The sequence below is a fragment of the Acomys russatus genome, chromosome 17 (assembly GCF_903995435.1).
Source record: "Acomys russatus chromosome 17, mAcoRus1.1, whole genome shotgun sequence".
NCBI lineage: Eukaryota > Metazoa > Chordata > Mammalia > Rodentia > Muridae > Acomys > Acomys russatus.
The window spans coordinates 17,295,822-17,354,996 of record NC_067153.1 but is presented as its reverse complement, the minus strand read 5'-3'; the positions used below and the strand labels follow the sequence as shown (position 1 = coordinate 17,354,996).

The 59,175-nt window shown below is 48.8% G+C and overlaps 1 protein-coding gene across 1 annotated transcript; it reads right to left on the bottom strand.

Annotated features, from left to right (window-relative positions):
* Nucleotides 1-8,527: 8,527 nt before the first annotated feature.
* Ndrg1 (N-myc downstream regulated 1) lies at nucleotides 8,528-39,499 on the bottom strand. The gene is made up of 15 exons (XM_051159573.1): nucleotides 39,351-39,499; nucleotides 38,193-38,228; nucleotides 29,276-29,381; nucleotides 26,923-27,043; nucleotides 24,582-24,644; nucleotides 23,810-23,870; nucleotides 21,801-21,887; nucleotides 19,753-19,809; nucleotides 17,783-17,886; nucleotides 16,279-16,335; nucleotides 15,494-15,545; nucleotides 14,841-14,888; nucleotides 13,845-13,880; nucleotides 11,765-11,816; nucleotides 8,528-8,835 (listed from the first exon to the last, which is right to left on the bottom strand). Exons 1-15 carry the CDS (start codon nucleotides 39,411-39,413, stop codon nucleotides 8,594-8,596), a joined length of 1,185 nt encoding a protein of 394 aa, XP_051015530.1. The 5' UTR covers nucleotides 39,414-39,499; the 3' UTR covers nucleotides 8,528-8,593.
* Nucleotides 39,500-59,175: the final 19,676 nt, after the last annotated feature.

The window sequence follows — 59,175 nt, the reverse complement described above, 5'->3', positions numbered from 1 at the left end:
AGGTTACGATTACCAATTACAGTTAAAAACAAAAGTCCACTTGTTGCTAAATTATTTGGTGCTAAGCACGATGCTGCATATTACCGAGTTATCAATTAGCAGAGCCAAGCTCAGTACATGACCTTTCTCCATCTGATAAATAGAAACTTTGAAGCTTGAAGGAACTAAGATGCTGAGGCTCAGACACATGCTTACTCTACCAGGGAGGGGAAGAGAGAGTTAGACAGAACCCAAGTAACTAAGACTGGAGGCTCATAGGAGCAAGTCTTTAGATTTCCCCCACCCCTATGCCATCCCAAATGCTTAGAAACAAAGGAAAGAAGCAATGAAGGTAAGCTAAGTTTCAAAGAAGAGGTTTACTGTAGTACTGAGAGTGAATTTCTTGGGCGTGCTTATTCATGACAGAGGGAGACCTGAGCTCATGAACCCACAGCTTACTACTAAACCTTACAGTTAGCATTTGGAGAGCCCTGAGCATGCACCAACTAAGGTTGCTACTTGGTGCTTTACTGACAGAGCCTACTTAATCCTTCCAGTGAGCCTGAGAGTTAGGGCATTACCACTGCCCATTCTAGGGCTAATACAACCAAATCTCTGTGAGTTAAGTAATTTGCTCAAGTTCTTACCAACCAGGGCACTGCAGACAAGCTCCAAAGCCCAGGATCCTGTGACACACCCATGCCATCTCTCCTGACACCTAGCCCATTTTCCTGCCCCCCAACAAAAGGCTCCAGGGTCAGCAGAGAAGATTTGCAGGCTGCTGCTGAAATTCTAATTTTGAGGCTGATTAAAGATTGACCAAAGAAAGTAATTTCAGATGATATGGTAGTTTGCAAGCATTAATTTTGGACTATATAGGCACTGTGGGGAACATCACAACCTCTGACTATAGTGTTGACTTATGTCATTGTCTTAAGGACTTGTTTTTGACAGTGACAGCCCTGAATGGCTAGGAAGCAGAAGGTCATGGTTAGCTGTGTGTCCCTGCATAGCTATGTGTATGTATATGTGTGTGTATTTGTATGTATGTATCTATTTTCAAACTGTGATTGAATATTTAAATATTCCTATTGCCATTATGTAAGTGAATACACATGAAGATATGTCTTTGAATTTCCTAATAGAGGAAAAATAGCCCTTGGGTAGCCCGTCACGTTCTACTACAGTCCTCATTTTTCTCATGATTTGTGTAGCAAGCAGGGAATGTGTTTGTTCACCCATGATGGGTTTTCATTGTTCAAATTCTTTGTTTACAGCTTTTCTCCTTAAAGCAATAAATCATCAGCAAAAGTAACTTCTTTGATTTGGTGTGTATGTGTGGTTTTTTTCCCCCCTTGTAAATTCTGTTGTTAAGAGGCAATGGTGGAAGGCTGGGCATATTCAGTCAATGTGTGGGTTGGAGAAATTAAGTCCTAGACACTGGATAGGAGAGAATAAAATTCACTTAAATGTTTGAACATGGGCCTAGAAACTTAGATTCTGAAACTCAGATAATCCCAGGGTTGTGTGACACTATTCCTGGAGAGACCTGGATGAACATCTGCTCATCTCAGATGGGGAGTCTACTATAGACCAAAGTAGGGATAGATAACACCAAAATTCTACATGATGAACCAATTCCTTACAGGAGTCTAGATGACAGGTTATTCACAGGAATGAATATGACTCAAGGGCCGCTACATCACAGGAAGTGCACCCCAGCGTGGGTAGCAGCTCAGGGATGCTGGAATTTTCCACAGGTCAGAGTGTCTCTCTTGAGCAATTCAGCTGTTCTGTCTTTTAAGTAGCCCTACTGACCTGTCTGTTTTAGGCAGTTCAGTTGGCCTTTGGTTCCTTAATGGTTCTTATGATTTTCGTAGCCTTGGGGGTGGGGGTTTTTGTTCCTGATTAGCTTTAGGGACTTTTTGACTATCCTGAGTTGTTTACTTCTTAACTCTTAGAGGTTTTGTCTTAAGAACAAGCCTGGTTTTTGAGGCTTAACAAGTCTCTTTTATAACGTCTTGGATTTTAACAAACTTTGAGCTTTGGAGAAAATTGTTACATAAGAACCAGAGTTGCCAATGTACCTAAACTTAAAGAGAAGAATAAATAGAAAAGGGATTTTTCAGCCCCCACTTCTTCATTCACATACCCGCTCATTTATTTAACAGCTTGCTGTATTCTTAACTAGATGTTGGGTACCTTATGGTCAGGGCCATGACAACAGACCACAGTGCCTGGAACATGGCAAGAGATGAATGGACAGACAGAGTATCCATTACATACTGCCCTCAGAGCCATTGGAAGCACAAAGGAGCTTAAAGCAGGCTACAAGTTGTCATAGAAACAGTTCTGCTATTAGGGCTCCATTGGGTCTTAAGACACTGTACTTTTTGCTGGGATGCCTCACCTCCATCTCAACTGGGGAATTCACAAAATGATGATGCCTACCTCACAAAAATCTGACTGTGGCAACAGGTGCTTATAACCCCAGTATTTGGGAAGCAGACACTGGTGGGCCCCCGGGACTCACTGGGTAGCCAATCAACTTGAATCAGCAAAACCCAGGCTAATGAGAGACTGCCTAAAACAAGGTGGGTGACAACTGACAAATGACAACTGAGATTGAAATTTGGCCTTCCCATGCACTCACCCACCTGTGCCTGTGCAGTCATGTGCATCCACATGAACACTAGTTGAGTTGTTTCATAACAAATAGGTTAATCAGCTGGGTCATAGTACACATCTATACATTTAATTATTTAAGGTAGTGAACATGAGTGCCGTCAATATTTAGTTGCACACTTACACTTTAATTATAAACTGCTTACGCCAGGTGTGGTGGTGCACACCTTTAATCCCAGCAGAGGCAGGCAGATCTCTCTGAGTCCGAGGCCAGCCTGGTCTACAAATTGAGTCCAGGACAGCCAGGGCTACAGAGATACCCTGTCTCAAACAAAACCAAACCAAAAATAAACAAACAAAGAAGAAACATAAACTGCTCAATCACTGAATAATTTTCTTTGGCATAATTTTGTTTCAAGTTGTAACTTCACTTACTGAACAGCTTCTCTAAGAGAGGGAAGGTGGAGCGGTGCTTTCTGCACAATGTGGTATGCTTAGCCATCAAACAGCCTGTGTTGAGAGCTATGATGGGTGAGGTGAATGACTCTGTAGGCCCCTTCTAGCCAACCCCTCCCAAGGCAAATTATATCACAACACAGGCCAAGGGGAGAACTTGGCCCCAGTTTAGAAGAGCCATGTGATTTATCTTCATTAACACCTCTGTACTCAAGCATAGTGTTTTTTTTTTTTCCCCCATTGGCAGGTGAATGGAAAGGACTCATCCATAATAAAACCCAAAATACTGTAGTTTCTAGGTAATGGACATAAATTATTATAGTGATGGAAGCTCAGAGAGACAGATGCTGTGTATTTTCTCTCTTGTATGGGTCTAGCTTCTAAGATTTTATATGTGTATTTATGGGGGAGTTGAGTGTATATGTGTAGATTCCAGGAGACCAGAAAGAGGCTCATGAAAGAGGGAAATTAGACTTAAGGGAGAGAACTTAGGAGGGTGATAGACATGTGTAATGTGAAAGTGGAAAGGAGAATGCTGGGCATGGGAAAGGATAATGGAGGTAGTGGAGAAGAGGCCGTGGAAGAAAAACAATTGAAATTAAGCATCTAAGAAAGTGCTTACATCACACTTTATGTCGGAACCTGCTTCAACTCTGTAGCCTCTCCATTGAGACCTACTTTAGTTCTCAACATAACCATAGCTCCTCACACGACAGGAGCCGTTTGGTTTCTAAGTGTCCACTTTGATCATAAGGTGAAATTAAATCCAGATTCTCAGGGAGCTTGAACAGCCTCTTACTTACAGTTCAACACTGTTTAAAGTTCTGCCTGAAATAATGATACATGTTCTACTTCAACAAAACCACAACACTGTACTATGTTCCCTTCTCCCGGACCAGTGGAGAGCTGCAAAGTCCCCAAACCTATATCCCAGCCAATCAGCTTAGAATGCTTTGCCTAGCCACCTGGTTACAATGTACTTGGAACAAAATTGATTATTTTTGTGTGTAGATAGTCAAAATGATATAATGCTGCCCTCCCCCTTGTTATGATTTTTCTTATAAAAGGCCTGCCTTAGAAACAGACTGGTGTCACAGTTTGGTGCTTGAGTCCACTGTGTCCCTGGCCATAGCCAGTCTTGGGGTGTTGCCCGGGAGAAGGTGCAACATTGTAGCCTACTTTTGTAAAGTAATCAAGATGTAATGTAAAAGTTAAGACACATTTGAAGCTGGGGTCTAGAGTGCCTCACATTCAGGGGAATTAGAGGACATTTACTCAACATCAGTTTGTTGAAGTTGGAGAAAATGTGACCTGAAGGAAATTGTAAAAACACATATAGTGACTGGTGGGTCGGATGGAGATCCTGTAATCCTGCTCCATGGGCTAAGGCAAGGCGATTTGCTTGGCTGTACAGTATTGGGGGCGGCCTGGGCAACAGAGCAGGAAGGATTCTTTCTCAAAAAATAAAAAGTCTATCCATTTATCTACCTTTCTTTCTATTTATCATCTATCTATCTATCAATCATCCAGAACTTTAAAAATCAATTCCTTCAAGTGAGCTGTGTGCACTTATTTTTCCTCTAACCGTCCTAAGTCCAGCCTTTTTTTCTCCCCTTCTTGTTTTTCCTATTTAAAATAAGGTGCCCCATTTCCTTGCCTCTCTCCCTATCAAATCAGAAATAAGTTTGTTTCCAGGAATGAGTTTACAGGAGAGGAAACAGGAAATAGGAGGCTGGCAAGATGCCTGTGAACCAGGGCGCTTGCTCAGCCTGGGCTTGGAGCCAGGCAGTGTTACTGTTATGTATTTCTTTGTTTTGTTTTGTTTTGTTTTGTTTTTGTTTTGGCAGTTTGGTGTTTGAGGGTAGAGAGAGGGGCCACCAGGCCACTTGTTGGCAGAACAGGACACCGAACTGCTCCTTGCCTTTGGTCCACCACCATCCACCCTGGTCCCAGGAGGCAGCCTGAACAGCCTGGGTCTGCCACCTTCAGAGTCCATTTACATCTATGATCTATCTATCTGTCTGTCTATCTATCTATCTATCTATTTATCTATCTATCTATCTATCTATCTATCTATCTATCTATCTATCTATCTCCTCCTGCTCCTTCTTCATCCATCTACCTCTCTACACCTTAGTGACACTGTGTATTTAGAAATCCACATCCTGCTAGAATCTGGGCTCTTTCTATCACATATGGATTCTAAGGAAACCTTGGCACAATCTTCTCACCGCTTGGTATACTCTATACAGCATACCTTGGGCTCGCCACTTTAAGCCTCATTACTCTGGCTTTTATATAATACAAAAAAAAAAAAATGTGGATTTCTTCATCCATTTCAGTACAAGGGAGTGTGAGCTGCTAGTAGATAAGATTATGAAATGCCAGCAGGTGGAAGGGAGAGAAACTCAAAACTACATCAAAGCTATTGAGTCTTGCAAGTCTTAGTGGGACCATTTAAAGGAAGAACGAAGGCATCTGGGGCCATAGAAAACCTTTCAGGCCCCTATTGCTGATCTAAGGCACCAGTCGAGTTCACGGACATTGTGCCATTCCCAGATACTCAGTCAGTGATGGTGAGAGTCAGTCCTGTGCTCAGAACTTACAGGCAGGTAGGTGACAATTCACTGGAGATGGTTAGTCAAGTCATGCAGTCTCTGGGGTTTGAAAACTACTGATTCTGGGGAGTGGTGACTCCCCTGGTGCTCACTGGCCATCCAGTCTAGCCGAGTTGATGAGTTCCAAATTCAGTGAAAGACCCTGCCTCAAAGAATGCTTGGGAAGCAATGGAGATGTCTGGCATTGACCTCAAGCCTCTAAGCACATGCAGAGCCATGCACACATACCAATATACCCTCAATAAATATAATACAACATCTTTGTGAAAAAGAAATCAGTGGGTTATGAGTGGGAAAAACAAGGTAATATACAGTATGCAGCTGCACATTTCATAGCAGAATGATTCCTGGCTCCCTAGGAATGCTGGGCATTGAGAAATCACTTCCCAGAGCAGGGATGAATGACAACGGGTTTTGTACCCATGGAGTTGGCTGTCACTCGATGGTGTCATTGTCAGCTCATCAACTCAATTGCACTGATTCCTTGGGGCCCGTCTTAGTTTTCTATTGCTTGACAAAATGCCATGACCAGGGCAACATACAAAAGAAAGCATTTAGTGTGAGCAGCTTAAGGCCTCCAGTTTTAGAAGGTTAGAATGGATGACCACGCTAGTGCAAGCCTGACAGGAAACAGGCAGCCATGGCTCTGGAGCAGCGACTGAGAGAGCTCACATCTTGATCCGCAAGCACAAGACAGGGGAGGGGTCGGGGGTGGGGCAGAACTAACTGGGATGGGCTCAGTGAGAAACTGTCTCAAAACAGTAAGATGGAGAGCAGGTACAAAAAAAGACACCCAATGTCAACTTCTGGCCACCCCATGTCCATACAAATACAATGTGGATACAGCACCTACATACAAAGCAAACACCCCTCCCTCCTTGGGATGTGAGAACAGGGGTCGTCTTTACCCATATGCTCCCCTACTCTAGCTTGGAAAGCATTCTCCTCCATCACTATGGTAACCTGCTACCAGGTGCCTGGTGTGTGGCAAGGCTGACTGCATACTAGATTCCTTAGTACAGAAAAATGTGTGTCTGGCTGTTTGCTTAGAAGTGGTGATAGTTTAGATATGTTGGCCTACAGGGATGAGTATTTAGATTACTTTCACCTTTTTCTTCTTCAGGATCGCTACCAGAATGTCTAGAAACCTGTGTGACAGACGGTGACATTTCGTCTGGTGAGTACCAATTTGTGGTAAAGAACTCCAGCAACAAGGGGCTCTGGGCGTCAAGGGTAAAGCTGCTCCCCTCCCGTTTTGCGATGCCACATGCATCCTCGTAGGGAAAGCAAAAGATACAAGCCACTGCAAAGTTACAAATTTATTGGTCTGGAAATAAATACAAACATCTCATTAAGAAACTGCCCTAGAAAGACATGTACAATGGTTTCTTGTCTGCATTCAGTCACCCTGGCCGGGATCCCTGATCTTTCTACACAAGGTCAGAGGAAGCCTCCATGGTAGGAGTTGGCAGGTAGACTGATTGATTCCTAGCCTCTCACGCCATCTACATGGCGTGATACTTTCTAGCAACTCCAAGGTCCTGGAACTCACCAGGCCTTGATGGCTCACTCCCAATGGTCAAATGTCTCTGATCTGACCGCATTTCCTACAGGAAAAGTCCAAGGTTAGCCACAGTAAGAATCAAAAGGCAGTAGTAGAGGGCGTGGGCATTAGGCTGGCATCGCTTAGAAAGGCCAGTGCTACAAACCCAGTCAGCAGGAGGGGCAGGGAGAGGGGGCAGCAGGAGAGGGAAGTAGGTTCCCACGGAATGTATACAATCCAAACCCATCTTATCAGTCCTCCCCTGACCAGAACACATGGCTCGCTTTCTGAAGAACTAGCAACAGGCCAGTTTAGAGCCAACATTAGCAATCCATAATGGGAGACAAGGTTTGAATGGATCACAGAAGATTCCAGGTCATGAGCTGGTGCTCACTGAAGTCACACCCACCAGATTCTAGTACTCCGGCCTTATAATGGTCACCAAATCCCATGCTAGTCTATGCCTACCCCTCCCCGTGCCTACAGACTCCTCCCAGGCAAGGATTGCTGTCACCTATTGAGTCCTCCCTTTGTCTCAAAGAATGCAACTACAAACCAAAACCATCTTCCCCAGGGAAAAAGGTATCACACACTCATTCACACTAGGGGATGGAGGAGGGGCACTGGAGCCTCCAGACTGCTAGAGCAAGAGGCTGAAACCACTGTGACACCCAATATTTGCTGAATCACTTTCTCTACAAAGCCAGGAGTTTTGTTACCAGTTTCCCTCGCATGTTAAAAGGTCGCCAGGAAAATAACAGGCTGTGGATTTCCACATCCAGGACTTTAAAAATCAATTTCTTCAAGTGAGCTGTGTGCACTTGTTTTTCCTCTAACCGCCCTAGGTCCCGCCTTTTTTTCTCCCCTTCTTGTTTTTCCTATTTAAAATAAGGTGCCCCATTTCCTTGCCTTTCTCCCTTTCAAATCAGAAATAAGTTTGTTTCCAGGAATGAGTTTACAGGAGAGGAAACAGGAAGTAGGAGGCTGGCAAGATGCCTGTGAACCAGGGCGCTTGCTCAGCCTGGGCTTGGAGCCAGGCAGTGTTACTGTTAGGGTTTTTTGTTGTTGTTTTGTTTTTTGTTTTTGTTGTTGTTGTTTTTGTTTTTGTTTTGGCAGTTTGGTGTCTGAGGGTAGAGAGAGGGGCCACCAGGCCACTTGTTAGCAGAACAGGACACCGAATTGCTCCTTGCCTTTGGTCCACCACCATCCACCCTGGTCCCAGGAGGCAGCCTGAACAGCCTGGGTCTGCCACCTTCAGAGTCCATTTACAAAAGCAGCTTTAGATTAATACCGCATTAGCATAGGGTGGCAGGCAGGGGTTGGGGGCTAAGGGGGGAAACCACCAGTCCAGGATGACTGAGGCACAGACTGCCTAGCAAGACACCTCCATGGACTTTGGCCCAGCATTGTTCCCGGTGGCACCCGAGTTGGGAGTGATGTTGAGACGGGCATCCTCACTGGTATGGGAACGGCTACGGGACCCCTCGCTGGTGTGTGAGCGGCTGCGGGGGCCCTCGCTGGTATGGGAACGGCTACGGGGGCCCTCCAGGGATGTGACGCTGGAGCCAGAGGCTGTGCGGGACCGCATCAGGCGAGTCATGCTGGCAGAGGGCACTGAAACACGAAGACAATATAATTAGGATGTGGGCCGATGTGGGACTGTTCCCGTCTACCAGCCATGTCTGGGGTTTCACTGTTACCCCCAAACTCATGCTCACCCAAACACTCAAAATATGACCTTGTTTAGAATATTTAGTTCAGAATACTCAGTTAATATGAGGTCCTTCTGGATTAGGGCGATCCCTAATCCAAAGGCCAGTGTCCTTAATAAGAAAACTAGAGATGGCCGTGCCCATACGGATGGAGAGACTGCTGTGATACAACACGGGCCACAGAAGGCCCTCTCTGGTTGATGCAACCAGCAGAACCCAGCAGGCAAGGAAGGGTCTTGCAAAGTGAGCCCAGCCCTGCAGATACCTTGACCTCAGACTTGTAGCCTCTGAACTGGTGAGGAGATACATTCCTCATGTTTAAAAGCCCTAACTGTGGAAATCTGTTAGGTCACTCATTGCGGTGACTAGTGCCACACCTCAGTGACACAGTGCCCTGGAGCAGACACCCGAAATTGGATTAGTCCTTGCTCAGTGGAATTCTCTCCTTAAAGAATCCGTGTTGTTCCTGCTCGTGTATATATATATTCTTTTCTTTTTGTGCCCTGGCTGGTCAAAACTTTCTATGTAGCTAAGAAAACCATGAACTCATGATCCCTCTGACTCTGTATCTCAAATGCTGACATTATACAGGTTGCTGCCACAGAACAGCCTTTTTTTTTTTTTAATGCTTAATGTCTATCAATATGGCCACCACTTTTTAAAAATTAAGTTTATTTATTTATTCACTTTACATCCTGACTGTAGCCCCCTCCCTCCTCTCCTCTTGATTCTACCCTCCCACCCTCTTGCTCCCCCGCTCCTTCTTAGAAAAGGAGAGCCTCCACCCCAGTAACAGGAACTCTACAAGAAGACCAACAGTGTCAACTAACCTCAGCCCATGGGGGCTTACAGAGACTGAAGCATCAAAGAACATGCGTGATCTGGACCTAGGCCCCCTATACACATGTAACTCGTGGGCAGCTTGGTCTTCACAGGGGTGCTCTAGCAAGTGGAGTGGGATTGTTTCTGACATGGACTATGTTGGCTGCTTTTGGATCACTTCTCCTCAACAGGGCTGCCTTTCCTGGCCTCAGTGGAAAAGGATGCGCTCAGTCCCACCAGCCTATTTTTAATCTCGAAAGAATCAAGGTCATTGTACGTCTGTGCTCCTGTGTTTGTTCCCGAGTCTCTTTCTCCACCCAAATCCGTGAGCCCTGATGACCTCACCAGGAAATGGCAGCTTCCCGTGACACCAGACACACAACGGACTGGTTTTATGTGGCCAGCATCCCAGGCGGGCACCACTCTGTGAGCTAGAACTTTCTCTTCCAGCAACACCATTGGGTCTGTTGTCTCTCCCTATCATCTTCTCTGAGGTCTATGGGAAGCTTAGTTAGACCGAACTTGGGGGGACAGACAGAAGACAAATTTTGTGAACAACCAAGGCCTAGTACTTGCTTTTTTACTCCCAGAATGCACAGCAATAGAGCTGTGATCCACCTGCCAGCAAGGGAAAGCCAACTGCTCAGCAGTTCCCTTCCATTTCCACCAGGGAGAGCAGGATGGGTGGAAGAAGGTCCAAGGTCCCCAGGCAAGTACGTTTTGTTGGTGAGGGACAGCTAGCGACAGGGACCTTGTCTGAGGCACTCATACCTGTCTCACTCCATTCTGCGGGAAACAAGCGTGGTGAAGGCCCATAGGAAGATTGTAGCTTCATTAAATAGGCCCATCCAATAAATGGTGGGTTGTGTAGGGAAGAAAGAAAGGTCAAACTTGGCCCACTAAGAAGGATGCATGGACTGCTAACTCCAAACAGTAGGCAGAAAGACCTGGGTGGATTGCTTTGAGCCAGAGCCACACCTAAAAATATCAGCCAGTATCAACCAAGGTTGTTGGCTGCTCAAGCAAGCCTGTGAGTCCTGGTCACAGCTTGGTGTTTCTGAAAAAAGAGGCTACGTGCGTGACAAACTCACTCTAAGCTTGAAGCAGAAAGCAGCAAGTCCCTGAAGCAGACTGTTCTGTCCTTCAGGTCCCTGATACAACGATCTAGCAAGAAGTCACGCTATCTTGGATCTCAGTCACTCTGGTCTCCCTCTTAAATGGAGTTCTGGCTTCATCAACCTTCTATGCATCACCTCTCTGTGGCCCACTTAGCATCTCCCATGTAGGATTACTGTGATGGCTAAAGGAGCTAAAAAAAAAAAAAAAAAAAAACCTTACTAATCTTTCATCACCATCCCCATCCCCACCATTGTTACAACTGCTGGTCTCTTGAGCAAACATATAATCAAAATTAGAAGCATTCCTTGTTCAGCTGTTAGTCATTGCTTTTTGGTCGTGGGTTTTTTTTTGTTTTTTGTTTTTTGTTTTTTGGTTTATTGTTGTTGGAGGTGATAGTGTTTAAAGGGATAGTCCTAGCCTAGCACAGTGGCTCCTGCCCGTAATCCTAGCACTTGGGAGACTGAGGCAGGGGGATTATTATGAGTTCAAAACCAGCCTTGCCAATACAGATATTCTGTCTCACTCTTGCTCCAAATACTTTTTACATTGTTCTTATGTAAAGCTAAATAAGTGTTGGATGGGAAGCAACTTCTGGTCATGCGTGCATAATGACATCTCATTTAACAGACTGAACACATGATGAGGACCTCTGCTCGGAGAGGCCATCATCATCATCTTAGTTAGTTGTGTCATGTGTGCTGCACAGTAACCGAACGGTTTACCAGTCTACATTCCTCATTCATCTATGTGTGGTTGTGACTACTCCTTTCTCAGACTTGCCCAAGGCTTAAGAGCTGAAGCCAGCTAAGATGACAGAGCCCTGCCCAGCTCCCACTAGCTGTGACATTACCACCCCCACACCGGCCTGGGGCCCAAGGTGTCATACTCACTGTAGCCCATGCCCTGCACAAAGTATTTGAAGGCCTCAGCAAGCTTGGCGGGCTGTAGGAGAGAGTATGAAGTCAGTGGCTGCAGGTACAGATCACTAATGGGCCACCCATATTTGCAAACCAGAGCTTTGGCTCAAGATGGAGCCACCATATGTGAACAGGAAAAGTATAGAAGCCAAAGTCAAAGCCAAACCAAGGATGGGGACCAGGATCAGCTTTGGCCAGAAACAAATAGCTTAAACTTGCCTCATGGCTGAAAGAGCATGGATAAGTTACAGGACTTTTTGGGTTAATGTCCTCAACTGAAGATAGGGTCATGCCATACTTTGTGCTTATAGCCCAGTGTCATAAGCCACTTGACCTGTCAGGGACTCTGCACAACCATATAAACCTGACACCAGCCTTACATGACCAGTGCTCCCAAGTGTACACAACATAGATAAATAAATGGAGCATTAACTGCCTACCCAAGGACCACAACCATCCATGGGTTGCATGGATGGACCAGAGGCCTCCGTGCCAGGAACCCTGTGCTTGAGGTGGTTCATATGGGCTGATGGTAAGATGGTTGAGTGAGGAGAAGGAAGGATGGTGATGGAAAAAATATTAGTAGAAAGAACAAAAAGGGTGGAATTAATGGAGGGAGGACGGAGAAAGGACAGAGGAATAGAGAGATGGAGGGAAGTAGGAAGGGAATGACTATGAAAGGAGGGAAGGATGGAGAAATGGAGACAGAGGGATGGAGAGATGAAGGGAAGAAAGGAGAGATGGATGTATAAAAGAAAGAAGGTATGAAGAAATGGAGAGAGGGAGGGAGGGAGAGATAGTGAAGAGGAAGAAGGGATGGAGAGAAGGACAAGGAAAGGAAGTAAAGGGAAGTGGAGAAAGAAGAAGCAGAGAAGGAGGGGTTGGAACAAGTGGAAATGAAGGAAAGGGTATAAAAGGTCAGCTTGTGCACTGACAGGGAATAAAAACAGGATTGATGCGTAGAGAAAGGAAGAGGAGAAAGATGGTAGGAGAAGAAATAGAAGAAAGGAAGGATAGAAGGAAAGATGAATGGAATGGATGGCTGTGAGTGGGTGTCTATTATCACCAGCTGGGTTAACCTGGCTATCCTTGGATAAATGAGCAGGCAGCACCAAGGACACCTTCAGAGCTGCTGTTTCCTTCGCATTACTCCTTCAACTGAATTGGGGGCTAAGGTACCACCAAGGCACACCTATGTCATCCCTTGATCCCAGCTCAGGAAGACACCACCCAGTGGCTTGCTCTCCTAACAGAACGAGACCATGCAGTTTCCACTCTGCATCTGCACCAATCCACTCATGTGCAAAGAGGCAAAGAGCCAAGTGACATTTGGCTATGCAAAAGCTGCCCCGTGGGATCTTGTGACACTACAACAATGGCAAAGCAGGGCATGACTTGGCTGCAGAGAGAAAGGACGTCTGTGTTCAAGATGGACTGATTCCAAATGAGAAGATGGGGCCATCTGGGTGTCACCAGCAATTGTTACCATAGGCAACATTTTCTTCTCTCCAGCCTCAGTTTCCCTTTAAGACACTAAGCTGAGATGTGATCTCCTCCAGCCTCTGAAAATGACACTGAAGGTACGGTGTTATCTGAGCAGAGCTGAATAAGTCTTTTGTCAACACATCTAGCCTGGGAAGGGATTGTGGGAGGGGCTAAATGGGAGTCAGTTTTGAGGCTCAGTTCCCAACAATGTTTAAATAGTCTCAGTCCTGATGAGGCGAGCTCTGTCCTGGTTGCAAGGAGATAAAGAGAGCAGGAAGCAGGGCAGGATGAGGACCAGAGGAAGATGAGCAAGGAAGCTACACAGATTCAGGAATACAGGTTCCCACACACCTGAGCGCATGTGCTTGTAGGCATACGAATGTACATATGTACACATGTGGGCACACATGTATAGGGAACAACCCTCTTATGCACATGCATGCATACATGCCTGCGTACCCCCCCACACACACACGTGGGGGAATGGAGGCTCATGTGCCACAAAGGCATATGCACCCCATCCCTGGGAGATACAGGTGTGGAGTGAGAAAGCCACAATTCCACTCACCTGAGAGATCTGAGGGAGGCCACCACAGTCTGCCATCTAGGAGGAAGGGAGGGAGGCTGGTTAGAATCAAACACATAGGCTGGAGCTGCTACAATCTGTGTTCTGTGAGACTGGCCGCAGGATCATCCACCCGACACTCTCCGGCTAGATGCTGCTGTTGACTGTAACCCCTTATCCTCCTTGGCAACTACTCCTCAAAGCTTACACACAGCAACAGGCCCCACAGACCACTCCATTTTAACCCCTAGGAGCATTCAGGGCTCAACTGTGCCATTTTGGTAGCCACGGTGGCGTATGGAACTTTCAAGATCCCAGCCTCCAGAGTAAATACACACATGGGGAGGTCCTCAGGAGGAAGCCTGAGCCTGTGGCACATGGCACATCTCAGACACAGGTGCCGTTGGGTATGCAAACAGCCCTGACTGCATGCTGTGAAGTATCTGCAGACCTCTAAGCACATGGTAACAATCATGTGAACTCAGAGACTTTGCTGGAGGATGCTTGCCTGGCCTCAGAGCCTCTCCTTGCACAGGAGGATCTGGTGCAGAGATATCCTTGTCATGCTAGGAAGAAGAGACTCTTGTCCTGTGATCCCAGTCTGTCTTGCTCCAGCTGCTTGGACGTGCAGACCCTGGCAGTCTAGTCTCTGGATGGACCATTTGGCAAGCACCAGATCAGCTCCAAGCTTGCTTGCTTCCTTGCCTAGCTCCCTCTCCCTGTGCGTCCTTCCCTTCCTCCCTACCAGAGACAGGGTCTCAATGTATGGCCTGGGCTATCCTAGAACATGCTTTGTAGCAGAGGAGGGCCTCAAATTGGACACCCTTCTGTCTCTGTCTCTCGGGTGCTAGGATTACAGAGATATGCGCTACACACAACTCCAAATCCTTGTTTTTATGCCTCTAAAAATCAGCTCTATGCTCCCATAAGCACATCTCAGTTCCGAAAACATGTGTGGCCTCTCAACCATGACAACTGCAGCCCCATTGTTGCTCATACCTTGAGCAGGGTGGTCTTCGTGGGGTCCAATTTAGAATTGCATTCCACCTGAACAAGGAGAAAGAATAGGTAAGTAAGTACTTGACTCACAGGCAAAGTCAAGAGTTTCCTGTTCTCCCCTGCATCCTGGCCCACCATCTGAAACAGTAGTGTTCCTTCAGCCATACAGAGGGAAGGTGGGCTTTGGTGAGCCTAGCTCTGCCATGACTAGCTCTGTGATACAGAGACAAGTCAGGGCGCATCCAGCTCTACGGCACACTGCAGAAGCTGAGCGAGACAGCTTACACTCTGAGTCACAGCCTCATGTCACACGTCTCCCCAGGGAATGTCTGTGCCTCCCTAGCCCTGCAGGTACTTAGAAGGTAAACTGAGGCAGAAAGGCCCACATGCTGCTGAGACTGGGAGAGAAATGCTAGGCATGAATCCTAGCATTAAGTCCACCTTGTGATCAAAAGCAGGAGGGCAGGGGAGGCAGACGGCCAGGCAGCCAGAGCTGGTGGCCACAGACAGAAGCTGGTCTGAGCTCTGTCCCAAGGCTGATGTGGCATTTAAGCAACGTCCTTGCACTGGGAGGGGAGAGCAGGGTGACACAGGTGATACAGGGAGAGCAACTCATACAGGTGAGACATGTGGCCTTCTGATTTGATACGTACCACAGCATCCACGGCAGGAGAGTTGTCCCCAACCACCAGTAGAGCAGGGCACCTGCAGAGGAAAAGGGGAAAGAGAAGTCAGCCCAGGACCCCTCTCCAGGTCCTGGACTCCAGACTTTGGGCTACAGCAGGATTCAAAACAGATGTTTAGGTTTCCTAGCTCCCTTTGCCCCTCTATGCCTCTGTGCTACCATCCTCTGCTTTGAATAAAATGGGCTAGCAGTTTCTTACACCTTAGCCCAATGAGTTAGGGTTTGCTTCCATTCCAAAGCACCTTCTGCCCAAGGAAGGAGAAGCAGGAATTTTCCAGGAGTTAAGATGGACAAAAACTGTCTAGCATAAATGGCAAAGAAAATGACACGTGTCAGGTTCATAGGTATCCGACAGTGTGGTGCACATGGGGAGCCATAGGAAGACACCATCATTGCCAGTAGAATATGTTAGCTGTAACTTTTCCTACGGGATATATAAAACTTTCTCATGGCAGGTCCTGCATCTTCCATCTCTAGGCTTTGGGAGACCCAGCCTAAGTCAGCCACTGGTGTTGCAAAGGCAGTGAGCTTCCCGATTCAAGGGCTTTAACTACGATCTCACCCCCTCTGACCTGATGCTGACTCGAGCTACAGAAAGAGGAAGAAGTTCGAGTCAGATCTTCTGGATAGAACATAGATATCTAAGTTGACCGGAGTGTTCCACCCTGAGGGGATATTCCGCACACCCAGCAGAAGCTCCCATCCTGAGTAAAGCATGGCAGCTTGGCAACATAGGGGAAGGAAGCCACTCACTGCAGGGTGACGGTGTGGCTTCCAGGCACCGGCCGCTCAATCTCCAGGTCTCTCCGGCTGCAGACAACATGAACATAGTCAGCACTGACAAGACCTACCCCAGAAGCCACTCCCACTATACCAGCCCTGGAGGTTCCACCATAGACCATTCTAGAAAAACACCCACAGGTCAGTCTCACGACGACACATAGCTTTCAACACCCTAAGGCCACTTGATGTCCATAGAAGGAGGTAAGAGTCAGTGGATCTCATCTGTTTCCAGGGAAACTGTCCTCACTTTACCCAAAATTTGTTATCAGTATTAATATTATTTCTATAGAAAAACAAACTGGGCCCTCACTGGGGGTCCCTGCCCCCCTGTCTTGTCCCCCTAGCTGGAGTCCCAGCTACCTTTGCCTAAGGTCTGGCATGGCCTCTTGGCACCCCTCCACTCTTAACTGACACCTGCCCTCAGCAGCTCTGACACTTCAACACAAGAAGCCATTTCTAAAGCTCAGACCTGCTCTTCTGCATGTGCCAAAGCCTGCACTTGTGTCCCGCTCTGCTAGCAGAGGTCCACTGTGAATCTGGTCCCTGAACATGAACACTTTTGCCTTTCTAGCATCTGAAGCTCTGAGACAGAAGCTAGCATGGCAGGCACCACTTCCTAACTATGTGACCTTAGGAAGAAGACTAAGCCTTTCTGTGCTTTTGCGTCCTCACCAGGAAATGGACTCGGTAACAGCCCCTTTCCATCTAGAGAAAGGCTGTTGTGCAGGGACCAGTTCACTCCTGGGATTCCCACTGTTCAACCAGGAGCCCAACTCCCTCTTCTTGGTAGCCATTTGCATCTTCAGACAGCAGGAAGAATGCCAAGAACCCTGCACTGAGATGCTGACAGGATTGTGGAAAGGACAGCAGAGTCCACCAGAGATGCTAAGCTCTTTACAAATGCAAACTCACTTCTAGGAGGTTAAGTCCTAGGTCCTAGGTGCAAGGCTCACTGCTCACCCCTGTGCTGGGAGTGTGGCAGAGGGGCTTCCACAGGCTGGGGCAGGGAATAGACTAGAAGGTTCCAGAACCTTTGACTGATGCTAATGACCCTATATAGTCCCCTCCCCAGAGAAACTCCAAACAAGTTTCTCATCCTTTATCCTCAGCTGGGCAGACTCTCCTCCCAGCAGCCTCCAGGGTTCCCACAGTGTTCCGCTCTGTTACCCAGCTCTACCCACAGCGGCTTTTTTCTGAGTCAGCCTTGGGCACATGCCTCAGCTCTCCCCTCTGATGGCTCAGCTGCATCCCACTCATCTGGCCCCAGAGTCTGGGTAGGAGCTCAGAGGCCAGTAGAGCTCACTGAGTGCCAAGGGCCAGGCAGCTCCTACACAGCCATTGTCTTCCCCAGGCCCCAATCTATTAACCCATAGCTGCAAGGTCCTGCCCTCCGCTTACATGCCAGGCCTGCTGGAGGAACTGATGAGGACCCCAGTGTGACACAGCAGAGCTTACCCTTGCACGGGGCTCTTACCTGTTGTAGGCGCTAATGAATAGGTGTAGGTTGCTGGGGTTCATGTCATTGAGGATGTGCTGGCGGTATGTGTGCACTACCTCCACGTTGTTATGTATCTCCTCCTATGGGGACAGAGGGAAGAGTGGGAAGGCTTGTCACCAGTCTCCAGCCACAGGGAGAGGGAGGGAAAGCATGGCTGAGACAGAGGCAGCTGTGAGCTGGGGACATGGCATGTCTGTGGTGTCCAGTGCGGACTGCTGAGTGACAGCTACTGGCAGCCAGAAGGAGCCCACCAGGGAGGCCCAGCTCTCCCTCAGGAGCCTCAGCTATACTCAGGACTTCCTGAGTAGACCTCCAAGCAACCTGACCCTATCACCTAGGGAATCAGAAAGACGTTTTGTCAACAAGGCAGATTAGTCATGACAAAGACATCCTGAGGGGATGTGGTCTGAGGGAAGCCGTAACTCGTGGGCATCAGAGAGCCTCAAGGGACCTGGAGACAGTCTGAACTGTGTAGTGATAACCTAAGGTTGCTCTAAGCCAGTTCCATTACAAGCCAAGGAGTGACACCAAAGCAGGGGGCTTTCTGCTGCCCTAAGACTCAGGAGGGCATCCAAGTGTTGTCATATTCATGAGCTCAGCAGCACAGGATGCTACATCTAATGAGCAGTGCCTCTGAATCTGGGCAACCAGGAGGGTTTCCAGACATTGAACGTGGATGTGAGCCAAGAGTACATCCTCCCTCATGGCTGTTGGCCTTGGATGAGGCTGAAGAGGTGACACCAGACAGAAGCAGAGGCCAGGCCTGCCATCAGAATGCTGCATATGTGCCTGCTCTGCCTTCAGCCTATGTAAGAACCAGGCAAGTGCAGAGGCTTAGGAGACTGTATGCTGTAGCCAAATCCCAGGCACACTTCTCCTGGTCTCCTAGAGACCTTATACAAGTCATTCAGCCTCTGGTCTGAATGTCCTTAGCTCAAACTGGAATGAATGCCAATGTTTACCCCAGGGTAATAGAGTTAAGAGTTTCTGAACAGACTCCATGAGCTAAGACTTGGAAAGTATTGGGGACGGAGCCTCACACAGACATGGAGCTGATCCCACAGACATGTGCACTGCAGACTTCACTTATTAACAATCCCAAGCTGTTGCAGATAAAGGCCCGACACAGGTCAACAGAAAACCTGTGGTACGTCCATTCAGTGGAATATTACACAGTCCTAAATGGATGATGGTGTCCAAAACAGTGTGAGTATATTCTAAAATAATCACACTAAGGGAGAGAAGCCACACAGAGAGAAGTACAGGATTCATGAACAAATCTAAAGTGACAGAAAGCAGACAAGATGGTGCCTGGGAAAAGTGAGAGGAGGATGGATAATGGTACAAGGCAATGGAGGGGAGGGGGGAAGGACATGGCCATTATTTCAGTTACTGTGATGGCTGGTGAATTTGTTAAAAGAGGCAGCATATTGCACTTCAACAAAAAGTTTATCAGGAAGCCGCACCCCTGGTGAGGAGCTATTGGCTATTGATGGCTGCTGGAGGGGAGGAGAGGGATCAATTTTCTTCAAAGATGGTGCCCCAGGTAGGTTGTCCATGCTCTAGTGGATACCCCTATACTCTTACACACACCAGAAGTACCAGCAGGATTTAGTAATTTAAAACACACACACACACATACACACACACACACACACACGAAGTCAGGAAGGAGATGTGGGAAGTCTGAAAGGGAAGAACTTGGATATATTTGATCAAAAGACATTGTACATATGTATGAAATTATCAAAGGGGAGGGGGCTAGAAAAACAGTATGAATAGCTTGCTGGCCATGAGTCAGTGCTTCACAATAATGCACAGATCTCAGCCTGGGTAACCCCTCAATTGTATCTTGTTTGTACAACCTGCCCACGTGGCCCTGTGCTGAGTGCTGCATGGTTAAGTGCTCAGTGAAGGACAGCAGGACTGAGGCCCACACAACTCACCTTGCCGAAGAGGTGGGACACCACCATGTCTGGCAGGGCCTGGGTCCATCCTGAGATCTGTGGAGGGTGAACCAAGAAAAATTGGCAACTGGGACTGAGCAGCAGAGAGAGGAGAAAGTCAGCCACCCTGGGGCCCTGGAGGCAGAGTGACCCTACCTGGCTCCCAGGGCCTCATCCGGGTCTCCATGACAGTCTGGCTAGAACTTGACTCTGGGATGTGTCCCAAAGGCTTGCTCCCTAGTTTGGTACTACTAGGAGGAGGCAGGGAACCTTTAAGAGACTGATGCCCACATGAGGCCTTCAGGACACTGGGGTAGTTAATTTTTACTCCCAGCCCATGGCTAACCTATTGCCACGACATATTGTCTTGCTGTAGGGCCAGATCATGCATGACCAAATCCTTCAAGATGATGAGCCTAAATAAACCTTTCCTCAGTGGAAGTTGGTTAGTGCAGACATCTTAGATGTCACAGATCTGCCTGTATGGCAGTTAAGATCCTGTCTCCAGTCCCTTCCTGGACCTACAGCCCAGGGCAGAGCAGGCCCGGCTTTCTATTCAGTTCCTTTCCATCAGAGCTGACATAGAGGAGACATATAGGAAATGAGGCGAAACCATGACCTAGCTAGACCAAGCTTTCCCAGTGCTCACCAAACTCACCAAGTCCTCAACAGAAAGGTCCCATCACCCCAACATAATGGTGATCTCCCTATTCACAGCTCTGTGTCCGCTCAGCTCTGACTGCCTTTCCTACACCAGCCACTAGATTCTCCCCTGCAGACAGTTTCTGGTCTATGAATTCCTTGAAGTCTCTGAATTCACTAAGGACCCCCTAGACCACCTCCAAAGAGACTGTATACAGCAGGATCGGAAAGCATAGTAGTATGCAATTGGTGCTCAATAAATGCTCATAAAATTCAAGCTACTAGGTATACAACAGGAGCTGTACAAATGCTACATGTACACTGTAGGTGCTCTCTCTTTAGATATAAGATAGATAGCACTGGTAGCCCAGTTTGGGTAGAGATGGGTTAGGGAGATGAGTATTTGACCTGGGGTCCTGGACTGGCTTGATGGCCACCTGCAGCACACTTGGCTGGCTGAAGGCCCTAGATCTCAGGTCTCTCGTCTATAACTGGAGGTGTTAAGAAGCAGGTCATCGTGCCGGGTGTGGTGGCGCACACCTTTATTCCCAGCACTCGGGAGGCAGAGGCAGGTGGATAGATGTGAGTTTAAGGCCAGCCTGGTCTACAAAATGAGTTCAGAACAGCCAAGGCTAACACAGAGAGACTCTGTCTTGAAACAAAACAAAAGAGAACCAGGTCATCAGGCCATAGTAAGGCTCCTAAAGTAAGGATTCCATAAGTCAGCTAGGCATCACAGGGTCTGACACTCATAGCTGGTGTGCGAGGGCCTTAGATTTCCAGCCTGTCCTTCAAGGCCAGAGGAACTGCACATGGGGAAGTCATTATTAAATCTACAGCTTATCTCAGCCGGAGGCAAGTGCCCCAAACCTCCTTGTTTGGCTCAGAACAGCAGACTAGCTGCCAAGCGGGTCCCAATGGAATGTCCCTTTCTCAGCTGGAAAATAAAATAAAAACCAGGGAGGATCCTTTGCTCCGGGCTGCCCTACAGGCAGACACAGGGCTCCCAATCTCTTACCAATGCTTTAGGAAGAAACACAGCATCTAGCAGGCAGGAGGTGGTGAGTGCCGCCCATGCCCTCATCCCCAGTAGCTGCCCGAACTAACAAAACCACTACCCCAAATAGAGACTAGCCACCCCAGCCTGTGCAGCTTTGTCCCATGGTGATAGGGAGTTTCTCCCTGTCCTTGGCAGACTTTACAGAAAAAAAGAAAAGCAATCATCACTTTAAAAAATCAACAGGGGTTCTTGGGATGGCAGCCAGGGCTGAGCCACTAAGACCTTTTGAGCAGCAAATGGTTGCTAGCCTAAATAGAACTGAGGAAGGGAACGTGGAGGCAAGGCCAAGAGAGTGCTCCCCTGAGTAGCGGCTGGGACCCCACCTGCCTGCCCTGCCTGGCCTTACCTTGGAGGCAGCCCAGTCCATCCAGCCTTCTGCACAGGGGTTCACATTCATGAGGACGAGGCCCTCCACCATCTCAGGGTTGTTGAGCTGTTAATTAGAGACACAACATGAGATATAGTGGAGAGATAGAAATACTCAGGGCTTTAAGCCAACAACAGTGGGACCTTGGAGCAGGTGTTAACGGCTCCCTGCATAGGCAGTGCAGAAGTGAAAGTCTTACTCATCAGGATGCAGAGCAAGGTGGCTCATGCTTTTAATCCCAGCACTCTGAGGCAGAGCAGGAGGATCTCTATGAGATCAAGGTCAGCCTGATCTACAAAATGAGTCCAGGACAGCCAGGACTACACAGAGAAACCCTGCCTCAAAAACAAACAAAATAAGACAAAACAAAAAAAGCACTTGATTAGGTCCTCAAGAGAGCAAGAGGAAGAAGCCATAGAAAAAGAAAGAATGCCCAGGACTTGGACTTTGAGGACCTTCTGATCATGTCCCCTCTCCTCACAGAGACCAGTGTGCAACAGCCAAGCCACAGCTAAGTGAGAAGGGCTGAAAATGCCCTGTGGCTCTGTGACCTGGGATGCCTATGCATTTAGGACCCCTAGGTTATCCCAGCATTTAACTGAAGCTGCTGCACAGGTTGATTTACACTTTGACAGCATACCTGAGTACCATCAAGATGCTGCACTTACTAAGCATCAAAATACCTTGGGTTGAAGGGCATGAGCCACTTTTAGGTAACTGGCAAAGACAAGAAGGATACCCACGGTGCTAATAATGGTCACTGTCACCCTAGCACACGTCTGATAATGATTTAGACTCCATCAGGATCCCAGAGATAAAACAAAACAGTGCAGGATCAGTGGATGCTATTAGTGGGAAGGCAGCCACATTTCCTGCTCAGGGAACAAGACTGGTGACCAAAAGGCCCATCTAGTGTGGCATTTCAGAACAACAAAGACCATGAGCTATTAGTATGAGAGCATGAGGTACATGTACAGGTACCCATGGGGCACATGCTACAAATGGCCCCAGTGGCTCTTACTTGGGAAAGCGAAGTACAGCTCAATTTGTTGTTTCCTGTGGGTTTTTTTTTTTAATGCTTTTCAAATTTTATTTGTGTGTGTGTGTGTGTGTGTGTGTGTGTGTGAGAGAGAGAGAGAGAGAGAGAGAGAGAGAGAGAGAGAGAGAGAGAGAGAGAGAGAGAGAGAGAGAGTGTGCAAGTATACATGCCTAGAACATCCATACAGATATGCCAGGGCAAGGCACAGGCATTTCTCTCTGTTGCTGTCCACTCACTGCGTTCTCTTGAGACAGGGTCTCACATCAAATAGGAAACTCCTTTTAGGCTAGGCTGGTCTGCCAGATTCTAAAAACTGGTAATACTAACATATCTTGGATCTACCTCATGGGTCAAACAAGCTACATTAATGAGTATTAAAACCAGCTTATTTTTCACAGACAAGCCGTTGCTGCCAGACACATAATTAGCATGTTTCATTGCTCAGCTATTTTAAGCAGGTTTATGATCCCCAGCCATTCTCCCTGCTTTCCTAACTTCACGGCAGTGATTGCCCACTTAAAGGATGCCAAACCAGGATTGAGATTCCTCTAACACCCGCCCCTTGCTTTCTGTAGCACCCCACACTCCAAATGCGTCTGTCTCCATCCCATGGCCATGCTGAGGTTAAGGGCACCTGCAGCCATACTTATCTTTCACATGGGTTCTGGAGGTTTGAACTCCAGCCCTCAATGCTGTATGCTTGCAAAGAAATACTCTTTCCAACTCAGCTAGCCCCTTGGCCACTAAATATTTTTTTTTTTTCTAAGACAGGGTTTCTCTGTGTATCTCTAACTGTCCTGGAACTCACTCTGTAGACCAGGCTGGCCTGCAATTCAGAGATCCACCTGCCTCTGTCTCCAGAGTGCTGAGATTAAAGGTATGTGCCACAATTGCCCGGCTCCCCAGATAACTTTTTTAAATGTATTTTCCAAAGTGCAAAGAAACTTACTGCGAAGCGGGTCAGGATGTAGGCACCAGCTCCTGTCCCCATGCCAATGACACTCTTGAGCCTGGAAACCAAGTGAACAATCAGATCTCCAAAGGGAGATGATAGGATGGAGCCCTGCCCACTCCTATAACTGTCCCTCATTTACTCCTAAGAGCTCCACCCCTTAGATGTCATTGCTGAGGATGCCAACAAGCTTGCCTGTGCCGTGAAGGGCAGGCTGCCCTGATGTGGCCTCCAGGTCCAGTGCTGTGACCTTGGGACCCTCGTTCCTCTTGCTCCTTTTCCTCTGGCTGCAGCCAGTCAAGGTTCTGAGATGTCTAGCATTTACAAAAAGGCCCACTAGGAAGCTGCCTCACCCCACTCCCGAGTTTTATTCCGGATTCTGAAACTTGGAAAGAGAATTGAGCCAGAACCATGGGGTTTAACCTTAGGGGAGGCTGCAGCGAGAGAGAAAGGGGAGCTTACAAGGGCAGAATGAGAGTCTGGAAAGAGAAGCCAAGTTCCCAGGGGACACTATTCCAGAGTGTCCCATGGGATCAGGAGGCAAGGTCAGAGTGGGCATTGGGGCCACTCAAGAAGCAAGGCCACAGTAGTCACAGGACACAGAGTGGGATGCTGAACTGGGAAAATGGTGGGTACAAGCTGCAGTGAGCTCCTTTCTGACTTTTCTGAGAGCTCCAACCTGCACTTTAACAGTCAGGCCAAGGAAGAGGAGGAGGCCAGCAGCTGCCCTTCTCTGGCAACCTTGGAAGAGAAGGTCCTTTGTTCTTACCCAAACTGGTGAAGGACTCCAGGAAGCATTTCAGCCAGCTGATCCATTGAGGGGTACATGTACCTGCAGGGGGGACATGAGGAGGCAGATCTTGAGACCCCAGATTCTGGGAGAAACAAATCACTTATACAAGGATATTCTGAAAGCCCAGGTACCAGCTGGTCCCTCCACAGACAGACATTCCCTCCGCAACCCTAGGCACTCACTGTGTGAGCATGCTCACCCTAACCCTGTAGCTTCCTCTTCTCTGGTCCTACATAAGTCTTATCAGCCACTCAGTAGTCACTTGGCTATCTAAACTCAGAAGGTGGCTGGGCAGAAGATCTGTCCTCTCTCTGATGACCTTTGGGGATAAGATGCTGGGGACAGATATCATACAGATCACATGGCATTTCACAACTGTGGCCTCAGGAAGAAGGAACAAGTGTGAAGGATCTGACCTCCTGCAGTGGTTCTGGATGAGCTCACGGGCCAGGTTCTCTGTGATCCCGTGGAGACTTGGCAGGCACAGGCAGTACCGAGACTCATGTGAGTCAACAGAAAAGAGTGCAATGTGTGACAAGAGCTGGGAGGGGGGAAGCAGAGGGCTCGAAGGTCATAGAAACAAGGGCTTCACTCATTGGCCAGGAAGGGCTTCCTAGAGGAAGTGATGCTGAGACAGTGCCAGAGCCTAGTGGGGAAATACATCCTAGAAAGAGAACACATGCGGAGGGCTCTGAAAGAACTGGAAAAGCCTGGATGGTGCGACTTTACTTATCTGGAGACAGCTTTAGGAGAAAGGAGAGGCAAAGACATGGCCTCCTTTGGGAGTGGTCACATCTCAGCTTGAAGGCAGATCCTCCCAAGCACAATAGCGGAAAGGCCACCTAACTATGAAGGATTCCCTTTCCTTTTCTTGTCAGCTTCCTGGGGTTGAGGATACGAGAAAAGAGTGGCAGGCTCCTGAGCAGGAAACAGATTCAAAAAAGAAAGAGAAAGCATTGATCCCCAGTGCTGTTTTGATAGCCCCAAGACACGAAGTCCCGGCTCCAGAGGGCAGGAAGAAGTCACATCCTGTTCCAACAGTGCTCTACCTTAGGCAAATTGAAGGGGTCTAGTAAACTTGGGGGGCACATGCCCACATCTTAATCTACAGATACACTTCGCATACTTCTGTGGGGAAGGCAGGTCTAGTAACATTGTGAGACTTCACCTGGGGAGTAAAAGCCTCTGCCTGACCTCCCCTCCCCTCATCTCTCAGAAGGTTGTCAAAGCTGACTCAGTGGTAGAAGCCCTGGCTTTGTCAGCTATTTTACAGTTTACTGCACCCCATTGTTGAACAAGCTCTTTATACCTGGGCCTGGGCCTGAAGGACCAGGTGTCCTTTTTCTTCGTCTCTGATGAAAGCTAATAACTAAGAGCTGAGATCAATAATAAAAGAGGACCTCTGTCTGTAAGCTTTCACAGGGACTGTGTGGGAAGCTGTAAACTCAGAGAAGTTGTTCCTGTATGTGCCATCCAGCACCGGGGGAGGAGGAGACCATGAGGTGAGCCTCCTGCACAAGATGTTGTAAGAATCAGCAAGCACAACCTAACAGCGGCACTTGGGAAACCACCAGGGTGAGCAAGGCCCTCAGAGACAGAAGCCTCCCATAGGCAAACCAGAGTTGGAGCCCAACTCTCCATCCCACTGTGTGGCCATTCATAAGCCCTGAAGCTCCCCCCCCCCATGCCATGGCGTCTTCACCAAGAATAACCTAAGAACTCCAGTCACAGACCACTGGCTGCTGAGGGGTAAGGGAAAATGATATTTGTTGTTGAGGAAGCACTACAGGAGTCATGTCCCTCCCTCCCCTGTCCTTTTTTCCCCCGTCTTCCTCTACTGGCTAGTTTACCATGGCAAGGCTATTCCCTCCTAACTGGGATGTGGAGGCTAGGTTTACTAGACACAGTATCTATCAGCTTGAGTTAGAAAGACATCTTGGAGAAAGATGGTGTGTGCGCATACGTGCGCACGCGCGCGCACACACACACAAATGGAAAAAGAAACAAGTTAACGGGTAAATGTTATGTTATACACACATGTAACCATAAAAATGGTGGAAATAAAATATGCTGTGCTGGGTTTTGTTTTTTTTCTGTCTTTTCTTCTTAAGAAAAATTTTTGAAGATGGTTTTGGTATGAGCCCAAGCTGATCTCAAACTAGTGATCCTCCTGTCTCAGCTTCCCAGGTGCCAAGATTCCAGGTATGTAGGCATCATTGTGGCCAACTTAGAAATGATTAATGTAGTATTTTACCACTGGCATTTTCTACTTTACCTGTACCCCACCTGCTCCTGGGGTGAAGGTCCCCACTCTTACCCCACTGGGAAGGAAGGGGCACCGTCCTGTTGGCCAGGGGCATCCACATGGCAGACAGCAAAATGTTGTGTGATCTCCTGCATGTCCTCAGAGTTGAAGAGGGGGTTGTAGCAGGTCTTGTCTGCAAGACGCACCAGGGGGAAGATGAGAAAGAAGTTAGCAGAGGAAATGGAGAGGGCTGGCAGCAGAATACACTCCTTTATTCCTTCACTTAGCAGCAGCAGAGGAGCTCCCAAGAGAGTATGCATCGTTGTGAGTTCGAGGCCACCCTGGTCTATACACAGAGTTCTAGGCCAATTACCCTACATACTAAGACCTTATCTCAAAAAGAAATAGTACAAGTCTGCCTCCCCCGCCCCAGACCTCTCTCTTTCTGGTGACAGAGGCAGGAAAAAAATCATCGAGCTAAGGTCTAGTACAGTATAGAACTGGTCCCTAAGCTTGAGCCCTCAGTTCACAGTCAACAACAGAAGGGGCTGAGATTCCAGCTCTGCCTGCTCTCTGGTAGGTCACCATGGAGGTAATACAAGATGTATCCACTCATAAACTTCTCTGGGTCTCCCAGGCTGTAGGATCTGGGGCATCCTTCAAAGCACACATAATTTTTAAACAAGGAGCACTTGAATTAAAGCGGGAAGCATCCACCTGTGCCTCCTAGGATGAGTCTGCCACCTGCTAAGCGCCTGTGGCAAAGACAGCCAGCTCTGTAGCTGAGGCTGTCCTTGAACTTCTCATCTTCCTGCCTCTGCCCACAAGTGCTGGGATTAGAGAAGAGTGCACTATTATCACCACACCTGGATTTTTTTGTTTTTCTGAAGCTCAGAATGCCCTTTAACTTACTATGTGGTCTAGGTTGGTCTCAACTCATAGCAATGCCCTGGCATTGGCTTCCTATGTGCTGGGGGACTGAAAGGAGTGGGGGTGGGAGCACAAGGGGCAAGCATAAGCTGTCAAGCCTGGCTTACTTTGTGTCATCTTGGAAATTCAACGTGAGACATTTCCTATAACACTGTGTTTAAATATTGTAGGTGCACAGTTAAGTGCAAAGAACACAAATATCCATCTTCCAGTGTGGTGGTTTGAATAAGAATGGCCTCCATGGGCTCACGTATTTGAATACTTAGTCATAGGGGAGTGGCACTATTTGAAAAGATTAGAAGGATTAGGTATGGTCTTGATGGGAGAACAGTGTCGCTGGGATGGACTTTCAGATTTCAAAAGCCCATGCCAGGCCCAGTCTCCCTGCCCATCCCCTCTATCTCTGTCTCTCTCTGTCTCTCTGTCTGTCTGTCTGTCTATCTGTCTCTCTCTCTCTGGTTTCTCTCTTTCTCTCTGTCTCTGTCTCTCTGTGTCTCTCTCTGTCTCTCTCTCTCTCTGTGTCTCTGTCTCTTTCTGTCTATCTCTCTGTCTTTCTCTCTCTGTGTGTGTCCCTGTCTCTCTCTGTCTGTCTGTCTGTCTGTCTGTCTCTGTCTGTCTCTCTCTCTCTCTCTCTCTCTCTCTCTCTCTCTCTCTCTCTCTCTCTCTCTCTCATGGATTAGGATATAGCTCTCAAGTATGTCTCCAGCACCCACCTGCCTCTATGCTCATGACCAGGGACTAAAGCTCCAAAATTGTAAGCACGCCCTCAACTAAATGCTTTCTTTTGCAAGAGTTGCGGTCATGGTGCCTCTACACAGCAGTAGAATAGTGACTAAGACAGAAATTGGTACTCGGAGCATGGTAATGCTGTGACAGGCCTGACCATGCTGTCTGTGGGAGGAAAAAAAAAAATGGGAGACCAAATGTGGTTCCCATTCAGTAGAATCTATCTTATTCATCATCATCATCAACAACAACAACAACCAAAAAAAAAGTGAAATATTGACAAAGGCTTCAACACATTTAAATCTCGAAAACATGGGCAAAGCCAGTCATGAGCCAATCATGAGGGACCACACACTGAAGGAATATGCTTATATGAGGTTCTAGTGACACATAGAAGGAGACAAGGTGTCTTCAGGAGGGCTGGGGAGAGTGGAAGAGCAGGGCAATGGAGAAAGAGAGCAAGGCCTCTCTTAAGAGGGACTACAGTGTCCTAAAGCTGTTTGTGGTGCTGGCTGTACATCTCCATGGTGATATCTAAGCCAAAGGTCATTGCATTTATTAATTTTTAAGTTACTGCAGCAGGTAGTCAGGCAGAAGAAGCTCTTGCTTCCATTTCCCAGAGAATCTAGTACTAATAGCACAATATGTTTCAGGTTTCTCCAGGCTGAAACAAGAGTTCCTTCCAGAATACCTTCAAGAGGTCCTGAAAACACAAAGAGCTTCTGACTTCCATCAGCCCTCCCCAATCAACCCAGCGTTCCATACTCACGGTTCATGCCAATGTCGTGATATGTGAGGATGACAGGACGGTTGCCTTTGGGGGTCCCACACAGTGTGACATGCAGGGAGCCATGTAGGGTCTCAATGTCCTGCTCCTGAGGAGAGAACGCAGACAGAGGCCCATCACATGGGAGTCACAGTGGCGGTGTGGCTGGTTCACTGACTGTGGACAGCTGTCATGTTCCCAACTGTGTTCTGAGATACCCCAAGCACACACCTCCTTTGGACCCCAGAGCTGGACCATTTCTTTCTAGATCCTTCATCTCTTGCAAGGGCCCTGAAGGGCTGTATGATACCTCCAGCCACAACTGGCATCAGGTAGGTGACGCAGAGGCAAGTTCCCCAGCCAACCAGCTGTGATTTCTGCATCTCGTACTTCATATATTCACAGAGGTTGCAAATATTAGGGCCAACTTGCTCCTCAGAAGGCCACTATGGATCAGCTTGCAACAATGTAATATTAAACTAGGATGTGGAAGATTCTAGATGTCACCAACATCCTCCCCAAATCTAGGGCCCAAACAAGTCTCATGAGGTGACAGACAGCAGACAAGAGTGGCTCCCATGATCTCATGTGAGAGAAAGGGATAGGGCTAACCACTCAGGAACAGTGGTCTGGAAAAGTCACTCTAACCTGTTACAGGAGCAGCCTCCATCCTCCAAGACTTGGGGTGGCCAGAATAAGGCTGTAAAGCCCATGGGGACAGGGATTTCCTCACTGGGGCACTACTGCAGCACAGGCATGCATGCACATACAACAGAGCACAGGGGTGCACTAGCATACTAATGCTCATGCCCATAAAAAAAAAAGCAGAGCATATGTTTGTAGCAGTAGAATGGGTAGGAACCAGTACAGCAACGCAGATGGATGTACAAGCATATCATTAAACATGGATGTATGGCTAACATGGTGCACACGGATGTACTGGAATAGCAGTGCTCATAAATTATTGGTAAAGCAGCACATATAAATATGCTATTATAATTCTGCACGTGGGCATGGATATACAGTTTCAAGTAGAACAGTGCACAGCGATGTCCTAGTAAACGGTACACACAGACGTCCATGAATAGCAGTGCCCATGGAGGGACTAGTATAGCTACACACATGGGTATACTAGTAAAGGAATGCACATGGACTCACTGGTACAGAACAGGAGAAACGAGCCCTCCTTCCAGGGCCCCCCCTCCAAAGTATGATCTCTGAGTGCTATGCTTTCTTTTTTGCTGTTTACACATACTGGGAATCCAGAGCCTCGCACACCCACTAGGCAAGTATTCTACCACTGAGCCACATGCCCAGTCCCCCGTGTGGCATCTCACCCCAGCCTTACCCTAAGTGCTTGTGGCTATGCACATCGATAACCCCAGCACTGGCGAAGGGAAGGCAGGATGATGGAGAGTTTGAGGACAGCCTGGCCTTCATATTGTCTCAAACCCACATGGGCACATAAACTTAAGAGCTTGCCCTGTCCCCACCAGAACAGAGAGATGTAGGGGGTCCCTAATCCTGAAACAAACAAGTCTGGAGCCCTCCCTCTCCCTTCCCACTCTATGGGATAAGAACTTGAACCTGTGGCAGTGTCCATGAGGGAGTAGTGACACAGCAGGCAGAGGCCAGCATTGGCACAGGCGCAGGCAGGCACAGGCAGGCACAGGCAGGCACCGGAAGACACAGTCAGGCATAGGTAGGCACTGGCAAGCATAGGCAGGGATACCCAGCTACTTACACCCCCGGTACAGGGGTCTCTTGAACTATATGCCGTATGATCCCCAAAATAAATCCCCTGAAACACAAAGCCCAGTCCTGCCTCCCTTCCCCCTTTCCCTCAGGATCAGCACTTCTTTTCTGTACTGGAAAAATCCATAGGACAGAAGCAACAGCCCAGCCCGTGGGACATGGGTCATCTGCTGGCCCTGAAGCCACCATGGGAACAATGGTCCATTGTGGGCCCACATTCTTTATTGTCTGGGGGCTAACCCACACGGCTCCTTCTAAAAATAGGCCAAGCCAGCCTCCCTGTGGATACTACCTTTCAACTCTTTGTCCTACTCCATAAGCATAAGCCTTCTGGGCCTCACCTCTAAGAAGGGACAGCATGTCCCCAACCTAGGAGCCTGATCGCCAGTGATCGTGAGGGGAGTAGGAACAGAGCCGGGCACAGGGCACCAACCCTCAGGGCCCAAGACAGGCTTTGGGGTGGAGATGTATATATAACTGACTTTGGCTCATCTCTTTAGAAGCCTTACAGATTATAGTATTAACTCAAAGGAGTCACCTCTCCACTCAAGAAATAGATACTACCCTGATGTGTCTTTCTGTTCTACTGGGACCCTGCCTGTGCACAGCAGGGCTCAGAGCTGTGGGGACATCAGAAATATATGTTGACAGGAGGCAATCTCCTATGTTGGGAGTCATCAGGGGTGACTCAGGAGTCATCTGGAGTCATCAGGAGTCACAGTCATCTTGCTGGGATGCTGGGAGAACCTGTCTCTTATTCCTCCACCAGATCCTCACACGCAATGCTATAGCAAGTCAGAGGCAGACAGTAAGAGACTCAGCTCAGAGGCCAGACAGCCAGAAAGACATGAGACAGATCCTGTCTCTCACTTGCTCTGAAGAGTCTAGAAACTATTTTTCCCAGGGGCAGGATGACATATGAAGGTAGAAGGAAGGGCTGCTGCAGTCACTCCATCTTACTGCAGACCCCACCTCGAGCTTTGTCACATGTTCTCATGGAATCCATATGACTCCACAGCCTAACAACTACCATACTGCATAACTGAGGCAACTGAGGCGGAGAGAAGTCAAGTTCATGCCTAAAGTCACACTGCTAGGATGGTAGCACAACGTCTGAACTAATCTTGGACTTAGACAGCTCAGGTTCACAGCTTGGTCTCTTAAGGTCCATTTTCTACTATGTGCAGATGGGGAAGTTTAGAGAGCCAGGAAGCAACATGTCCTGTGACTCTCTGGGGACCACCTAGCAGACGGGTCCTTGGTACCTCTCTCCATGTAGGTTGTTATGGCAACCACTGGAGAGGAGATTACTGTGGAGATAGAATGGCTTAAGTCCCTGGCAGGATAATCTAGGGCTCTAGAGACCAGCTGCTGCACCCACCATAATTTCACCCTTCCTTCCCTGAAGGACCCAGGAAAATGCCAGAGGATGGCACTCTCCCAGATTCTAGGGCAGCTAGTGTTGGCATAGACCACCCCTCCCCTAGGCCAGCAAGCCTGGGATCACGTCACACCGCAGGAGACACTATGAGATGAGACTGAAATGACCCAAGGCAACACTATTCATTGTGCCACCATCCCACCTAGACAGAGAGGAGAAGAGAAGTCACAGTGGTTGTGGCTTTATGTCAACCTCGGTCTAGGGTCACACTGGAGACCTGGAGTCTCCAAGGAAAGCAGACAGAGGAAGAATGTTCCTCAGGCAGAGAAAAGAAAAAGAAGTCACCAGTCGCTACCCACAATCCACTAAAGAAGCACAGTGGTCTGTGCCTAGGATGGATGGAAGGCTGGCCATGCCCGTTGTGGTGGTGGCACTCTGTTTCACAGATTAGAACTAAGCCTTAGGGACGAGAAGCAGGTGACTAAGGACTTCTGTCCACAGAACTTCCTGTTGCCAAATGAAGGTCTACCTGGGTCAGCCTAATGGATCCTGGTCCGGCACAGGTTTATCACTACAGCTCCAAGCCTCAGCCTCCATGGCTTTCCTGTACTGTTCCAGGGGATGGATGTTGCTAGGAAACCCCAGAGCAGGCAGCTGGCATGTCACATCCAGCTGTGCATCTCTGCCATCTGCCAATAGAGTTTCTAAACCCCAGAAGCTTTGCTGGGAAGTGGGGACAGAAAAAGGAAAGGACAGGAAATGAGGGAATAAGAACTCATAACCTATCGTGAGAGTTCTGCAGCCTCTAGAATGAATGAAACAGGGAATGAAAACAAAAAGCAACGGTGTAGAGAAAGAACTTAGTTCCAGATGCCTGTTTGTTTGCGTTTCCCATGAGCAGATGGGCTTGCAACAGAAGAGCAAAGAAACAACCTCCAGCCTAGCTTACTCCAGTGAGACAGGAACCGAGCTCAAGAGTTACCAAGGCCAGCCACACTGTCTGGCCCTCTACCCTCCAGAAGGCCCTAAAGAGAACATCTGCTCGTTTTCCACAGTGCTCTGTGTATGCTAACATATTCCCATGGAAACCAAATCAGAGAGCGCCGTTTAAACAAGCAAGGCTTAGGTAGAAGGCATTAGACCAGTGATTATTAACCTGTGGGTCCTGACTTTAGGGTTGCATATCAGATATTTACAATATAATTCATAACAGTAACAGAATTACAGTCATGAAGTAGCAATGAAATAATCCTATGGCTGGGGGTCACCATGACATAAGGAACTAAATTAAAGGGGTGCAGCATTAGGAAAGTTGAGAACCACTGCCTTAGACACTGAAGACCTAACAGCAAAAACAAGATGACCATCCTGGAGCCAGAAGTAGCAGTGTAAACTGAGTCTCTCCCCAAACTACTGGCTGAAGAGACTGTGGCTCTGGATGTAGGAACTGAGTCAGCTTCAACACCCATCTCATCATCACATGAGTTCCCTAGAGTTGTGTCTTAGATGTTAACAAAAGGAGGGAAGAGTCATTGCTCTTACCAGGCCAGCATGAGAATCACATATGGCCATTTGGGGAGAGCACAGAGCAGTTTCCAGGAGACACTCTGTGCTCAGAAGTCAGCCCTTTTGACTTTACAACTTTCTCAACTGTTATATTTTCAGTAGTCAACTGGACCTAAACTTAAGACTTTCCCAATAGTATCCCTGGGCATCTTCAAAAATATTTCTCTGCAAAGATAGCTTAGACTGTGTGTGACCTAGTTAGGAGGCCCTGGGACATATGGGCATCCAGTGGCTTAGACATCTGAAACAGAAGGGTGGGACTGGACCATTGAAAGACATTTGCCAGTTTTGATCATCTTGAATTCCAAAATCAAAGTCAAAGGAAATAAGCTCAAGTCCCCAAACACTCCCACAACCCCCACTCATCAAACTCATAGACAGAGCTGTCACCCTCAGAGGACAGCTGTCCCAGCAGGACCAGATTAAACTGATCTTCTCACCAGCTGACATACCAAGGGATCCAGAGGCCCTTTAGCAAAGGGACATGCATTGATATGAGCTAAAACAGTGTCCAGCTCAGACAAGGAGATAGATACCCCAAGGTGACATAGGCAGGGGGTAAAGTGTATACCACTTGCTCGGGAGGTCAAGTCTTGGTGGCAGAGTCCTTTCTGGTTAGCTCTGAGCATTGGAGTACACATTTCTACTCATTGAAAAGATGGGGGGGGGGCTGGAGAGATGGCTCAGAGGTTAAGGGCACCGACTGCTCCTCCAGAGGTCCTGAGTTCAATTCCCAGCAAACCACACGGTGGCTCACAACCATCTATAATGTGATCTGATGCCCTTGTCTGGCCTGCAGGTGTACATGCAGGCAGAGCACTGTATACATGATAATAAATAAACAAATATTTTTTTAAAAAAAGAAAAAATGTGTAAAAAAAAATTTTAAACCCTTAAGACCATGGAAAAAGGGAGAGTCAGCTAGGTGCACTGAAAATGTCAAAGAAAGAACTGATCTCCATGTAGTAGGCCAGACTGTCTTCAGATGGTCACAACTAGGCAGATGGGTCCCCAAGCCAACTCCCATGGGATAGGAGGAAGAGGAAGAGGATGAAGATACTGAATGCTTGCCAAGAAGGACTAGACATTCTAAGCCTTACAACATGTTCCCCCGACCCCAAGACCTAACAAGAGATCAGTAGAGTAGTATAAACCATGTGGTTGTCCAGACAGACCAAAGGCTGCGAGCCATGGTACAGTCTTAGGGACAGGGGTCCCTGGGGTCTGAAACTATAAGAAAAGTCTGCAGAGGAGAGTTCCATCCAGGCTTGTACCCATGGGGCCACCTTACAGATGCTGCATTGGTCTTATCACCCCTCAGGCGGAACAATGAGTTGATAGCATGTGTCCCTGGAGACTCATCAAGTGGACAGAGAAATACCAGGGCACCTACCTGCCTGGCTTGCCCATGGACCTTGTGGAAGACAAGGAGCAACATTTGTGCCACAACACGATCAGCTTTGAGATGATAATGCTATGTGAAATTAGCCAGTCACCAAAATACAGCTGCTATGTGGCTCCATTTATGCAAGGTGATCCAAAACAACACATTCAGAGAAAGCAAAATGGCAGTGGAAAGGCCTGGGAGAGGGGAAACGTGGGCTTTTTAAATCTGTACATTTATTACCATGAAACTACACACTTAAAAGTGGTGAATATGTCAACTGTTCTATGCATTTTTACCACAAAGGAAAATTGGAGAAAACACACAATAGGGGATAGGATGTGTTGTGTTTGACACAGCACTGATGTTAGAACCCCAACATCACCCTCTCTAAAATACAAAGTCATTTAAACAAATGAGGAAACTGAGGCTGGAGGGACTGGGTCGACAATCAGAAAGGGGCAGCTGGTATTTACACCCTGCTCTCTCTGGGCCCACACTCAGCCTTAACTCTGAGATCAGATAGTTCCTGTACCAATCATACATTGAGCAGGGAGGCCTAGACAGCACAGACAGCAAGTCACCAGGCCCTAATCAGGGAGAGGAGGCTTGTGGGGCTCAGCCCTGACTGCACAGTTGGGCCCCCTGTCAGTCACAGCTCTGTTCAGCCCACACAGCCCATTGACTAACCAAGGCCTCAGGAGACAGTTTCAAGGCTCTTATTACCCTGGGACAAGAGGACACAGTGATTTGAAGCAAGATCAGGGGTGGGGTGGGGGGGCAGTCACAGTCTTAGCCACATCTGCTCTGTCCCTCCCTCTCTCCAGCAGGACAGAGAGGGGCTGAACAGGATAAACCGAAGTCCTCGGCACATTACATTGACTCCTAGCTCACTACGGTACCCAAACCCCCCTGAATCCTAGAGAGTCAGATGGAGGGGGTAGAGAGTTCTGGACACTGCACAGGAAGCAAGGAGACCAAACACACAAGCTTAGTACCTATAAACAGTGAGCCCCGAAATGTGCATTTCCTCCAGTACAGCTAAACCTGCACCTGGTGTGACACCCAGTACTACCACCTCAGCCTCAGTTTCTCCATCTGAGCTAGGCAGACTTGGTACTTCTCCTGATTGTTGAGGTATTAAAGGAGGTTCTGGCTAGGAAGCCCTTGGTATGGCACCATGCATATGGGAACAGGCAGTGACATTATCAACACCACCCAGACATCTGTAGTCTCAGACAGGAAGGTACAGGCTGTGACACTGCCTCCTATAGCAACCACAGAGTGGCCTCTGGCAAGCCACTCTCCAGAGCTGCTGCTCCCCTTCTTAATAAGAATGTGAGTGAAGCTGGTGATACCATTATCCCTGCCCTCCCTGGAGACTAAGATCTGTGTTCTGGGTGCTGGGCTCAGCAAATGAAATGATTCTCCTACATGCTCAACTTTATGATAGGCGATAGACCAGGTCACGAGGAGTCAAACAGAACGTATCTAGTCACGCAGTGGTAGGAACAAAGTGACAAGCAGTCCTCAGTGGGCCCTTAGTACTCTAAAGCCCTCCCTCAGTCCTCTCCACCCAACGAGTTGCCCCCATCCCATTGGTGGTCCCTATCCTGCTTCTACACACAGGGCCAGCAGGCCTGTCGACTTGTCTTCCTTGTCAGGTGGGCTCCACGCTGAAAGTAAATGTCATCTCTGAACAGCCTTCAGATGGTCCCTGTCCCTTGGCTCAGGCCTCCATTTCAAAGGCCAAGGTGAGTTTATGTTTGTATAGTTAAAGCCCACAGGGTCTCCTTCAGGCTGAGTAAGTCAGGGCTAGAACACCCACCACTGCTTTGGATATAAAGACAAGTCCCCTGCTTTACAGGGGCCTTGGGTTAGGAGGGATATCTCTGCACTGTGAGGGTCCTGCATTTCTTAGGGGACTCCAAGGACCGGTATACAGCAGTGGCTTAAGCTAGCTCATTCCTGTTTCCAGTTACACAGGATAGGCTGCCCTCACAGAGGGAAAAAGTCATGGCCTCAGACTCACGCTGGCAGTCTCTGGAGCCCTAAGGTCAGAGTAGCCTGCAACCAGACTGGTGCTAGACCCTCAAAGGCCCACCTCATACCTGTGATGGAACTAAGCAAGCTTCTAACCCTCGTTCTTTTTTTTCTTTTCTTTTCCTCCTAGAGTCCAGGCAAAATCCTCACCGCCATGTGGAAGGATGAGTGTGCATCAAAGCGCGAGCCCCTGGAAGATGTTACACGGGATTCCTCTACCTGCAGAGGGCAGGTGGAAGTCAAGATATGTGGGTGGGGACTAGCGGAGGTCTAGGTGAGCATGTCTGCAGACAACTCTGCATGCATCTATCCCACCTGTCAGGGTAATCATGTTTGGGGGTGATGACACAGACATTGGAGAGGCCAGGGTTTCTCCACTCTATAGCTGCCTCTTAGACAAAGCTGGAAATACCCTGACTTGCCCTCCAGCTGGCTCTGAGTGGGCTAGATTCCTCAACCTTAGGCCAAGAACCCCAGTTTCCTATTTCCTAACATAGCCAAGATTAGCATGTGTCCACAGCACTGGGTCCCAAGTCCACTGGACATCTGTTATTTCCCATACACACCCTAGATCTCCAGGGTCACATGGCGATGTGTCAGTCTGCCTTCCTGGGGGCTGGTCAGTTCTCGCCTCCCTGTCTGGAACTTGGACTAGCTTCTTCCAGGAGAAGCTGCAAAGTGTTGGGCATAGGCCAAGCCCACTCCCTGCTCTCTGTTGACTCCCCATTGAAACAGCAAGCTACTTCATGCCAATGGAAAGGAGAAAGGAAGGGACCACATCCTCTACTTGCCTGAACATCGAACTCTTGCAGGAGGCCAGTGATGGTCTGTGGAGAGATAAGAGAGCCATGGTTACAGGGTTAGTTCCCTTGGTTAGAGACAAACATCAGTATGCATGCTCCTCTCCATTGCCCAAATCTAAGCTCTGCTCAGTGGGCTTCCCTTAGCCCTTGCAAAGAAAGACTGTCGGTTTTATCTCAGGGAACAGCAGCCCAGTAGAAAAGCTGGCCCATCTGTTAGATTCTTTTTCAAGGACACTTGGCCAAAAAGAGATCTGAAGGCAGAAGCAGAGCACAAGCTTGAGTGACAGCACGCTGCAGGTGGCTAGGTAAGCCCTACACACACCCCTGTGCGGTACTCCTGAAACTCAAACAGGGCGTGTCTCTACTGCTCTAGCAATTTCCTCGTGGCTACCACTGTCTGTCTGCGTTCTGAATTAAATCCAGTCTTTTGTGGAGAGAAGAGGGTAATGAGACTTTGAAGCCTTTTCCTCAGTCTACACACAATGAATTTCAGCCCCAACAATTTTCATCTCTAACAGTTTTCTGTGACAGGAAAAGGCCAAGGAAGCTAGAAGGTTTTGCCTCCATGAAGCCAAGGCAGTGTGGTTCAGGGAGAACCTGAAGCCTCACGGGTCTAGCTGGCATCTGTTAAGGATTTCTACTGGCCTGTTTTCTGCCCAACTCAGAGACTGAGTTCAATGGAAAGCCAGGCGCCAGCCAGAGCCACAAGCCTCCGGTACAGAAGATGGCTTGGTGGTGCCAAATGCCAGAGAGGCCAGGAAAACAAAGCAGGATGCAGAGGCCCACATGGGGCTGGAACACTATAAATCAATAATAGCAGGTGGCCTGCTGCAGGGGGTTGTGACTGGGTGATAGATAAGAGTCAGGAAATGCAGATAGAAACAAAAGGGACCATTATCTGTGCTCTGTTTGTGTGTGTGTGTGTGTGTGTGTTCCACACATTTGTTTATACTCTGTGCTCTTGTTCAGATGTGTACACGTTGTGTACAAATGAATGTGTTCATACCCTCAGTGTGCTTGCCATGTACCTGTGTGTGTGTATGTGTGTGTGTGAGTGTGTGTGTGTGTGTGTGTGTGTGTGTATGTGTGTGTGTGTGTGCCCACTATGAGCATGAGATGGGGGTAGCTTGAAGTAGCTCCACTTACCTTCCCCTTTTCCACCAGAGGCTTCACCTCGGCGAGGTCCACGTCCTGTAGCTCGCGAGACATTTCCTTGCTGTTGTAGACCTACCAGGAGGAAAAAGCCAGGAGGTCAGCACTTCCCAGTGAGATAACTTCCATGGAAGAAGCTAATACATGAATGGCGCAAACAAGAAGGCCAGGCCTCCCCACTATCCCCAGCTCTTCCCACCCACATGCATGCCCATGCTGTGGGCTACAAGGAGGCCCTCATACCCTGAGCCTTTCCCAGGATTCCTAGTGGAACTGGGTAATAGATTTCTGAAAGTGGAACCAGGTTCACAGTACAACTACAGCAAGGCCAATGGATGGGGAACCAAAAGCAAGTACCACGGCTAGTCCAGAGTCACCAAGCACACCCTGATGCTTCTTGGTGCATTCTAGAAGGACACCCTGCTGCTGATGCAAAAGCCAGATATCTCTGATTAACAAAGGGACCCAAAGCCCTCCTGGGCATCACAGTGTTTGGGTGCTATCTATATACACCCCTGATCAGGACTCTGGGATGCCTGACCACAGTGGAGGGAACAGGAGACAGGGACAAACCCAGGCCAATGGTCTGACAGGTACTGAGCACTCAGTAAGGTATAGGAAAAGACCCTAAAGGGAATGGCTCTCTCTGAGCCAGACCCCAAAAGGGCAAGCAAGGATGGTAACAGGGATCTCCCTGGCTGACACTGGAACATATTATCCCACAAGGCCAAGAAACAAGGGCTCCAGAAATGGACAAGTGCAGAGCTCAGAAAGAGCAGGGAAATCTGGGGAGAGGAGAGGTCGGGTGTTATGCACAGGTCTGGGAGATAAACACAGAATCTTCTGGGTCCACAGTCAAGTTGTAAAAGTAAATACCCACAGATAGGAGGGTGAGGCTTAAGGGATGCTAGAGAGTGGACCAGAGTGTCACAGGTGATACCCAGAGGCCTGAGTGAGTGGAGAATGCCCCGACACAGGTGCAGGATGTAGACTCTGGTTACTCATGCCAAGCAAAGTATGAGTTAGAACCTCAGCTGCTCAAGGCCCTATAGATACTAGAGCAAAAAGAACTAAAGTCTCAAAAAAATCCCTGAGATCTAATTGCCCGAGCCCATGGGAGTCCTGTGACCCTTGTCTATAGATCAGCCTGCAAAAGCAGGCCACTCTCATTCCTACCCATGCCGTGGGTAGATGGGGTGTGCTGGTCTGGGGCACCAGTGTGACTCTCCCCAGTAGATAACCGCCTCACAAGAACGGCTTTATGCAGCCTTTGGGGGTCTGGGATCCAGGACATTTCAAAAACAAAGTCAGTTTTATATCTGTGAACATTCCCGGGCCGCTGCCAGCTCGGAGGCAGCAGGCATGAAAAGCAATGCTTTTGAGAGTCTTGCTAGCTCAGCATGTTCGTAGTCCGGAGACCTTAGCCGTGGGACACCTCGCCTACACAGCCTAGAGAGAGCTTCCAGAAGCCCTGGGCCCCGGCAGCACCACCTCTCATGCTGAGAGTGGAGGACTTCGCAGCTCACAAGGATGCTGAACACACTCTGCTCAGAGTTTTCAACTTCCCCATGGGGTGGGTGCCGACAGGGTCTCTTCAGCCCTTGCCTGTAAGTCCATCTTTGTAGGCAGTGCCCTGCCTTGTGCCTCTACTGCCCTAACTCTAGCAGCTACTTTAATTCCTCTTGCTTGCAAAATGCACTGCGAAAGTCTTCTGCATGTACCAAGATGCATAACATACTAACCCAGCTTCGCTTTCTCCAGTCTTCTCAGTCTCTAGAAACCATCACTTCATTGGAGTGCAGTGCCAGCCTCCGCCAGCTCCCTCCTCCTTCAGAAACTAAACTCCTTCACTGAACTTCCAGAGACTGACCCACCTTACACCCTCTCACCTTCCCCCAAAGCACAGGAGGAGAAGTGCTGGAAGATGATACAGCCCCTGACACCTCAAGCATGTGCCACAGGGCCCTCTTCTGACAGGCTTTCAGCCAGCTCAAGGCTTGATGGAAGAGCAAAGGTGAAGGACACTGGGTGCCATCCCCACTAGGAATGAATGATTGGTTTCCCGGAGGCGCCTTTGCAGTGTTTCAAGACCTTTTAGCCTGTCATGAGAGGAGGGTGCATCTGGATGAGCAGAGGTCAAGGATACTGCTAAAGATCCTACAATGCCCAGGAAATCCCCACAGCAAAGACTACCTCACCCACTATGATAACAGTGTGGAGGCTGACACATCCCTGTCTGGGTGACAACTTCAGAGCTGGTAGGGAGAGACCACATCTCTCACCACACTGTGGAGCATGCTTGGGGACAGAATGTTCTGAGGGTGGAAACACCGGTTCTGTCCAGGTCGATAGCCAAGACTGTACGGTAACCAGAACTACGTGTACCTGGGCTACAGCAGGCGACTTCTGTTCTGTGTATTCACCAGCTGGTGGGTCCCAAAGCATCAGCCTTCTACATACACTCTCCTGACAGGACCAATAAGAGGCCAGTCCCTAACTGGCTTTGGCAGCCCAGCAAAAGTACCTTTCATGTGTGTGTGTGTGTGTGTGTGTGTGTGTGTGTGTGTGTGTGTGTGTGTGTGTGTGTGTGTTTCCCACACTCTTTTGTACAGAGATAGTCGTATTGGGACATTCAGTATAGAAAATTAAATCATATTAAGAAGCAAAAGTAGGTCTCTTGGATACAGCCAGGGCTATAGCTATGACCATCCTGTGGCCTCTTCCTTCTTCCCTGACACCACCCATTCTGCCTTGCACCTCCAAAGCTGCCCTTAGCTAGCAGCAGGACAGGGGCAGTGCACAAAGTCCTTCATGTAGCCTTGGTTTCTTCCTGAAGGACACTCACTATTAAGCATCCCACAGAGGATCAGGAGCAAAAGCAACTGCCGTGGTGAGGAGAATATAGCATGTGACTGGGATGAGCCATTGATTGCTCCCAGGACCTCGGTCTGAAGCCTTGTGTGTGTTGCTCAGGCTCTTTCCGTAGCCAAGTGGCACATCTGTCCCTGACCCTCCCGGAGCCTGAAAAACCTGACCTACCAGTGTGTTTTAGCACTATGACGTTCAGACCCTTGAGCATCCTGTGATGCCCAGAAATATCCCTGGCCCTAGCCACACCCTCAAGCTATGATGACTACAAATGCCTGCTGACACTGTCAAATGCCCCCTGGATGCAAAAATCAAACCTGCCTGGGATTGGTTGAGCTTAGTGGTTCCTGGTATGAAGTGGGTATCCAGAAAATGTCTGTTAGACAAAATTCTTTAATCCAGTACACGTTCACATCCACGCACTATTGCCAGTGAGTGTCATGACTTCCGCTCACTCAGCCAGCTGCGAGGATTAGAGGAAAGCAGAACTCCTCACAGGGAAGGTCTCCAACAGAAGCAGGGCCCCAGGTCACGCCACCAGCTGGCAGCTTTGCTGGCATTGCTTCTTTCTGTCCCACCTGCCTGCTCCGGGAATGGAGAGAAAATTAAAAGAGGAGTGAAGGCCACCTGGCGCTAAGCAGCAGGCTGTGAAGCAGACTCTGTCTGTATTACTGTCAGCCTCGGAACTGCAAGTTGTCTGACGCTCCACCTCTGTGTGTGCATCTATGTGTATATGATGCCAGGGCCATCATAAGCCCTGCTCCCAGCCAAACAGCAGGGTGTAAACTGAACAACAGAAAGGATCTGCAAATGGCTGTTTAATGAGCCAGTGTCCTTTCTTCCTGTGGCACTGTGAGGACACAGCCTGTGCTCTACACATTGTTAGTCCCGGAGTGGCCCAGCAGGGAAGAGGACATGTAAAAAAAATGCTCAGCAAAGAGCAAGCAGGTGTCCAGCCCTCAGTGCAGCACCATGAGGTCCCCCTAACACCAGCGATGTTAGACCCTGAGTGGCAAGGCTCAAGAAGGCTGGACAAACACATCCTGGTCATCAATAAACAAGACTTCAGGGGCCCACGGCCAAGCCAAGGCAGGCCAACATGTGCTGGGAACAGGGAGAAAATGTAACTCTGGGCCTCAGAGGGCAATGGTTGGGGTGCCCCCTGGCAACCCAAGGCCACTTGAGAATCATTAGCCAGTCTCTGAGGGCAGTGGGGACAGAAGCTAGAATTCTCATGAAACCTCAGAGAGGTGGCAGGACATGGCTTGGGAGTTCCCAGCATGGGAGTCAGGTCACCTTCTTGCCTCATGTCTCCAAGTTCTCACCCCAGTGAGCCCCGGTGTGTCCACTTGCACAGAATGCATGCTTTTTTCTTTGGATACTGAATGGTTCCCAACAAACTCTGTATACAGGGGAACCCAGGCAGGAAGGCACAGCGCCGAGATCAGAGTGCCCTGTGCAGAGTGCTCAGCTCTGCCTGGCTGGCCCTGACTCACTCTCTTCCTCATCAGGTCTCAGACCCCTCTGTGCTGGCACTGGGCTCTCTGTTTAGCTCTGTACCTCCTCTCAGCCGATGCTACTCTGTGGAACCCAGCCCTCTGCCTGCCCTCTTGGGCAAGCTCTCCTGGGCCCCCTTAGAATTCCCATGGGATGAAACAAATGGGACATCCAGCAAAGACACGTTCATGAACTGCTGCTCTGGGACTTCCAGGACCCAGTGTCCCAGAAAAAGCATCTCTGTGGGTGGGCCGGAAAGCATGAAACCCCACATGGCCACACCACAATAAATGCCACAGGTCACTTCCATGGCCCCACACCCATTCTTTTGTGCTCAAAGAAGTCCTAGGTAGGAGCATTGGCAATATTGAAAGGCATCAGGAACCCTGTAAATGTCCCTTATGTAACTTCCCAAGGGTTCCCTTTTCTAGATCCTCTGGCCTAGAGAAGGATGGGCACCTCATTTCTTTGTTGGAGGCAGACAACAGGCTCCGGGAATCCCTCAGAGAAGCAGAGAAAGGAAAACCTGAGGGGACCGTGGCTGGCCCAGCACTGACTGTTATGTCAGCAGCTGGCCCAGATTCTGCCCTTCAGGTAACAGTCACCAAAGCTCAGGTATTCTTCCCAGTTTTCCTTTACAGAGCCTGGGGTGGAGGTCAGTCAGTGTGTGCTACCAGGATTGGCATAGCAACCCTTAAGATGGCAACCCCAGGGAGGTCTAGAGGATCGTCTCACTTCCGTGCTAACTCAGGGAAAACTACCTTGGGGCATGTGCAGGTTCCCACACATGCCTGTTGAGACATTTCTATGTAAGTTCAAAGAGACTCTGGGTTCATTCTGCGAAGCACCTACCCAGCTACCTTGGTATTTTCTGAACTTTTGAAAAGTAAAGGCCCTGGTAAAGGGGGGGGGGGGCAGTAGAGCCCTGGGCTGATTTTCTTATGTAATTCTCCTTACAAATAGTGCTATGCACAGCTCAGTGGACAGGCTGGACCTGAGAAAGCTCCTCAGTTAGAGGAAGTATAGAATGGGATGTAAATTCTCAGCGATATTCAAACACTAGAAACTTCTAGATGGGGGTTCCTCTGGGGCCTCAGGCCTCTACAGAATACTGGGCATCACTGCCTTGCTCCATATTGGAAAAATGGAAAAGGGTCACAAGGAGAAAGCCTCCTGTTGTCAGGCAACCAAAGCTGCTTCACTCCTGAGTATCTACGGGGACTGAAACTTTGGGGGCTTTACTCTAAACCTAGCATATTGCCAAGAACTCTACCACTGAACTATGTTTCATGCCATTTTTCTATACTTTTTCTTCTAAGACAGTCTCAAGTTGCTCAGGCTGGCCTTGAACTTGCAACCCTCCTGCCTCAATATCCCAAGCATCTGGGATTACAGGGCTGCACTACCTGCCCCAGCTGAAAATGGGTTGTGTATTTTCAATTGGAGCTCCAGGGGAGGAACCAGCACTGAGGCAGGCAGAGCAGAGGGCTGGCTAGAACAGAACAGCAGGAGGTGGGCGTGCCAGGAACCTGCGCTTCCTCATCTTCCCAAAGTGCTCAGTGGTGTCTTGGCACTGGAGTTCTGGCCGTTAGTGGTTTGGCACACAACTGGCTGAGGGATAAGGCAGTAAGTGGAAGTCCGAAAAAGGGCACTGGTTGCACCAGGGAAGACTATTCTGTGAATCCGCGGGATGGGTGTAAGCTATGCTGGTGAGGCTGGGGTTGTTTATTGGCATCACAGAGCCAGTGTTAGCCTAGGACGGAAATAGTTCTTCATACAGAATCCTTTGTCCCCAAGATCAATCAGACTGTATGCTGGCCACCCTAATGAGATCCTTCCCCAAAATGGTTCTGTGGCCTCCATACTTCAGAAGAGCCCCCCGCCTCCCCCAGTGCTTCCTATACAGATGGCCTGGTTTATCTCCCTCATCAGTGGAGATGTCCTTTGGTCAGACATGGGTAGAGTACTAAGTGCCAGGATCTCGGGCCCTGGGAGGCAGTAATGGGAAAGCAGACAGATGACAGGACAGTGTGATCCCACAGGACAAATGAGAATAGCGCGGGCACTCAGCCAAGCTGCCAGCCGTGGAAACGTCTGCCAGGGCAGGGGCTGGCTAGGTGAGGAAGATTCAAAGTCACCTGTCTTTTAAGAAGCTCTATCAGATCTGCATTTGGAGGTCTACTTAAGATCCATCTCACTAGCAATGAGGAGAAGCTGGGGACAGAAACCAGCGAAGACGGAGGCCGGCCAGCACCCTGTCTCTCTAGGGAGAAGGTGACAAAGTTAAGATTTAAAGGTTTCTTCAGATATAAGGGAAGGGAGAACCTATAAAAGATGAACTGCAAACCCACAGGTTTATGAGCCTCTCTTTCTACCTACTAAATAGAGAAGAAAAGAAGAACCTGTTGGTTCAAAGAGGCTGTTTGTGGCCTGATGTTGTAAGCCTGTTCGTATTCTGAGGTGCAAAGGCAGACTTCCTCGCGTTCTCCCTAAGGGCCTGAGCACTCCTCCACAACACCCAAACACAGGTACCTCTCTACCTCTGCAGCCAGCTTCCTGTTGAGCCACCTCGCTCTCATTCTGCCCCTGCTTACAAACTTCCTTCCAATAAAACAACAGGAGCCCAAGTTTAGCAGCTCCACTCACCTCCCAGGAAGACAAAAGGCAAGTAAGAGGGCCAAGCCTAGGATCAGAGGCAATCAAGAAGGCCTGCAGAGCACCCACCAGATTCACCACACATCCCAAAGCTGGGCCCAGAGCCTATGTGTGGCCTGAAGGGGCAAGGTGAGGGTTTATAAGTGACTTTGGCAGAGGGAGAGATGATGATGACGTCATTTGACCCAGGTCCATTCACCTGATTCTAGACAGGTGCTCAGCCTGTTTTCTAACCTGGGAATTAAGACTGTCCATACCTCAAATGTTTGAGGCAATATGCTAGACCACAAGGCACTCTAAGAAGGCAAGTATTGAGCAGATATGAACTTCCAGGCCCAGCAGGCCAAGTAGGCACAGCAGGTGTGCCCTCCTCCTGTCTCCTGTCCCCCAGCCTCCTAGAGCAAGGATCCCCCCAGTGCCTACTTTCAACCTACTCCTGGTATTATTTAGGTTTTTTAACAATCTCAAAAAGCAAAGCCTGGGACCACTGGGACTATTCACAGATCTGGCTAGGGTTATAACAAACAGTGTTCCAGACTGATCGTCAAGAAGGTATCTCTAGAGACGCCTTTGTAGTTGCCGTGGGCAACTTCCACACTGTGTTCCTCGTGTGCTGAGCACTGGCCTCACTTCACATGGATCAGCCTAACCAAGTTCTACACACCCAGTTGAGATTGCTTATATGATACTCCCTCTAGAGATGGGGAAACTAAGGCACAAAGCCCCTAACTGCCCCCTGCATGTTTCTGTCTGCCCTGCTTTCTCCAGGCACCTGGCTAGATTCTTACGCTAGAATGAAAAGGTCTTGGGGCCTGACTCAAAGGGTGCCTGTCTGGTTCTCCCACTTCCAGCCATATAGCTTTGCCGTCCTCATCCACTCAATAGGATGACACGGCCCAGGCAGCGTCCTTGTGTAGACTGAAGCTAATAAAAGAAGGCAAAGAGGCTCTGTCCACCCTAGCCCAGACTTTCCTCCTAGCCTGTACTCTACCTGTTCTGCCTAGACCCTCAGACACTAGTCATTATACTGGCTAGTCTCAGAAGCCACGGGAACTTTGAGGCACCCCTTAGATGGAGCCTCTGGAGATACATCTTAAGGGAAGCCCTGAAGCTCTGGGTCATCAGCAAAACACATCATCTTCTTTCTGTCCTCAAGCCACAGGGGTGGAGGGGGGGGGCTGGAGTGTGTGTGTGTGTGGGGGGGGGTTGTCAATGTCCCAGGGGCCAGCACTGTTGGGTGGGTAGGGGAATGCCTAATTCAGAAAGCCACCAGGTGGAGGGACTGTGACTGTGACTCTGGTCTCTTTCTAACTAAATTGACTTTGCTTCCACTTCAGCCCCTGATTTAAAACACTTTCAAAGGAAAAAAAATAAAGTCACTTAGTCTGCCTTTCCCTCCTCGTGGCCTCACCTGAAACTTGTTAAGAAGATAGATTCCTATTTACCTTCAAGTTCAGTGCTAACCAAGAGACTTCTGAGAAGGTCCCTGAATGGAGTTCTGGCTCTCGCTGACCTCAAACAGGCCTCTTCATCTCTGATCTCAGTCCTCATCTCCAAAGTGGCAAGAGACAGGACAGGAGGATGGATTTCCTTTTCAAATACCACAACTAGTGGTTAGCAGTTTCTGGTTTGCCTTCTCTGGGGGGAGGGGGGAGATAGCTTGCCAAGGCAGGAGACCCTACAACGAACTCAGGAAGCAAGCAAACCTCCAGGCACAGGATTGTATCATATGCCTACCTGGGCCTAAAGGGGGAGTCAGAGCAGAAAGCATTTTAAATGTGCGTTTGAGCTCATCCTATGGGGTCAGGCTACTGTCCTTGGTATGGCGGGAAAAGTCCTCCTTGGTATGGCAGGTACTTGGTTCTGGCCACCAGGACACGGAAGTTCCTCCAAGCTAATGTAGCACAGGTGAAATTAACTCCCTGACAACCTTTACTCACCCCTTGGAGACTTTCCAGCCCTTCCGGAAAAGCCTCCTTCACACCTTTCTTAGCTTCTTTTGTTATCATCTTGTCCTGGGGCTGGCTGAGCCACCCCATACACCAACTTCCCTGCCACTGTCCCAGAAGTTGGCAAGTCCTTTGAAGACAGTCTTGGAGGTTTTCCTCTGCACCTAGCTTTCTCTCACTCACAGATGTTAACCAGACAAGATGCTAAGATTTCTAATAGGAAGAAACAACCTGAAAGAGTTGCCCTGAAACTCATTTCACCCATCAGTTCACTTGGGGTGGTGGGCGTTGGCTGACTTGAATTTCCCATCCTCTATAGGAGCTTAAAGGGCTCAGATAAGCTGACATGCCCGGGAAATCTGTGAGGGAGAGTTGAAGGCTGTTCTAGGATACGGACCACTGGACTTCCCTCCCCCACCTGCAGTTCTTCTACATTCGAGCCCAAGGGGCGGTGCTCGGGGATCTGAGATGACTGCCAGCAGGGGCGACAGACAGGAAAAGGCGGGAGGCGTAAGGGTAAGGAAGAGATCCACAAAGCCCAGCTTCAGCTACTAATTTGTCAGAGGCGGTGACAGCATGCCCCCCTCACCCTCACCCCCGGAGCCTGCAGCATTCCGCACTCCCTTTCCAAATCTCCCCTACAGGCTGAATCAGAGATTGCGATGGGTCTCCTGGGAACGGAGGAGCAGTTCCAGCTGCTCTCCCGGCTAGAACATCAGGGAGGACCGCCTGGGAGAAAGAAAGAGGGTGGGGGTAGGCAGGCGGAGGAGAAAATGACAACGCCGGGAGGCACAGCCAACTCCGAGGCTGCCAGAAGCCCGCGCGACCCTGGAGGCACAAGCCATCTCTCCCGCGCAGCCACAAGGCCAACCCGGTACTACCTAGAGGGCCGCACCCTGCCTGTGCTGCACTCGCCGCCAACACTCGCTTTGGCGCGTGCTGCACGCGCCGGGACACACCCCGGACTCTCCCCCAGCACACACATGTTCTTTCACACGCACAGCTTGGAGAGCAATGGGCTCTGCGACTGGGAACTTGGGCTCAGACCACATTGATTCCGGACCAGGTCTAAAATAAACATTCCCTTGCCCACCTTCTCCAGACTCCCCGCCCAGTCTACTCATCCGGGCTCACCCCCTGGATACACGCAGTACAGTCGCTCTTTCCCTAATCATCTCAAAACCTATCCACACCCCTTCACAGGGGCTCGCACACACAAAGTGTCCCCCCATGAGCCCATTGGACAGAGGAGGCAGCTGTGACTCGCGGGTGACCCAGTATTCCCAGGCTCTCCGCCCCAATTTCAACCCCCTAACTCCACTTCTCCAGTTAGAGAGAAAGCGAGACCCAACATGTCTTTTTCTCTCTTAATGTAATCGAAACCCCAGATGCCAACAACCCCTCCCGCGCCGGCACCACCAGGTCTCCGCAAAAGCCACAAAGGACGGGTGGGGTGTCCCCCAGCACCCCGAAGACAAGCCCATCTGAAGATCCTTGTCATGCTGGAGGAAGGCGTCCGGAGGGCTTACCTAATGAGCCAGCACAGAGCGGAGCCAACACCAAGGTCTACGACGGGAGAAGAGGAGGAGAGGCAAAGACGGGTTAGCAATCTGTAGCGTTAGAAAGTAGCCTGGCAAGGTTTGTTTATGGCCGTGCGTAGGGAGAATTTATAGGCACTGCAGCCCCGCCCCTGGAGCCTCGCCCCTCCCCGACCCTCCGCTCCCAGCGCTGCAGGGGACACACCCCTTCCCCCCGCCCCCTCTGCTCGCGCAGCACCCTGGCTCGTCTGGGCGGGGCAGGCTAGAGCCGCCGCCTGTTGCGCAAGCCTTTGCAGGGGCGCGGTGGGAGAGACTACCAGGCCCGGCCCGTGGTCCCTCCCTGTGATCCCTTCTTGGGGCTGCGGCGAACACAGCGGACGTGTGAGCACAGCATCGTGTAGGTCGTATGTGTTCCCGTGCGCGCTCGTGGGTGTGCGTGCGGACTTCCTTGTGTTTCTGCGCGACCGCATGGCCCCCATAGCCTTCTCCGAGTTTCCTAAGACTCTGCCCGTGCCACGCCCTTCTGGGCGGCACCACCACTTCCTCTGGGTCTCCACGTAGTCACTCCAGAGCCCCGTGTACAGCCAAGGCGCTAGACTTTCTCTCCAGGTTCCTTTCACGTTGCCTCCGTTCCCTTCATTATCGCCGACCCAAGCGCTCCACCACTCCCTGACCCGTGCTGCGGTCTCTCTGCTGCTCCCGCCTACCTAGTCAGCCATGAGCACCGCCTTTTGTGGTCTCCTGAACTTGTACAGAGTTAGCTTTCCAGCCTTGAGCAGCCATGCTGTTGGTGCTGTTCTAAAACCTTAGCCTGATTGCCTATTACCAGATTCTTGGCCTTCCATGGAGTCTCAGTCTCACTCTCTCTCTCTCTCTCTCTCTCTCTCTCTCTCTCTCTCTCTCTCTCTCTCTCTCTCTCTCAGTTTTTCGAGACAGGGAGGGTCTCTCCGTGTTGGCCTTGGCTGTCCTAGACTCACTTTGTAACACGGAGGCTCTTCTTAAACAGGTTATCTTGGCTACACTCCAGAGCAGCTCAGCTAGAAACTCTGGGTGTGTGCATCAACACCGGGGCTTTGAAAATGCTCCCCAGTGGGTGCAACAAGGTGGCTCACCTGGTAATGACACTTGGCCTGCCAAAGCTGAGGACCTAAATTCCATGCCCAGAAACTCCAAAGTGAAAGGAGAGAACAAGCTGCCGTACATTTTCCTCAGACCCCACAACTCCCCATCCTCACTAAACAAATAAATACTGCCCAGGCTGGCCCTAATGTCACCCAGCACTGAGAAAACATCGTTCTATAGAGAGACTATGTCACACCTAGGCCCAATCCAGTCACTGTCCCAAAGACACCTCAGGCGATCTTGCCCTCTTCCTACTAAACCTCAAGGCTCAGTACTCATTCTCCGCCTTGCCCTCTAGTGTGCCTCTAAGACACCCTGGCCCTCATTCTGTTGGGCTATGGAAGCTGCTTCATGACCTCCAGCCTGTGCTAAGGAACTGGGAAAGAAAGAAATAAAAAAGGAAAGCTCTTTCTTTTGAGAGCATAGCAAAATCGAGCCCCAAGACTTTAGTTTGCCAAGACATTTATACAAGATGGCTAAGCTGAGCTTATTAGGTGCATAGTTGTACTGAGCACCTACCATGTCCAAAACCTGCTGGACCCTAAGCCCATGACAGTGAACATTAGCATACTTGGGAAACATCCTGTTGGTTAACAGCACTCTCAGACTGAGCACTAATGTTCATCCTTCCAGAATCTTCCCTGCGTTGTCTTTCAACAAACATATATTGAGTACCTAATAGTTTGCTACCTGTTGAAGAAAGTTAAATTTGAGATGCTGACGGAATTGCCAACTTTCCCAAAATAGGTAGCCTCAGTGTGGGCCGGAGGATGCCACTAGCAGTTTGCCAGTGGCAGCCATTTCCTGTCCCTTTGAGGAAGTCTTCCTTCCGGGACAGCATATAGAATAGCCCAGACCTGCAGCTGAAGCCCTGGAACTGGTTCTCTGTGGAGGAACACCGACCTTCTAAGGAACCCACAGCCTTGAACTCTCAGCAGAACAAGCTGGACCATGGTGGCTCCCCCTGTATTTCCAGCCCTCAGGAGGCTATAAGAAGAAAGGTTGATGAAAACAGCAGGGGCTATGTAGGAAAGCCTTGTCTCAAAACAACAACAAAAAGGAAACGGTGTCAGGAGAAGGGCAGAGAGGGAGGAAGATCTTTGGTATGGAATTTTCATAGCCTTTTAAAACCCACATCCAAGATCTGAGTAGAGATCATTGGAAACTCCACACACCATAAGTCACCATAAGCCAAAAGAGATGTGTTTCCCTTCCTGATACAGTTGATTGTCCCATCGAATATCGGGTGAAGCAAATGTGTGTGACTGTAACACCTATGTATAGGTAAGAGCCTGACTTGGTATGGCTGTGAATGCTTACCCAGCCAGGACAGAAGAGACTTCCTCTCAACAGAGGTCACACACCCAGGGAGCTAAGCCCCAACACCCACCTCCCCAGCCCACCCCAGCTGAGGCAGCAGAGTCTGTTGAGCTGAATGTGGCTGTCACTACACTGAGCTGTTGGAATGTTTCCCCTTTCTAACTGGCCAGCAATAGAATTGGATTTGCTTAGCAAATACACACGGGCTGCCAGCCCTGCACAGGGTGACATTCGATTTTCTAGGCTTGTATGACCTGGAAATTTCTATTCGGCATCACCTTAGATTTCTAAATGGCTACAGGATCCATCTATTTCCAGCCTTCTTTCGTGTAGTCTGTAATTGGGATTAGGAGAACCCCTGGTGCCAGCTGGACTCACAGGGAAGATCGTGGAGTCCCGTATGCCTGCATTTCTATCCTGGGTTCTATAGAAATTACCTCATTCTCTGTGACAAACAGCTGGGAGCCGCTAAAAAAAAATCTATTAAAGAAAACCCGCTTCAAACTGGGCAAAACAGAAGCTGTGCTCCAAGTACAGAAGAAATATTTTGAGCATAAATGAAGAAGTGACAATTGGTCCCTAAAAAGTTAGTGTCTCCGGGCCCCTGGGTTACGTGAGCTTGCTAAAACAGCCATAACCAAGTCTCACAGGATGTGGGAAATGAAGGCACAGACTTCATTTTCCCTCGGTGACAGAGAATAGAGGCCAGGGTCCTGGCACAAAATGGGGCCAAGTCCTTGGGAAATTTCATCTGTCCTTGTCTGTGATCTGGCTTTACTGATGGTCCTCGGTATCCTGTGGCTTGTAGAGGCATTTCTAGTTGTCCTTCCCTCTGACTTTGGGCCTCCTCTTCTCAAGAATGACCTCTATGATAGTTATGTAATGGTTCCTGCATGTATATGTATGTGCACATATATGATGTGTGTGAGTACATCTATCATGATGAGTGTAGGTGGTCAAAGGACTGCTTGATTTTCTGTATGCGTCTGTGTGTGTGTGTGTGTGTGTGTGTGTGTGTATGTATGTATGTGTGTTTCTCTCTTTCTGTGTATGTCTGTCTCTGTCTCTGTCTCTGTCTCTGTGCAAGTGCCTGAGAAGACTAGATGAGGATGTCAGAGCCCTGGGAGCTGGACTTAAAAGGGGAGCTGCCTGACATGGATCTCTCCTGCCCCAGAGGACACCTTTGTGGAGTCAGTTGTCTCCTTCCATCTTAGTAGGTTCAGGAGGTTGAACCCACTTGTCAGGCTTGCATTGAGTGGCGTCTGGCTTTCCCTGCTGAGCCAGCTTGAGGGCCTTATCTCTGATGGCTGGTTTCGACGCTTCACTCTCTTGGATAGGGAACTAAGTGATAGGGAATTAACTAAGAGACAACCTCTGAGTCGTCCGTGAGGTGTTTCTGAGAATTATCTGACAGAAGACTCTCCCCAAGCCCTGCGTGCTTCTTTCTGGCCAGTGAGTCTGCCCCACTGTTTCTGTTCCTGCTACATCTCAGTGACCCTGGAAGCCAGCTTCTTCGGTCTTCCCATGCAGATTGACCACCAGAGCTCTCCAGGAGTCCTACATGTCTCATCAAGAGACTAGGACCACTGGGCCATCCAGCTGTGTAGACCAAGCAGCTACAGGGTTCTCCGCCTCTCCAGCTTGTAGCCAGCCATTCTGTAATACTTATTCAATCAGTTCTGTCCCTCTAGACTAATGCAACCCTATTTTAACTAATTGTCAGAAAGCCAAACCAAACCACACCCACTGTTTCCCAGTGCACCACTGTTTACAGAGTCTGGGAGAGTATACTTTGGGAGGTTACTATTCAACCCAGCATATGGTTAACGTGGACCTAGCAAGCACGCATAGAGGATTCCAGGGGGACCTGCTCCGTAGTCTGCTCAGAAAACCCTGAGGTGGTCACAGCCCATGCCCAGCTGCCACTCAAATAATAGCTCCTGCCTCGTACACATTTCCTGGCTTAGTTTTCTGTCAAGACTGCCACCCTCTCCCCTTTGGTGGCCATATGGCCACCCCTAGGAATCCAAGCTTTGCTCTCCCTGTCTGCATACTTGACTAGCCACAAAGTTACCATTTTCTCTGCAAATATCTTACACACACACACACACACACACACACACACACAAACACCACAAGCTGTTGCTCCACCCACATCCTTCCTTCAGAGACACTTCTCTTTGTCCTCTCCCCTATCCACCCCTGAAGTTAACACTTCCCTACTTCCTTCCCGTCCCTGCTTGAAGTGAGGCATAAGAGCATGACATGGTAGGTGAAAGGTGACTGGATATGACCCACCTTCCAGGTAGGAAAGGCTCTGAGGCCTGAGACTACACTCTTCCATTCTCCTTACTTCTTCCTCTGCCACCAAGGCAAGAGTCCAGATGTTAAGGTGCCTGCCCTGGGATCTCCACGGAGGGGGAAGAAACTTCGAGCAGAGCCTCAGCCACACAAAATTGATATGCCAGGTGATACTGACTTGCAGTGACTTAGACAAAGACAGGGACAAGACAAGCCTCAGCTGGGCATAGTGCTTCAGAACTGGAATCCCAGCACTAAGAAGGCTGAGGCTGGAGGACTCTTGTGAGCTTGAAGCCAGTCTGGTCTACATGGTAAGATTCTTATAGCCTTAGCTAGCGCTGGCTGACCTGTGACTACCCATGCAACCTCCCAGCAAACCTCCAACTATCTCTGCTGATAAGACTTTTATTTCATCCCCACAAGTCTAGTGATACTTTACAACTCGCCAGGCATAACGTGGGGTACTAAAAAATAATAGGATTAACAAATATCCATATATCTTGCCCTCCTGGGAGCCACATGAAACCATGGCATTACTATCAGAAAAGCAATTGCTGTGAATCCTTTTGAAGTAAGACTCCAATGCCTTAGACAAACAGAGGCAAGAATCCATCCTACTGTGGAGATGGAGGGAAAGCCCTCTGGCAAATGATAGTCAGCTTCTGCTTCAGCTGTCTCGATAAGAGTGAGTGGCTTGGTCCTTACCACTGCTGAGCGCCTGAGTCCTCAGAGTCACGGCATCATAGATGTAATTTCAAATATCTTGGGGGCGGGAGGATGTGTTTGTTCTTGTTTATTAGTCTTACTCTTCTTAGCAATAAAGTCAGGGTGGGGTGGTTCTGAGGCATCTGTCTCTGTGGGACTCACCGATTCTCAGATCAGTTTACTTGGCCTTGGTTTTCTTCCCAGGCACATCCCTTACTGATTAAACTCCACTTATGTTAGGTGACTTGGAGTCAGTTAGTTAGAGACTTCCTTATTGCTAATGAAAGGCAGAGCCCCAGGCTTTGGGAGCTTAGAGAAACCTGCTTATGAGCTGACACCCACTTATCCAGAGCTCCCTGACTGTATATTCTCCCTGCCTTCCTGGCTTGGCCTGACCAGCTGCTCCTCCTCTAACAATTGTCCCTTCTGTCTGTCACAGCCACCCATGGCAGTGTCTTATGCCTTGTGCCTTTGTAGGGTGGAGCTTACTCTTGAACACAGTGGATCCTCCATTCCGGAAGTGCACCAGAATATATAATGAGGTGAGCATTCAGTGACGTTGGTCAATTTAATGGGAGGAATGCAGGGAGGGAAGGGGAGAAAAATGGAAGAAAAGGGAGAGGAAAGAGAAAAAGAAGAAAGGAAGAGGAAAGGGATAGAAGAAGGCAGGTAGAAAGGAAGGAGGGAGAGGAGAAGGAGAGATGAGGAGGCATAGAAGGAAGAGGGAAAGAAAGAAAGGAGGGAGAGGAAATGGGAAGAAATAAGAAAGGGAAGAAGAAGTATGGACAAAGAGAGAAAGAAAAGGAGGAGGGAAGAGAGAGCTGTAAAGAGGTAGGGCAGTAAAGAGAGCTGCTCTTGAGTCTTAATACCTATAACTGGCTTAGCGCTGCCCTCAGTCGTCCAGGTTCCTAGGACATCATGGCTCCTTGGCACTACCCAAGCTTCATCGTGCTCTTTGCCTCCAAGGCTGGCTTTGTTATATCCATGGAGACGCTCACTGAGTCGCGTGAGCAAATGTGCATCTTCATAAGCACAGTTTACCCTAGCCTGACTGCTCTCCTACCTGGCTCCGGAGGCAAGGTTACTGGCTTGTCCTCATCTGGGGCCTGGCTCAAGAAACACAAAAGGATTCCATGCCAAACCATAAAAGGAACTCCCTACCCTGATCACAAAGCAAATGTGCCCTGGCTGGATGCCTGGTGGTGAGTTACAGATCAGGTAGCCCTGCCTTTTGCTACAGTTGGTAGGAAATTACATCTTGGTCAATAAGGCATCCTGTCTGATGTTCTTAATACAGAGGAGGCTGGTGTCTCCCACTTCCCTTTTCCTTACCATGTTCTTCCTGCTTTGTTTTACTTCATTCTGTCTGTGTGTGTGTGTGTGTGTGTGTGTGTGTGTGTGTGTGTGTGTGTGTGTGCGCGCCTGTGCATGTGGACAGTAAGCACCAGGGTCCACCTGCCTCTGTTTTCCAGCATAGGACACCACACCCAGCTTTATGACTTCTGGGGATCAAGCTCAGATCCATGCTTGCAAGGAAAAGGCTTCAGTGGCTGAGCTCTCCCTCCAAACACGCCTTGCCATGATTTCTGAAGCTACGTGCGAATGGCTGTTAGGATCACCATGGCCAGGAGCCTCCTAAGCCCCCCACTTAGCATCTTCCCTGCATGGACATGGTGATACTCACCTCACTAGGGATTCAGGCTGTGTATGCTTTTGACACCCACTGGGGTCAAAGACAAGAAAAAAGGGGATTCTGGGCAAATTGTCCATCCTGAGCAACAGGAACAGAATAATCCCTTTCCCCAAGATGTGGAATGACAAACATCTGTGTGCAGGGCATGGTGCTGGGGCCCATGGACACCCTGAACCTAGGCAAAAATAGGAGCGACCAGAGGAGAAACCATCAAGCCTTTATCTCAAAACCCAGCAGAGATTTAATGGAGTGAGTGGAGAGAAGCAGTTGTCTTCTTTTCAAGTGCAAAGACATGGAAACTGATGGCCACTTCTCTAAGATGACCAGGAAGTGTAATTCTCAGCCAGGGAAGGGGGCATTATGACCCAGAGGGAGCACAATTGCTGAGCAGCCCTCTGGGAATGTCATCAGGTGACCGGACCAAACAGCAAAATCCAACCAACAACCCTGTTGATGCAGAGGGAGCCAAGCCAGGGGCTACCAAAAAGAAGAAACATGGCTGCCAGGCACTGCCTTCCCATGTCCTACCAGGGCCATGCCTGAGGGAGAAATGGCCCCATCTGCCTAGGACACATGACTGTCCTACTTTATTGCAGGCCCAAGCTCATATTTGTACAGTCAGAAAGTGGCTTTGCCTCTAGCGCACAGAATGTCAATAGAGCATGCCTTAACCCAGCGTCCTGTAAACCAGGAAGTGCTATAAAAATGATGGTAAGTTTATCTTAACAGGTTTAAAGGTTTTTGAAGAAAATGTTTTGTGTACAATTATCAGCAAATACTACATACTTACATGTATACACATATATATACGTATGTAAGCCTATACACAGACACAAATAAATATAGCACATACATGTACATACATCTGAAAAATAAGTCACAACAAAATATAAAATATATAGAAAACAAACTCTGATGTAAAATACTGTTTATTACTTTTTTAGTTTCTCCTTTGAGAGTTTTTTCTATAGCTTAGCATGTATGTTTATGTGTAATTTTATTATATTTTTTATTTTAATTAATTCTTAGAGAACTATATGCAATGTATCTTGATTATATTCACCCCAACTCCTCCAGATAAACATCTAATTATGAGTAGATTTTTTTGAGGCAGGGTCTCATGTAACTAAAGGTGGCCTTGAACTTTGGATGTTCAGCACCTGCTCTTTGCTGAGATTGCAGGCATGTACCAACCATTCCCATTTTATGCAGTGATGGGATTAAACCCAGGGCTTTGTATTGCATGTTATGAAAAAGCAAAAGCATATTCTCTCTCTCTCTCTCTCTCTCTCTCTCTCTCTCTCTCTCTCTCTCTCTCTCTCTCTCTCTCTCTCTCTCTTTCTCTCAACTAAGCTACACCCTAAACCAAAGTAAATATAGATTTTTTGTAACTCCCTTTTTTCCTATAACCACACATGAGCAACACCTTTATATTTAACAAATGTTACCTGCACATCCTTTTCACTTGTTACAAAATAGTCCATGCATAAAATGACAACAGAAAGCATCACCCTTAGATGTGTGGTGTAATGAAAGATTTAGGTGAGAAACATCCAGGATAAATCAGCCTCCAGAGGAGAGACAGAGAATAAGCCCACCTCCTTCCATACTGTGTGCAGACACCCTCGGGGGCTTGGGCTCTGCCTAAAGACAAGTACAGCCTGTCCATCCCATGGGTGATGGCCCACAGCTCATTTCAGGTGTCTTCTTGTCAGACCTTTGGTTGTTTCTGGTTCGGTGCTGGCGTGCCCAGCCCTGTGTACCTCCATACACATATTAAAAAAGTAACTTCCATCCTCTTCATAAAAGGAAAATCTCTGGGCCAAAGGATCTGTATGACTTTTGAGACATTGTTGCACACAGCCTTCCAAAGCCATCAGAGGGCTTGGCCTGCCAGCTGCTAGATCTCTGTCTCCACCAAGATGTCTGCTTGATTGAAAGAGGGGAACCAGAACCCCTCTTTTGACTCATACATTTGTCTTCTTTGCTGGAGATGGGCAATGTTGTGATTTATTTCATATATTTATACTTGACCCCCATGGATCACAAATGAGAAGCCTTGATACCAAGACATACAGTCTCAAGAGCTGGTCCTACCTCTGTGACTCTATACCCCCATCTCACTCCTCTTCTGGTCCCACAGTTGGAAGCCATTGCTCAGCCCTCAAATG

What these genes read in the sequence shown, in the direction of transcription:
- Ndrg1 (XM_051159573.1), bottom strand. Translation starts at nt 39,413, where the DNA reads ATGTCTCGCGAGCTACAGGACGTGGACCTCGCCGAGGTGAAGCCTCTG. An exon ending in TGTCCCACCTCTTCGGCAAG is followed by an intron (nt 17,887 to 19,752) that starts GTGAGTTGTGTG and finishes CTGTCCCCATAG; the next exon opens with GAGGAGATACATAACAACGT. An exon ending in CGAAGACCACCCTGCTCAAG is followed by an intron (nt 13,881 to 14,840) that starts GTATGAGCAACA and finishes CCTTCCTCCTAG; the next exon opens with ATGGCAGACTGTGGTGGCCT.